Source organism: Sinohyriopsis cumingii, chromosome 8 (assembly GCF_028554795.1).
Source record: "Sinohyriopsis cumingii isolate HCF-2022 chromosome 8, ASM2855479v2, whole genome shotgun sequence".
Classification (NCBI taxonomy): Eukaryota; Metazoa; Mollusca; class Bivalvia; order Unionida; family Unionidae; genus Sinohyriopsis; species Sinohyriopsis cumingii.
The window spans coordinates 114,178,322-114,244,018 of NC_142968.1; the positions used below are offsets into that span (position 1 = coordinate 114,178,322).

At 33.5% G+C, this 65,697-nt stretch overlaps 1 protein-coding gene across 2 annotated transcripts; it reads right to left on the reverse strand.

Annotated features, from left to right (window-relative positions):
- Positions 1 to 4,133: 4,133 nt before the first annotated feature.
- On the reverse strand, positions 4,134 to 36,348 carry LOC149794417 (bestrophin-4-like). Of its 2 annotated transcripts, XM_089968616.1 has the most exons (12): positions 35,591 to 36,346; positions 29,551 to 29,685; positions 27,695 to 27,861; positions 24,610 to 24,764; positions 24,309 to 24,386; positions 23,361 to 23,513; positions 22,203 to 22,283; positions 18,699 to 18,850; positions 16,765 to 16,911; positions 15,715 to 16,083; positions 14,327 to 14,569; positions 4,134 to 4,921 (listed from the first exon to the last, which is right to left on the reverse strand). In XM_089968616.1, the coding sequence occupies exons 1-12, from the start codon at positions 35,767 to 35,769 to the stop codon at positions 4,918 to 4,920; spliced, it is 1,863 nt and encodes a 620-aa protein (XP_089824742.1). In that variant the 5' UTR covers positions 35,770 to 36,346; the 3' UTR covers positions 4,134 to 4,917. The 2 variants fall into 2 exon arrangements, with proteins under 2 accessions (XP_089824742.1, XP_089824743.1); XM_089968617.1 differs by lacking the exon at positions 24,309 to 24,386 and having other exon boundaries at positions 35,591 to 36,348.
- Between the last annotated feature and the right edge of the window lie 29,349 nt (positions 36,349 to 65,697).

Below are 65,697 nucleotides of genomic sequence, written 5' to 3' on the forward strand. Positions count from 1 at the left end.
GGCGGTAATCCCCTCCATAATAAGCGTCCTGATACTTATTGTATGTTCAGGATGATGTATTGTCTTCTGATAGTGCAATGGAATTCGCGTCTTGGGACCCACCTTAATTTCATCATGACACATTTGTTGTAATATGTTGTTCACTATCAATACATAAGAGTCATAATTATTTTATGTTTTATTAATTTTTATCCCGTTAGACGTATAGTCTTATTAAGATTATGCAGATTGTATATACATAAGAATCAGATAAAAATTACAATTGCTTTTTAACCTATAGTCAAATGTGACAATACCGTTACCTACCCTGTCCGCTAAAGCGAACAATGGACCAAAGCTGTTACTGTTTGTGATGGTGCATTCATTTTTGTGCACGTGTACTTATGTCTATATGTTGGAATAATGCTATCAGTTATCTTAGATGCACATGATTTTCATAGAATGTTTTTTTTGGAGGATAGTGTTTTGCATAAAATGCATACAAGTGGTTTAGTCGCCCCCTATGTCTCTGAATGTATATATTATAATGTGAACTAGTTGAACATGTATAGATGAGAACATTTTTTATTTAATCAAACGAAGCCAGAAAATTCAGCAACTCACTAACTGATGTCGTTTCATATCTCATGGTAACTGTATGTTTATCATCCAGTTTCATTTCATTCATTTATTATGTCGACCGCTCCGGTGGCCTAAGTGGTTAGAGTGCGGATGCTGGCGGTCGAAGGTTTGAAACCCGGCTGAGTCATACCAGAGACATAAAATTGGTTCTAGCAGCTGCCTCGCTTGGCGCTCAGCATTAAGAGGTTAGTGAGGTTAGTGTAGGGATTGGTTGACCTGGTGTCAGGATAAAGTAACTGGGTGGGACATGATGCTATATGTCTGCGGCATGATGCCCCAGTGCTAGATATGACTGAAAACTTGTTGAAGCTACCTTAAAAATCCGTCACGCACGCACACACACACACACACACACACACACTTTTAATATGTCACTCATTCAATGATTCGAAACACTTATTATGTCATTGACAAGCAGAAGTACAGCAGGTTAGGGTATTTATCGAAGAGCAAATTTTATTTAAACACTCGCAAGGTAAGCACAAAGTCATTAGGACTTAATTTAACTTTGGTGAATGATTAGAAAACATTTACACTTGATAATTACCCAACCATAGCCATGTAATCATGTCATATATTTTATCATGGTATCATTTCTAAACACTGCATTCATAATTAATATTCTAACAATAATTGCAAATATATCTAATAACTTTCAATCATCGGTATATAGATATAACACATATACATATAATTTAAAATATAATTAGCTTGGTTTGTAAACATCAGGGATATTTGACAACAGAAGACAGGGAGATTTACTTCTGACAAAGTAGTGTTCAGATGTGTAGGGGATCTCATACATATTGCAATCATCAAGATGAGCTGCAGTGTTTGCCGTTCTTCTGAATGACAGATGTCAAAATACTTTTTATTCATCCAAAAATTTGTACAAGGTACTATTACTTATGTTTATTTGATTTATTTATATTTGATTTAATTTAATTGTTTGTAAGTTTTTAAAAAATTATTTTTAATTTCATTATATGTCAAAATATAATTTTGTTTACGTGGAATTTGATATTTTCCAGAAATAAGTTTGACCTTAGAGTTAATCGTAAACATCGAACTTTGTATTTTATGCTGACCTAGTTCCCGACCTTAATTCAGAAATCAACGAGAGAAGTAAACAACCTTTTATTTTTATTCTATTCTTAGAGTATAATGATTGGTTTTTGTCAAAGTCATACTGGGACTACGTGCTTTAGACGTAAATACTTTTCTAAAATTCTGGAGAGTTGAGCCTCATCCGAGAATCTGTTTTGCGTTTCAAGTTACTGTTTAGAGAGGTATTTCTCAGTCGGGGCTTTCTTACACCGGAAAGTGTGTTTGTGACAGTTTGGGAATTACGTTTTAATTTATATTCAGATTATTTGGATTCTAAATGATTAATTCTTTTCCTGGAAATGTTTGAGTTCTCATACAGAATTCTTGGACAAAGACATTTATTTAAATTTTATTCTGAAATTCAAACACCGGAATAAATTGACTGTGTAATAAAAAAGATCTGTAGACGACACAACACCATACTGACTACAGTATACGTCATCGCCTTCCATTTTTGATTCTTCGTCAGGACTGGAACTTGAATTCATTAGAACATTTCATTATTAGGACTTCTAAAATTTAATTCGTGGATTATTCTTGGATTATTTTGGATTTGATTCTCAAAACCTAAGTTCTTATTTTTCATACTTTTAGTGTTTTTCAAAGGAAATAAATTATTTGTTAAAATTTTTCAAAACTTGTTGTTTTCACTCTTTCTTTTGTTACTGTTTATTCGAGCCTAACCAAGTAACATAAGACGTATCAACAGCAACCGTGGGCATAGTAATTACGTCGATAAACACGATTCCATCGTCACTGAAAATATTGATAAATGTTTGTTCGCATGAATAACAATTGTATTAATTATTGACGATAGCGAACGGGAAAAACATGAACATAGAGAACATGGATAGATCATTCCCATGGTCATCACGAGCCATTTGCAGTGTAAATATCAATCAAAGCTTTGAAGCCTATGCAAATAAAGTTATTCAAGTTTACCCTACACTTTCTGTAAGAATGTTAACAAATAATTTTGACTTCTACAAGGTAGGTATTTAATTATTATATTATTTTCTGTTTACAAGCAGCTTTTGTGCCCATACAACTCACTCTGTTATGATTGTTTTAACAGTTTGCGATAAAATGTCCCCAAGATACTTCATTTATCTTTGTATGTCCAAGAAAAAACCCAAAAACATTCGTTTTACAGTGCAAGCGTCTTTCGGGTTTTCTCACAGCTAGTTAACATGCCCAACGATTTACCACATAGGTAAAAACTCGTGCGTCATTTGGTTTATGCTTTGGAAGTTTAGATGTTTTTCCTTTCCCCTTCAACATGTAACCCTTTATTAATCGAGACGCTATACATATTGTACATGGATTACAAAGAATCCTTTCAGCAATACAGAATCAAACGTTTGCACGCTTTGTAGTTCTGGTCGAAGTATCATGTTCCTATGTTTATATTTTTAAACTGTAGTAAATTTGCACAATTAAATGTCATTTGGCGTAGTTTTTTAGTTTCCTCAGCTTATCCTTCTGCAGACGCTGAATACAGATTAAACTGAGTAATGAAGATATTCATTCATTTGCTTTCTTGTAGATATTCGTCGCTCTAAGTACTTTAATTTCGGTTTCCAAAGTTCCTATGATGATTTTCGTAACGTTGAAAAACATTAATGAACAAGAATGGTTTAGGTCGTCTTCACTGATGCAAATGGAGAGAGAGAGAGAGAGAGAGAGATCAGTGTATGAAATTTAGATAAAGCCTCTGAATTCATGCCAAGGATGAAAACTATTTTCACGAAGCTATTTTAAGAGAGGAAAACAATAAGAAGGTAAGCATGTCTATACATAGTTTTATAGATTATGCGTATTGTGTGGCAATTTAGAGTTAAGGGTGTTTTTCCGATATGGTAACAAAACTATATTTTCAGGACTCGTTTGATCATCGCTGAACGAAAACTCCTGCTTAGGGCCGACACGTGCTTACAGCAGTCAGATTGATGACGCAGATTCGAATACGAATGTGAAAGGAAAATTTTTGTATTCACGGTGTTCTATCTTATTGTGTATCTATGTAAATTGTATTGTGCATCTATGTAAATTGTATTGCGTATCTATTTAAATTGTAATGTGTATCTATGTAAATTGTATTGTGTATCTATGTACATCATACATATTGTGTATCTATCTTCATCCTATTGTATATCTATTGAAATCATACTGTGTATCTATTTACATTATACTGTGTATATATGTCCATCCTTTTGTGTATCTATAGCCATCCTAAAGACTTGGAAAAAGGCTTAATATATATTAAAATATTTCTAAATAACTAAATCCAAATTAATGCTGCCAAAACACACTCAGAATAGTTAATTACATGTTCGTATTTTTCTGAGTGAAATAAATCGCGATGCCACTTCTTTACTTGATGAACCAATAAAAAAAAGAAAAAGAAAGTTTCAACCACCTTTATTACGTTTCTGAACTAGATTCAATTAAGAGATATTAATAACTAGAATTTAAACAGAATTGTTCCTAAAAGACTTACAGATTCATTTAATATAAATATGATTTAATGTGGATTTTGCGGTTATAAACAATCAAGATTTGATTGAAATTTTGATTTAAAGAGGATTCATTATAAACTCAGACAATTTTGCTTTGTAAAAGTACAGCTAGACTTAACGAAGAGACTTACGGAACGGCCCAGTCATGATCAAATACGTTCAGTGTATACCTTTTTACAACAGAACAAAGTTTTAAATATACTAAAGATAGCTAAAATGGTAAATGTCATCGAACACGCAATCGACATTTTACATACTAAATTTGAGAGGAAAATAAAGCACAAGATGGATGTTTGACAAGACTGAATATTCACTATTGATAACAGACACTCAGAAGAGGGTAATAAATAGATTTATCTGAAGTGGGTAAAAATAAAACCTTGTAGTAACGTATAAATTCCAAATAATACATTCCTTTTTATACTATGACTTCAGTTTTCAAGCTCTCCCACCCCAAATCACGAGAAGCAATCAAAATACAATTTGAATATGAAATCTCATCAAAATGCAATTTGCTAGGATACATCATTTGGTTTTACAGGTGTCCAGTAATAGTAGAGAATATCAGATATTTGAAAATGTAGTTATTTTATCCGTAAATTGGATGAACTATTTGGAAGACGAAGACATCAGACTTGTGGCGGACAGAAACTACAACAGTTCTGTAAGATTAACTGAAATAGAAAGACATGTTAATTATATTTAATTATGACTTCAAAGATGTAAGGTACCATTTTGTCATGTAAGACGACGTACTTTAGTAAATAAATTGCTTGAATAACCCTTGAAAAAACACAAATTATAATGATACAACGAAGACAATTCTCTCACTCAGAAATTTAAAATATGATCCACATGTAAAGATTCCGAATGTCATTTATTGTGATTATTAAAGCATTAGTGTACCGGGGGTGTCTGATACAATTGTACCACGGGCAGAAAATTTTCTAAATGAAAATTTTTTTTTTTCTAGAAAGCATCTTATTTATATGTACGCCAAGAACGTAATAACTACCATTTATGGGCATCTTGTACAGTAAAAGTATAAGCACATTCTGCGAGTTTTTTTTCGTACTTAAAACCATTTCACGCAGGATATAAATCAGTCATATAGAGAAGATAAGATCATATTAAAATAATTTACGGTGCATTTAGAAAATGGTAAAACACGTATATTGGAAATAAAGAACTAAAGCTGCGAAACCTATGGTGTTCACTTGGAAGGATTAGAGACATTTTATTTCAAAAATAAAAGGCCTTATCAAAGATAACAAATAACTAAAAGCACTGTAAGAGACCATTCTCATTTGACAGGAAAATACAGAGGTCCTACGCATAATGTAGACAGTAAATATTCAAACAAACACATACCATTGTTCATTCGTAGCTTGTCTGATTATGACAGACTCTTATTCATCAAGATATTGGTTAAACGAAGAAGCGGAAATAATAATTTCTACCAGACAAAGCTTTGCATGCAGTTAGGTTTGAAACTGGAAGAGGTACCCAGAGTTGTCTTCTCTGAACAGTAGTTGTCGTTTAAATCCAACATTAAAGAGCGTAAAAATTTTAGACGATAGATTTGCCACTAATTTAGCGAAATATTCATTGGAACTGACTAACCAACAGTAACGTGTTTGAAAAACAGACGGATAAATTGAGGACAGGAATAACAATTAAATTGTTTATAAATGAAAACACTTTTTTAAGGATAGAAAGATTTATATTTTGCCCGGAGAACAACCAAGTGTTAAAGTTTCTTTTTCAACATGAATCATTTATGGCTAAGTATATTAATCTGTATGTTAAAGCTAAATTTTTCAATGCGTTTCATTTCAAGCGAAACTTTTTCAAAACAATTTCTCTCAAATGCTTCGTCGACAAGGTGATGTTCTCGCTTTCTTTCTCTTTTCATTTTTCCCCTCCAGTACAAGTTTCTGTTTCTATTCGTCTATATCTTGACTTTCTGATTTGCCAGTTTATTAAAGCACACGCTGAGTGAGCTCCTCGTGGTGTCTTCATTTTCACTCATCAATGTGCTAGTCATGTCATTGATAATATTCAAAAATTACTAACTGCATAGGCTACTATTTAATCATGTTCTGAAAGTCTTAATTTAGTTCAACTTTATCTTCAAAGCTTTTACAACAAATTTTGAAGGAATAACAATCTGTGCAGAGTGAAGATTGAGACTTTCGCACTCATCAATCTGCATGGATTGTTATTCCTTCAAAATTTAATCCAGATTTTCCTATAGTTAGAGCAACCGAAAATATTTAAACTCTACTTTCTATCCAATTAAAAAATATATCTTCTACATTATCTTTCTGCTTTACACATATATAAAATTGATATCTATGACAATTTAAAAAAAAATAATCTTGCTAACATTTTAAATTTTAAATTAATACAATTGTCAGGTCTCTCTGTTCTGCATAGACATGCCGTGTAGAATAGAGAATACAGCAGTAAATGATATTGCGGTGGAGTATTTGATGGCGTTTTATAAAAGTAAAGGTTTGTTTTAAAGATAGTGGAAGTCAGCTACAACATTTATGTGAACAGCACATATCAAAGGTGCCTTGGTGTGATTTATGATTTATCTACTGTTCTTAAAATTGCTGTTTATGCTAAAATGTTCACTATCTCTTCTGCTAGAAGTGCTCATGTACAGTGTTGAAGACGACACTCCAAAATATGCATCGGTTAAGATGTGCTAAATGCAATCGAACAGGTGTAATAGTGCTTCTTCACAGATACCACGCAACTCGGCTTTGCAAGTGCTACGCTTTTCTTGGTTTAAGAGGGAAAACAGAGTGGAAAAAGACATGCCGAAAGTGCCAAGAAAAATAGAAACAATCAACGTTTACATGACAAGCAGTTATGGTAAAACTTGACAAAAAGCTTGTGCAAAAAGCATACTCTAATAACAAAATTGTTTGCTTTGCTGTTTTACGGCACAATAAAACAAGAAGAATATTACTTCTGAGGCAATGAGAGGAAGTGTCGTGCCCAATGGCACACCACTGTAGCTGACACGATATGCTTTGACGGTAGGATTCGAACCCGAAACATTCATGTCATGAGTCCGGTATGTAAACCAATAGCTACTGAGGTTCATAAATCTAAGAATGAGTACAGAGACAAGTACAACAAGCACATGAATAAATACATGAAAACAGAATATAAATATAATAAATGTCTGAAGGTGAAAATGAAGGCCATGACGAAGATGCTTTAGACGTTTATCATATTGTCCTATGTTCATCCTTTGGACTGTCAGATCCAGATCAGCAAACGAAATGTTTCCATTGATAGAACACTAGGCATATGAGTGCCAGTGAAACAGATAAAATGTTTCCATTGATAGAACACTAGGCATATGAGTGCCAGTGAAATAGATAAAATGTTTCCATTGATAGAACACTTGGCATATGAGTGCCAGTGAAATAGATAAAATTTTTCCACTGATCGAACACTAGGCATATGAATGCCAGTGAAACCGATAAAATAAATGTAAATGTACCAACAGTCAAAGAGTTAGAAGGGTAAAATGAAAGTCGAAACATTCAAGATGGCTAATTTCACCATTGAAAAGTTTGTGTAAGCACACATTACCCGACATAATTTTGAATATTATTATTTAGTCTATTTTCCCTGTGAGACTTTAATGCTCATAAGCATATACTTCTAATGACAACTTATATTACAATTTTGATTGAAAGAACAAATGCATCAACAATAAAGCAGCTAGTACGAATTTTTATATTACTCATTTTCCTGCATTTTCCGATTCTTTAGTTTTATGTTGTCTACTGGAAATTAATATGTCTGACAGTTACCCAATGCCGATAGCAGTAATCGCAACTTAAAAGACAAAATTCCAGTGAAATATACCTTACATTCGAAGTCCTATAATCGTCTTTCCGTTTATTTTTGTAAATTGTCTCATTCTGGCGATTGGAAAAATTTCTAATAAATCACATCACATAGTAAATGACTACGCCTGACAATAATTTTGGAAATTATATGAAATTTTGAACTGACAACAAATTAATATATCTTCTTGATTTTTTCCCAACCATGTTTTCAAATCTTTTTCTCTCGAGTTCGTAACTGTTATCTCATTGTGTATGCTGTTTGCAATAGCTATGTAGTCTTTATGTTATGTGGGATTAGAGTCATTCTTGTTTTTATCTTTGATAAATCCCATTCTTTCTTCAGTTTGACTTTGTCCAGGATGACGCTCTGCTCCCCTGCTCAGCACCTCTTCCAAAGTGCCTGGTCCATTTATCAATGATAAAATCTTAGCTAGTTTGATAATCGATATGTCGTTGATGGTTAGATGATCACGATTTTGATAAATGATTTGAAAATCGATTATATGAAGATGATGATTATATTATAGATACTGGCCCCGCAATTGTTAATGCTTTCAAAGATGTAAATTAATTGGAGATTTCGAAAATTTTACTAGAGGTTACGGAACGGAACAATGATCAGCTGAAAAAGGACTTGCCATGAAAAAGAGTTCAATGCAACTTAGAAACCAACCTATCTTAGAATACAAAAACATTATATTATGTTAACCCATATTGCAAAACATCAGATCTCGAGGAGAGACAGCATAAAGCAAATTTGTCACCCAGCATAATTGCAGGCTAGACTAGAAACGACTTATTAGTCACACTGTGATCGACAGAACAATGCATCAAATGTCCTACCGAGGTTACACTTCGCCTACGGTGACGAGCTAAATTAAAACTAAGCGCTTGAACCTACTAATGTACAGAGGCAAGCAACAAGTTTGCGTTCAGCACCAGAGGATACTGAGCTGCAGATAAAATAGATGATAAACCGGTTAAAGAAGAGGAGACTGTGATAAATGGTTTCCAATAATTCAAAGCAAAGTACGTGCAAAAGGAGTTAAATAGTACTGAGTAATGTGAGGGGTTAAATGAATATTGTGAATAAGTTTTGAATGAAACAATTTCATAAATGAAATATGTTGTAGGAATGCATGAAAAATAGATTACTCATACTAAAAAGCGATCAGCAAGGAAACACATACAACCAAAATGGTAAAAACATGTTAGAACGGTCGCTGTTGATAGTGAACGAATTCAATTCAGTTGGAGTGAAATTTAACACAGTTGGAGAGAAATTTTAAAAAATATCAATTCAGGATAAAAAGAAAATCATCATAAAGTGCTTCAAAAAGGGTTTAAAATATAGGTTGTGGCAATAGCTTCCTTTGCCACTGCAAAAAATATTTATCACTATATCAACAGTTGTTCTGATTATAGGAACGTTTGGTGGGGAAACAATTAGGAACAATTCGCTAAGGATAGCAAAGATGACTGCAAAAACTGTTTGAAAACAATGGAATTATTTGTATTTGAGTTGGCCATCAAAACAGCCGCATTGCTGGTATTTATTGGCAGTGTAATTAGCTCTTTGGACGGCTATATATTTCCTTTCCTGAATGTTTTATTTTTTATATTGATTTGTAACTTGCACTTTGATCAGACGTGTAAACAAAACATCTCAAAGCATTTTTGAAAATCATAATGATTTTTAAAAGAAAACCAGAGCAGCTAATGCAATTATTAGGCAATATAAATTATTGTTTCTTTATCTTATGGTAAATATTTGATTTGTTTAACGTTTATAAAATATTGCGAGTGATTGTACAGGAGCTATTCGGAGGCAAATGCAGAATGCGAACGAAAATCTCAACACCCGATTAGCGAATTGTACCCGAGACGACATGTACCAGAATAACAATCACATGGGCAGATGATCTGTGCCCAAACTCATTTATCCTAACATCGATCTACACCATTATCTAATTTCATTTTTCAATCTATGATGCGTGATTGAAGTTTTATCAAGATTTTCCATCTATGTCGTAACTTTCACCTCCAATTTTTTTAAAACTCCATTAATCTTATAACAATGTCAAACACTGTCAAAGGGTACCTTGTAATATATATATATATATATATATATATATATATATATATATATATATATATATAGGAACAGCCTTGATTTATAAACGTTTTGTTAGAAGCATTATGACATTCATCCTCATCGTAATCGGAGATATAACAAGAGAACAAAATTCAGTGACTTACTAGGTATATTGATATAACAAGAGAACAAAATTCAGTGACTTACTAGGTAGATTTTATATATATATATATATATATATATATATATATATATATATATATATATATATATATATATATATATATATATATATATATATATATATAAGATCATGTTATTTTAAATTACCATAAAGGACCGTGAATTTTTTTTGTCATTCTCAACATCTGTTATACGAGGTGAAATCTCTGCCTAGTAAGTCATTGAAACTGATCTCTTTCTATATCTCCAATTAGGATGATGATTAATGCTAAAATGTTTGGACAACTAAACGTCTTATAAATCAAGACTTTCTTTTATATCCGATCAGTTATAATCAGGTATTGGTATAATAGTAAATGTTGACGGCAGGTTTCGTATCTTAAAGTAAGAATGAAACTGACCAAAGTTTTAACTCTACTCTATAATTCCTTTACATGTTAAATGTCTGTAGAAAACTCATCAAACCAGATGTTGCCATTTACACTATCCATCTAAGCTGATTCTTTAATAGTTTCAAGTAAATGGGTGTTTGTTGTATGCTTATAGGGTGATTGCTTTGAAATTTTATAATGTAGTTTAATGTTGGTATGTGTATTCAAAATCTGTTTATATCTACATGCTGTACGATCTGTCCTTAATTTACTTCATGCATGTGTTGCAAACACCCTTACCAAATAAACCGATATGGGATGCATTTGTACTAATTCTACTGTGAAAAGAGGTTTTAAGGCTTTGTTAAAATGGTGCATAATAAATATATTGTCCAACAAAAATGTTCTGTTGGTGGTGTACTCGACACAATTGCTTTATATTTATTAATGCAATTCAAGAGAATTTGAAATTATTATATTCTCATGACTTCATCCGTATGTGTTTAATTTTCAGTTCCCTTTATTTTGTTCAAATCTCGAATAAAAACGTGAAGTCTTTAGATTTGTGTCTGGTTTACAGCTTTTTTGAAAATGTAGTTTGAATCAGCCTCATATTTGCAAGTGTAAGCTATCCATTTCTCCCAGTGTTATTTTCTACAACACTGAAGCATTGTTTATATTGTAGTGACCTCATCATGTGTTTTATTTATGACATTTTCTGTTTAATGATCATAGTTAGGATGTACCTTCTTTTTTCAATAAAAGTATATGATGAAGATATGATTGCCTGTTTTAATTTTTTCATTACTGTGATGCACTTGTTTTTTCAATATACAACTGTTATCTTTCAAAAAAAGAACATTTTAAAGTTCTTTAATGCCTCTATGTGTTGCACTACATCCATTCGTTGTACTGGCCTGATATTTTCAGCTCGCTGACATTTGCCAAATGATCCATCATATCCTTTCCATGTCACCAGCATCTACATTTTGTCGTTCATCTGTTTGGATGTTAAAATTGTTTTAACTTTATGTCCACCATCTTTTTCATCGTTCCCAGACAGTTCTTGTTCGCAAAACCATGCACTCTATACCACCTTCAGAGTGTTCTGATTTGTAAACGGCTGGGTCACCAAGAATTATTTGCCTGATTTTAAAACATTTCCTCAGTAACGCTTCGGAGGCATCTTTTTACCAAGACTGTGTTGTATTTCATAATCCTGATATTTTAACCTATTTCAAATTTACCTGCTACAAATGTATCCGTTGCCAAGTACCTGATTATTATTATTATTATTATCATTATTATTATTATTATTATTATTATTATTATCTTCGCTGCTTGGTTCAGCTGGTTTCATGTCTATTGATCTGTAATGAGTATTATTGTAACTTTAAATTAGTTTTCATGAAAAGTCAACTCATTTTCTGGTTTCATATAGAATGAAATATTCCCACATGCTAGTTTTTAATGCTCTCCTGAACTTTTTGATTTCGCACCATTTTTTTAAAATTTAATTTTTTTGTTCAGTGTAAGTTGAAAATCTGTCGATCTCTCCCATTGTCAGAAAATCATTAAATCTTTAGCTTTCTTACTCTAAAACTATTTTTTTTTTCATTGTGATATATTTACAGGCTTTCACGTTTCATCTATACTGTTTGGTTTTCCATTTTTAAAAAATCCCAAACTGTTTCGAAAATAATATATACCACAGGCAGAATTGTAGCATTGTTCCGCTCCTGCATATCAACAATACATGCTTTCCACAGATCACCCACGTGGCTATCATAACTATTTTAATCAGGAAATGGTTTTTCTTGCCGCTTGAGTAAATGTGTAGGTAGGTTGCTCGATTGACCATTCTACCGCTTCAGAGCAGTTTCTTTCCTTTTGTCCATTTTGTAAGAAACTGGACATTCAGGATCTTAGTAACAATGTCCAAACTAATGTTTTTTTTTCTTGGTCTGAAACGTTTACAATGTCGGTCATTTCAAAACAGTCGAAAAACTTCCAAATAATATTCTATGCTTTATGAACTATGTTTAATTGTTATCTACGGCAAAGAATTCGACCGTCTGCAACAGGTACTTTTATTTTCAACGATGTGCTATCTTTCATCAATCCTTTCAAACGTATGAATGACTTTTGATTTATGAAAAAGTTGAAAATAATTATGGTGATTTTAAAACGGCTATACTTAGTTGCATTATTGTCCATACATTCTATATATGTTTTTGTTGAATCGTCGAATATTGACCATCTAATATGTTTGGCCATCTACAATTGACGAAATATTCAAAAGATGCTACGAAATTAGCAAATTACAAGGTTTTATATTAACTCATGTCAAAGAAGCAATTTATTTCTTTTTCCTGCTGCACTTTTTAACCTCATCCTGCTGCTGCTCATTTTCAGGTTATCATCATTAAATGTAAATCGGTATCTTTTTTAAATCATTTGAGCATTTATTTGCTGTATGAAACCAAATCTTGTTCTCTTGGATGTTATTCTTCAACAAAACTAGATTTTACCAACTTTCATCCCATCAAATAGGCATTATATGTAAATTCCGACATTGTGACTTCCCTGTTATGCTCATTACATTTTTCTATAACATATCTATAAGCTGCTGAATTTAATACAATATTTTTATGGTCTTATTTGTTTTCTACAAATATAAACCTAGGGTATATGCTGTTTGTGTTTACATCTCCTTATATAGCTTAATTATATTATAGTGTTTATTTATTGATTATGGAGAGTCTGTGTTGGGAAGCTATATCTCAAACCGTGCAATCAGTCCATGTCTAGGAGTATACGTCTGAAGGTAGACTATTCACGAGACTTTATGGTAGCATGCATTAGTTTCGTAAAATGGACCCTCCCTAATTTATTAACATAAGGAATTTTAGGATATTTTAAAGTACAAGTCTTTAGTAACTTGATATAGGAATAATTCCTTTTATTAAGTATATGGGTAGTTTTTTGTAGTGCATGGCGTGCAATAGCTAAAGGCTTATTGGTCAGTTTCACAAATGTGAAACAAGAAAAAACATGCTAGTGTAATACCATTCTCATGAGGTGTGGCCATTAGGTGATTAGAGGTAAAGTATTTGTTGTACTTGCGCTTTAAAAAATACTTTAATTGACAACTAGTACTGCTCTGAGGTCATCGGAAATATGGAAAACAATGAACTTCACGCAGGTGTTTTGTTAACTCGGTAGTGACACCTCTTGCATTTTTACATTGTGTTCGCTGCACTAGTGAGCTTAAAAATTTGTTTCATTATTTGTTAGTTTTAGTCTTGTCGCATCCTAACACGAGTTTGTTGGTGAAACATTTGCTAGTGCGCTGATAATTTTGAGTTTTACATTTCAGTGTTGTATCACTGCACGAGATGGTTGAAGTCACTGTTGTGCGTATAATTAATATCGTTAATAACTAAATTAATCATTAGATTACTACAATAGGATCATGATGTCCGGTTCATCTGAGCAGACTGGAGTAGTTGTCTCTCGAGCTTTCAAGAAAACAATCGTGGAGCTTACTTTTCAGGCTCTTTTTCTTGTATTGTTTCGCAATTCTTCTCGGCGGTGCTATTTTCCACAGAGCAAGTGGCAGACGATAAAATCTGTTGCAGACTAGTTATAGTATTAACTTCCTCAATGGCGGAGAGCACCGGTGACCGCGAGACTACCTTCCCAGTGATTTGCTTGTCAAAAGGCTGAGCATTCCGTCTGTGAATTGAAGTATCTACGTCAATATCTCCGTTGACAGGTTCCACAACAAATCTGCAATATAACGCATTGGACTAGGCTAGATAATCAGTTCATAATTCACAATAATTACAGGTCAACATTTGTTTCTCATTTAATGTGGTATTTTTACGTATAGTGTATTCAACTTAACGATCAATACAACTCAGTAAATATGCGTTCCTTTTTTATTTTGGATAAATTAGTGCCATGGAACGAAATAACAGGAATTTCCCACACCTTTCAAAGATATATATAAGATCAATTGAAAATTGACTCCATAAGAATTTGACATAGAAAGTTATACTGTTTTTCACCTACGTTAAAGTTATGGTTATATGTCAAACTATCATTTATATAGAGCTCTGTAGGAAGGATGGGTTTAGTGGGGAAGTTTTGTTACATGCCCGTCGGCTACAGGGGGACCCTCTGTAAGTAGATGAAAACAGTCACTATATTCTGATCCCATCCATAACCTCGTGCTATATTTTCTAACCTCATTAATTGCCATAATTCTTTTGAAAGAATTAGCAAGCAGGGGATTGCATTTTGTAACGCTTATCGAATAAACTAATGTTTCCTTACGGAATAAAAGGTTCAGATGGGTAAGGATTTTTGTTGCATGACAATGAACATATGTTTATTTCAAAATATGATAGTGGAAAAATGTACATTTAAAAAGCATGATTCCTGATAAAAGTATTTGATTGGGGATAATTCTCTAAGACGTAATTGAAAATAATAGACTGCCGCAAATGTCACCATAATAAACTCTCAATTAGGATTCGCGCCAGGCATTAGAGCGATATAGAACCGATAGCTCCCATCGAAGATCACTTGTCTTATTCATATAAAATTATTCAAGTGAAATTATCGAACCATATTTGCGAAATAATCGCATAGCTTTTTCTTATTACATGTTTACATGTGAAAAATATATCCTAAATATATCCCTCAAAATATCGTCGCCAAAAAGCTGATAGAAAAAGTAGTTAAAAGAAAAGAAAGAAAAGAAAATATTTCCGGAAGGCGGAGTGTGGAAAATTCTCACAGTCGCAGCCAATCATTAAACAGAATACTGCACAAGGATTTTATGAGCTTATTTGAACAAGTCAGACTACATAAGGTGATATGTTAACATACTGACATATCAAACATATGTGATATGATCTTTGATTTACCTCAATTTATGACTTGATGGACTAATAACTGAATCACGCACTTGTTTATTCTCTTCTGCGTCTGTCTCATTTTGTGTCTGCAGTAGATTAGCTGGTAAGCTCGATTTCCTACTTTGATCCATATGCTTCATTTGTACGATTTTGTCATCTGCATCAGATAACGCTTTAATTTGTTTCAAAGGAACAGATTCAGGCGATAAACTGGCTGTCTCGGAGTAGTCAGCTACATGTATGTCTTCTAGGCTGTATTGATCAGACATATCACTGTTAGATTTCACTGCTGCCTGCAACAGCCGGTATCCGCTCGATAGTTTTCGGCTCGGCTGAGAAGATCGTACGGTCTCCCGTGAATCTGCCATTTGAGATCGTCTGTTATTGTAAAAACAAAATATTATCGCATAATACGGCGTTTTATGTTTCTCATTGATATACACTCTAATACCATTATTTTAACTTTTGTTCATTCTTCCATGCTTTTATGGATCCTATTTACTGTATGAAAGGAACTATATTGCCAATCCATAATAATGCCCATTCACTCCGTTGAGATTTAGTATGTAGATTTCAGTGAGACCGGGTTATACCGGATTGGCATGATTAGACTTGACTGATATTTCCATGCTAAGAGAATCATAGTTAGAGTGGAAGGACTGTAATCGCTGTTGACTCATTTGGTTTTGGTATTTTTTAATGGTACAAGCGATATTACTGCTTTTTTTAAAAAGTCACCTAGTTCTTGCATATAAAAATGAAGTGTTAATAACACAAACTGTGTAAAAGTTTCGCATGATCTTGGTTCGAATGAAGTATGCTTAAGTATTAATTACACAGAAGCAGTGCTAGCTTCAAACAACTGGTCCTCTTGTCGAAGATATCCTATGTTTCCAAGGTTCAGTCGCTAGAGATAACAACATTATTATATAATGGTCTGCTCATGATTTAATAGATTCAAAGAAGGTATGAAGTAATGATTGCTATATTAGAAGAAAGTGTTAGAAAAATTAAGAAGGTAGATGAGTATGGGGGGGGGGGGGCGCTGAGATTCTTTACTGTAGATGCCGTCGCCATGATAATAAACTCCATATGGAACCCGAGTGCCCGCCTTCGTGATGAGCATCTGTGGAGGAAGAACGTCTCCTATTTTCCAAACTATAATCGTGTGGATTGACAAACCTTTGTTCTTCAGCCGTCAGTTTCCTGTAAATCAGAAACTAGTAGATGAATTACAATGAGGAAATATCAATAATCAAAATATGTCTTAAAAATCGCACCGTTTCATCTCGACGATTTCCTGTCTATGGCATACTTTTCCAACCAAATGCACGCTCATTGTCCGAGATAATGTTATATTTAATATCCACTGTGATAAAGGACAGGAAAAGTTACATGGGTTCTTAAGAGCAAGATTCCATTTGGAATGGAATCAAACGAGTATCATCATTATTATTTGTAAGTCTCGTGATAAAAAGTCACACTTGAAGATAAATTGGAGTCATTTTGTACAAATTTGAAAGACCTTCATGCCAGAATGAGTTCTCTCCAGTTTGGTCAAATTATGTTATGTGGCTCATGTGAAGAATTCGTTTAAATGTTTCCTTGAGTTTTTATGTGGTTATATTTGATAATAAATCAACATAAATTTTAGCAAACACAAGAAATCCATTGATACCATAATGGTTTTCTGGCAAACGTTTTGAAATTCTGAAAGAAAGTTTGGAGATGAAGATGTTAAAAGTTTACCTAGAACGAGGAATATATTTGATAGTACAGCGGTATTATTTGTATCAATTAAAAACATCCTTATACAATTTGATCAAAGTTTTGTTCAGCGGTTTTTTAAAAGTTGATATACTTAAAGTGACGGGAGCTATAGCTGTGGACTAACAGGCATATGTTGCAAACTTTTGGAAGGATGTCTTATGTATAACTTGTCCATTCTGTTAATGATTTCTAACAAGTCTTTCAAAAGTGTTTTTATGTTAGTAACCCAACCATTTTTTAAAATCATGCTTGCGTTGATTGTATCAACTTGATAACCAGAAATACCAGAATGATTCGTCAAATTTGGAGAAATTCTGCTGATTGCGTTGTGAGAAATAAGGTCATTTAAATTGTTTTCTTCTACTTTTAGAAAATGCAGGGCCATATTTCACGCGGATCGGGATCATTTGCATCAATCCGAATGCCGCTAATACCATTTTGCTTTATGTTAAATTCGGTAAAATTCTGTTGACCGGTTATCGAGAATAAATCTTTGAAAGTTTTGTTATACTTTAAGTAATAGTGGGCCGTGTTAGAAGGCAGATTGACATTATCTGTGCAAACTTGAAAGTAACTTATATCAGGATGTTTTTAATAAAATTTTGTTGTGCGGTTTTTGAGAAGTCATTTTAAGATTTTTCTTCTTGTAGTTAAGTTGATCATATCTGATACCAGCCTACCTCATTTTTATAAACTTTAAAGTTTTTTTCTGTCTTAATGCTTACTATTAAGCCTGGTCAGATTCTATTAAACATTACGGAGAAGAGATTGCCTAAATATTGTTCTCTTTTGGCTGTTACATTTGTTGGCGGATCAGTGTCATCTGGAGACTCTTGGAAACCATTCATACCAGGATGCCTGTCAAATCTGGTCAAATTCTGTTCATCAGTTATTGAAAAGCGATACTTAAATTTAAATTTCTCTAATCTAAATTTGAGAATGAATCGTCATAATTTGTATAAAATTGAATGTCGTCTATGACAGTATGATTTCTGTAAAATTAGCTAACATTCTCTTTAGCATTTAGTGATAACAAACCATTTAAACGTTTTTATATTTTTATTAATGGCAGCCATATTTGATGGCGTGTTAGTATCATTTGTATACAATTTAAAGTCATACATGCGAGAATGCTTTCTTTCATATTACTTGAAATTTATCGATCAGCTCATGAGAAGGAGTTTAAAATAGAAAATGCTGACGGATTTGTGGTTTTGACTCACGCTAAATTAAAGGTTGATCCCAAGAAATTTGGTCTCTTGGATGACAAGGAGGCCTCCGTGTACGGAAGATCTGACACCACTTCATGAAAGCGTGCATCCCTAACTAAAGGTGGGTATATCCCATGGCAATGATCCATCAAACACATTGCAACCTGAAGCAATTTGAAAAATGTAATAATAATAATTATACTAATAATAATGACAGCCAACACCAACAAGAAATGTAATAATGTCATAAATTGTGCATTTAGTTAACCAGCTGTTGCAAGATATATCTTTTCGATCTAAATCAATGAGAAAATATGTTAATACGATATGCACTTGATAGAATGAATTTTAGATGTGATTTATAAGGCTCCACACCAATAAAGTTATTTATTGATTTTATTAAAGTTACACTTGGATTGGAAAAGCTCTGGTATTCGTATCTCTCCAGCGAGTTCTAAAAAACCCTTTGTAGATATTGGTGTAATGCGCTGTGACCACTGACATACTATGGCGGCCGAGGTGACCTGGTCTGCACAATATTTGAACTCGCATCCTTCCTATCGCTAGTCCGGAGATACTGATCATACAATTCAGAGCTTAAGTTTCTGAGATTTAATTTCTACTCCTAGCCAGTAAATTGTGAACTATCAAAGGGAAAATTCTAGTGATTGGTTCTCCAACTCAAGCTGAATTGTTTTATGATCTCCGAACCGGCAAGCTCATTTGGTCTCCGCGAACTAAATCTTAGTTCCAATAAACTAAATAAAGATCACAGCAGTTGGTTGAGTTCCTATTATATGAAGTTCCTTCATTACACAATTACAGGATAGTTTCGACATTGGATTGAATTCTTACGCAAATAGAAGATTCAGGTGTTTCTCTAAATTGAGCCTAGATCATTACTCCCTCCAGTCAAAGCTATCAAAATGTGTACAATAATTTTATAAAAGAAAAACTTAAAGTTGCATCCAAGTACCATGAATAGCTATATATATATATATATATATATATATATATATATATATATATATATATATATATATATATCAGCGTTTTTCAACCTTTTTATTGGAACGGAACCCTTCGGAGCGTTTAGATTTCTCGCGGAACCACATGCAGTGACACGAGAAAACACCGATTGATATAGGTGTATGTGTGTAACACTGTAATTGTAGCCCAAATCAAAAATAAACTCGTGTGGCCAGAATAGCCGATATTACTAGTTAATAAGTTACTTTATTGTTACCCGTTAGCATCAGTTTGCAGTAGCGAACATTTCAGTGCGAAACTTGTGCTTGGTGATTTCTACAAAGCAGTTGAATTCGTGGCCGAATGTTCGAGAGAGACACCCGAAGTTCATCTTCGACAGACAAAAGTCGTTCTCGTTTCTTGTGTTTGATGGTGGTCATAGCAGAAAATCCGAACTCGTACATGTAAGAAGTTGAAAACTGCAACAGAAGTCGCAAAGCTTTCTCAGCGATAGCCGGGTACTCGTTTTCAACTAGTAACCAAAACGCATCCAAGTTCAACTCTGCATGTTTTAGCTTCAGCGTTCTGTCACTCGCAACGTTAACGAGCTCCTCCTCTTCCTTCAGAGTAAACTGTCCTTGGCACGGTTCAGATTCCACAAACGGGTTTCTAACCCAGTCGTACTGGTCAACAGATATCGACGGAAAATATTTGCTGAGACTATTCAACAGAGCATCCAAATGGGTCACAATCAATGGAAGAATTTCTTGGTAATTTTTTTGAACAACACTGGGAAACAATTCTAAATTTCCAGCAGATGCATGCTTCTTCCAAATTACCAATTTCTTCAGAAATGCGTTTATTCTGTCAGTTGAAATCAAGACGTTTTCATATCTGCCTTGCATTCCACTGTTCAAAATGTTCAATTCATGAAATATATCGGCCATATAAGCTAGTTTGGAACACCAATACTCGCTGCTCAGTACTTCTTCAAAATCGTTCAAGTTTTCACGAGAACAGAACATCAGCATCTCCTCTCTCAGCTCGTAGCAACGAGATAAAACTTTTCCGCGAGACAGCCATCGTACGTCCGTGTGTTGGATGAGTGTGACATGGTCCGCTTCCATGCTTTCACAAAGTTTGGCGAAATGGCGACATTTCAGAAGTCTCATCTTCATATAATTAACGATTTTCACCACCATGTCCAGCACAGACTTTAACTCGGCTCCAACTGTTTTAGCAACTAGTGCTTCTCTGTGGATGAAACAGTGCGTGACCATGATGGCTGGATTCATCTGTCGCACCAGAGAGACAAAACTTTGACATTTCCCGTCATGGCAGGGCGCCATCCGTACAAATGCCAATGCAGTTTTTCCAGTTCAAGTCACATGACTGCAAATATGAATTGACAACGTCAAATATGTCTTGTCCTTTTGTTGTTTCTGGTAACTCCTTACAGCAGAAAAAATCTTCAACAATAGCTCCATTGTCAATAAAACGTACAAACCCCATAAGCTGTGATTTACCGCTGACATCGGTGCTTTCATCCACCTGCAGTGCAAAGAATCCACGTGTCTTTATCTTCGCTAAAACGTGACTTTCAATGTCGCTGGTCATGTCTGAAATACGTCTGCTTATCGTATTGTCTGACAGTGGAATCTTATTGATGTCAGATACGGCACTCTCGCCAAACATAATTCTCACAATTTCTCGGTATGCAGGTAAGATTACGGTTTAGGCGAGGGTATGCGATTTCATTTTCTTTGCAACGATCTCCGCGACAGCATAACTTGCTTCTTGAGCTTTGTCACTTATCTTGAACTTTTTCTCGAATGAAGCGGTTTGTTTTTTTATTCAAGCTTAGTGCCCTCTCGAAGTACGCCACATTCTTGTGCGCTACATCCGGATGTTTAGTTGTTAAGTGTCGCTTCAATTTAGCTGGTGCCATGGCACTATTGTCAAGCTTTTCCCCGCAGACAACACAGAGCGGTAAGGGGCAGTCTGGGTCTCCTGCCCAAGTGAATCCCATAGTTATGTAATTGTCACTGTACTGACGAACTTTAAGATTCCGATCGACAACGTCAATTTTTGGCACGTTCGGCTCACATGACGCGGTACTAGCTGTAGCTTCAGTCGATTGCTCCTAAGCTTTAGTTTGGTCGTCAGCTGTGGCATCGTCTAATTTTCTCTTCTTAATAAATCGGTCCATGGTCGCGCAAAAACAACAGTGTTATGAAAATAATTCAAACGCTAAACGCTCATTAGGACAACAACGGAAACAGTACTTAAGTGGATAAACAACGACTAATTACCGCACAGTTCCGGTACTGCCAGACTTGGTCCCAGGCGATTTCGGCCGTTATCTTTATATTTTTACTCGCCACCGGCGGAACCCCTGGCTGGCGCTCACGGAACCCTTACGTTCCGCGGAACCCCGGTTGAAAAACACTGATATGTATGTATATATATATATATATATATATATATATATATATATATATATATATATATATATATATATACGCACACACTCACGCGCTCACGTACCGCAAAGTGTCTGTCTAAAAGCCAGTTCATGTCATAATCATCGTCGTCTTCTCCAAATGGATTTATCAATTGCTCCGCCACCTAACGGATAAACATATACAAACGGCATTAAGAGCTGAAACAATTATGTTTCATATGCATCTTTTTCAATGTTTTGTACTTTTTCAAGCCATCGTGTAGAAATAATTTCCTCTACCTATTATTTGACCATTTCACTGAGCTAAACCAAGACACGGGATCACACAAGTAAATTGGTTTTGATGACATGACAATAGTGTTCAAAAGCTTGCCGCCGAATATTAGATCTATTTGAAAAGCTAAACATGTGAGAAGTCTAACATTAGGTCAGTGAAAAGCCTTGGCGTGCTTTCATATTTACTCCCATACAGCCATCGATGTAATCGATCGTGAATATTTTTTCTCCACATCACCCATTTTCACAAATATCTAAGAGAAATTACGTGCGTTTACCGACCTTCGGCATCCAGACCTCAACGCATCCAAGGATAATCGTGTTTAACATCAATCGAATGCCAGAGTTCATAGTTGTCTTGTAAGGACTTTTTAATGGAAATAACTGCTATCGAGCAAATTCGAAGTGAAATTGCCAGCCATCAACAATGACAATAAGAGGAAACTTGGTCTAAAGAGTTGAAAAAATGGACAAATGTTCTCCACCATTCTCATTTGAAAGGATTTGTTAAGCCTTGTATGTAAGTCTTCAGATTGATTGAAATAAAACAAAGAAAGCAGCAGCAAGAAATAAAGGAGGAAGAAGAAGCAAGCAAGCAAGGGAAAAAATAAAATAAATATTAATTAACATGTTATGACTAATTTATTCTTGTGACATGATAGTTTTAAATTTATCCGAATCTGTTGAAAATATTCGTACATTTGAAAGTTATTTACAAAGCTTTTATTATTGAAAATCTTTTGATATTAATGATCAATACAATTATTAGACAACACCATTTTGATTTTGGACGGAAATGCGTTCTCAATGTCATGGATTCAATTCATGAAATGTCTTCTTGATTAATTCAACAAAACCGAAGAAACTAAAATAATAATATTTAGAGATCTAAGATAGTATTAATTACAGTAACTGAGAAAGCAAAAATATACTGTCCCTGGTAAAGGTCAAGGCTTTGTCTTTACCTTCAGCCAGCCCATATAGAAGAAGAACTGCAACATAGTGAAGACCGGTACAAAGAGGTCATAATCATAACCGGGTTCTCCCTTACCCGATTTCGTGTACTGACGGCCCACCAGGCAAGCCAGGAAAAATGTGTACACAGAAAGTGTCGCTACCTAAAATAATAAATGGTAGGATCGATTTAATCACGCATTCATTCCAAATGTTACACGATCGACCAATCAATCATTTGACAAATGTTTATTTGAGTAACTATCTGACTAATGTCAAAATATTTCAAACTCTATAACGGAGCTAGTTGTCTTGCTTCTGCTACTATTGCCTTTGTCGATGTAGTACCATGTGTATAGTACATGTAGTGTATGGTAGAGTAAATGAATAAATATTCGAAGGTTAACTCTACCTTCATAGATTGGTATAACTGCTTTATTCATATGCAGACGCAAAATGTAAAATGGACACGGAGACCTAGATCTCGAATCTGATAAAATCTATTTATAGATAAAAAGTTAATTTATTTCTTTTCCTTGCCATATTTTTCTGTACAATGTACTGAGATATGAATATTGCTGCCCTTGAGTGCAGTGCAGTACACTCTTTTTCTGGTGCTAGATTAGTTTAAAGTATCCCTTTACGTTCTTCTTCAAACTGTAAAGTGTGAATAACTTCTACATGAACAAGAGATCTTAAGGACGTGTATGACAACGTTTAACCAATATACGTATCTCCTACGGGATGGATTAATTACAGAAATGCTCCAAGATTGTATATCATAGTATTGTTTCTTTTGACTTCGTTAAATTATGCCAGCAATTCGATATACTTAGCTGTAAAAATAAAACTGGATGACGATAAAAATCATGATGATGACGAAGATGATGACAGTGATAAAGTTTAAAATGATAAATAAATGAATATTTAAAATCTTTTTCTCATGGAAAAGTACTTACCTGAGTGTATACAAGCGGTATTGTGATCCAATCATATTGAAAACAGACCGATAACTTGTCACGGAAATCGGCGAGTGGCTGAAAAAAAAATGCTGTGGGTATTTATTCACTTGATAAATACATTGTCTTTAATTGGAACATTTTCTATACTATACTTGAAGTCAAACGTGTCATACGGGACAGTTTTGCAATGGCTGTAAATCAATGGTTTAACCTAATCAGTCGTCTGGCAAATGTTTTCTTTTTTTCATTTTTTTTCAATTTTTTTTAAAATTTATTAACATGCTGCGTATGCGCTCACCTCCATGATCATGCGCAAGCCCCAGTCCGTGTCTACTCTCCCTTCCTTTCTGGCCTGGGTCAATAAACTATTCACCCACATCAGAGGAACCCAGAACTTGTGATATTTGCATTCCACAGACTCCCAAAGTACTGCCTCGTCATGTGTAATGAAACCTATGAACGAAATATACAACGTCTTTTTTTTTTTATCAAAGATTAAGCAAACGGCAAACAGCTTTACCTGTAAAGAATTTCCCTGGTGTTACTGTAGATAGGACGAAACACGCTTTCCGCCTGTTGTTACATTATTGTTAAAATCAGTCGGTATTTACTTCGTATGTTAAAATATCAGTCGGTGTTTACTTTCGCGGATGAACAGTATCACTCTACAGGGCCAGATCAAGTCAAATGTTGGCCGGGAGTGGTGGGTGGGTCCAACATTTTAAAAGAGCTCTGACTTTCCTCGAAAAGGCATCACAGCAAAAGTCTATGTGTCTTTTACTCAAAGTGTGCACGATACCCAAAAAACGTGCGCAATAATATAATGATGGTCAAATTTCAAGTGACAAGTGACTGTTCGTTTGTGTGTACGTACGTTATGGGGGGTTTCGACTGGGGGAAACCCTGGACCCCCCCCCCAATCCGGCCCTGATCTGTGTAGTTGTTACAGATTCATATAAATTGCCTTAGTTCGAGAAATATGCTCTGTTCTTTTTCGTCTTCTTCTTCTTGTTTTTTTTTTTTAAGTTTTGAATTTCTCCTCTTTTTGTTGCTTTTATCAAAATCATATGTTTGCTACATACATCTGCATTTTTATATTGCAAGGTAGACTGCTTAAACGTTTCGTGTTACAAGATATACTACTTAAACGTTTTGTATTGCAAGGTAGATAACTGAAACTTATTATGTTGCAAGGTAGACTACTTAAATGTTTCGTATTGCAAGGTAGATAACTTAAACTTTTTGTATTGTAAGGTAGACAACTTGTTTTGAATATGACGATACTATATTATGGACTGTATTCCAAATAGCTCCCAGATACAAGATTAAATGCTAGATCTCGAATGACATATCTCTTGCTTTTTGGATGACTTCAAAACAGAAAAGTGGAAAATATTCTCAAAAAAACTCGCTTTTGTTATGAACGTGATTAAAAATTTAAGTCCAAGCTGTTGAAGATTTCTATTTGATACATTTCAGTACCGCATTTAGACAACGTTCTCATTTGCAAAGCTTGTTTATATAACCCTCAAACTTAGAGAAATAATTTCAACAAAACAGCAGTACATAAATAATTCATACCAAATACAATAAATATGAATAAACATGCAATAAGTCATTGATTTATGGATTAACGATTTATTGATTATAAGAAATATGACTATCATCAGTGTTCATTTGTCATTAATGTATTTGTTTTTCACGAGAAAAAGCTTTTACGAAAAATGTGATTAAAGAAAATGGCAACCTCTTCAGTCAAAAGAGTCTTTCTCTGCAAAAAATATTCGTTTTTCGCGTAACGAAACTGTTTCATGGGGATCTGTTTAGCTAACACAGTAAACAAATCTTCCCGTCAAAGGCATTACTATTTCAGGTAATTAGTTTTGTACTTTGGCAGAACAGGAAGATAAAGAATCATTTTCTTTTTACAGGACGAAGCTTCTTCTGATAAGTGTTCGTTTTTCACAAACAAATCACATGTGGTTATGAAGATTTTTTAAAAAAAAAATTTCTTACAAAGAGTAACTTTTTCTTGAAAGTCTGCCAACATGTTTTTCGTAAAGAAGTAACGTTATTCATGATTATTACATATTTTGTAAAGAACTGTCTCTTTTTCTAAAGATTTGCAAATATGTTGGAAATTTCGCTATCTATATATATTATCTATGTATGTAGTATCAAATCTGCCGTATACTTTCTTTGATTCCTATTACCCAATCTTCTTTTTTGTTACGAATTCACAAAATGTAGCAGACGTTTCGTATCACAATAGTAGGTTAAACAGGAGTTCAAAACTACGAAATAAGTTTCAAATTTTGTCATGCAATAACTATCTTTTTTTCTTCAAAACTTATTGGTCATCTATATCTAATTTAATAACATGTGTTTCATGTAAACGTGAACAAGTCAGCTTTGTAACACTGCTAAGTTTGACCTCTACATGTGTAGGTACATAGAACTGATTACTTTCTGCAGGAAGAACTGACCCATAGCAAAGACATGGGCTGTGTCAAAGACAAATCAACACTGAGCAGAAAATGTTAATTTGGAAAATATATTTTCTCCTCCATTATAATCAATTTTCTTTGTGTTTATGTTCAGTGAATTATACACACCAGTACAAAAAGTACATTTTACTACAAAGAGGGTGGTGTAAACCTGTTTCCAAGACTACAATTAATCTCTCTGTTTTTTTTTTATGATCCTTCCTTGAACACATCAATGCACATGCAGCATGTACGCATCTTAGCCACTAACTATATCACGGAAACCTATGTGGATGTTATTTAAGGTCGGAATCATATTTCGAGAAAAGTACACTTAACCTAGGTAGACAAAACATAATACTTCCTAATATAAATATAGATCATAAGAAATGAAACTTTTCAAATAAATTATGAAAAAGTCCCCAATTTATTGGCCAGTTATTTTTTCGGATTGCAATTACTTTGAAGATTTTCTTGGTTTGCTATCAAATGTGAATTTTGAGAAAGTTGACAACGATTGATTTTCATAGTAATCAAAGAGACTATTCTAACTCTATTAAATTAATTAATTTAACATTATAACATGCGATTTTCATCAAGGACGTCACTTTCCCTTCACATAAAAAGTGCAATTGCTCGTTGATGCAAATTTTTGACTGAAAAAATTAAACATATTTCCTCAAAAGTTACATCTTCATAAAACTTTAAACTTTTTCATGCATAATATTAACAATCTTCATGAAGATAGGTGAGTTTTTGTGGAAAAAGAAAACTCACCAGGAAAGTTTCTTCAATAATAAATTTATTTTATGACGTGTTCCTTTAAGGCATACACTTTCTAAGAGACAAAATGACAAGGACGACCACTGACAGTATAGTTAACGTCTGATGTATTACCTGCATCAACAATATGGTTTATTGTTGGAAATCTTTTCATCACTGCTATGCTAGTTGAGCGTAAGATCAGAATTAATCCGAATAACATGTATCTCGCGACCGTTCTGCGCATGATCTTGCTCCTCTCGTCGTCACCATGGAGATATTGTGCAGTCATATACAGGGTCCTGAGGACACAACGAAGCAAATTATATGGGTTTCTTGTGTGTTTGATCAATTTCGAAAAAGCTCATTGCGAATCACTAAATCAATCTCAACATTCTTTGTCATGCTCAATTGGATCATTTCGGGCTTTTCTGTATTAGTTTTGAATTTCAGTCAATAGGATCATTTGAACTAACCGGACCCGCTCAGACAAAACAAAAAAGTAAATATAGATTAAAAGCTACCACTTTGGTACCTATGAGACGCTGAGTTGTTTTCACCCCCAAAAAATTACTTAAGTACTATTAGGGGAAAATACTTACCATGAATAGAGCGTGTTTTTTATATGCTAACCTTAGATCTGAGGCCAATTTGTACCTGTAATTTTACTAAAGAGAATGCTTCGCGAAAACTATGTAGCGCACACAAATCCCCACTGAAGCAGTAAATTGTCTGACCGGATCAGGTTTCTTCGAAGACGTTGTTCAATTGTTTATACTGGCTAACAGATAAATCTATGGGCATAAAGCCTCCCGTATTCCGAATATTCATGATTTGGGTAGATTAGGTTATAAATATATCGAAGCGCAATAAACTCTTGTGAAAGCAGTGTACTTCAGGCAAAATCTTAAAGATGGTTACTAATACTAGTGTCAACCAATTCGATACCATTGGAACACACGTAAGAAATTGGTGTTACCCAATTAACTGATTGATTTTTTTACCGAAAAATAAACACACATATTGTTCAATATATCTCTTACTTAAAATAATGTAAACTCTAATATGTTTTCTTCTAGCCCGAGCTTTGCGGCATTTCTCTTTCTTACCTTCATTTTTCAAATGTTTAATTTTAAAAGTATATAATTCTAAGACAACTTAAGGATTGAATGAAAGTAAACCATTAGTTTACACTCTGGTTTGGAAAGCGATAGTAAATTACTGTTGTACTCTTTTTGAAACGGTGTGTTATCAGTTTTGTTACTTTCTTCAGGAAATACGTATGATTTGATTATTGTCTAAGTCTTTTCATGGAAGGAAGGCGAGGCAGTGGGCAAATCAATGTTCAATTTCCTGTGCAGTCATTGTTAATATTTTGTGCATGACCGTAACTCCGACAAAAGGAGACCGAGTCTTATGCTAAACCATTGTTCAAGCAAAGCTAACTAATTAACAGTTCACTAAAGTGTGTACTTTATTACTAGGCTCTCAAACAACGCAAGAAACTGTTGTCAGTTTATTGCATATGCATATATATATATATATATATATATATATATATATATATATATATATATATATATATATATATACAATAAACTGACAACGAACAGTGCCAAACTAGTATCTAGCTAACCTGGACGCTTTCGACTCGTCAGTGAATCTTTTTCAAAGGCAAATACAAAACATAGACAAGATAAACAAATAAAATAAACAAATAAAACAGAAAAACGGTTATGACACATTCAAGAGTCGAAAGCGTTCAGGATAGTTAGATACTAGTTTCGCACTGTACGTAGTCAGTTTATTGTATATATCATAATCAATACCTGACACACGTGATACCATGTTGGATCCAGTGCACTTGAAAGGATTTTTATTCGTCATATGATCTGCAATATATATATATATATATATATATATATATATATATATATATATATATATATATATATATATATATATATATATATATATATATATATATTAACCTGTCTGGCCATGGCACATTTAGAAACTGCTGCCACCATCGATTGACCACCAGAGACACGTAGAACCCCAGTACAAAGGAAACTGGAATTAGACTGGTGTGTTGATTACAGTATTTGGCTATCTTCTCGAAGATACTGGAATGAGACAAAATCAAAAGCTATAAGCTTTGTGTTCAAGAGACATCTAATGTATGAATTTATTGTTGTTGTTTTCTTTTCTTCTGTTTTGTTTTATTATAAAAAGAATTTTTATGTGATTTACACCCCACTGACCAAAGAGTCCAGAGAAATGTACAGAATTATGAAATAAGTAGTCTTGTACTTGAATATTTGTAACATGAATGTCCACGGTTCTGTCGCAAAATGTTAGTTTATTACATGTACAAATGAAGTGCATCACCTACAGACCGTAACCTGTTTGCTGTAAAAGAAAATATGATCCTTGTCTTTATTTCGATAAACACCCGTTTGTGATACAATTTAGCGCCATATAATGCTTATAAATGAATATACTGACGATCAGCTTGTCACACACTTTTCGGTTGATTTTTTCACCACAATAGAGAAAAACAAAACTCAAACATGCAAATTAATCATTAACATTTTAAATGATTAAACGCTTATTATAACGGCTACATACAAATGCAGAATTTTTATAAAAATATAAGCACACTGTTTAAAGTTCATTGTTGTTTCGACTCTGTGGTTTTAAACTAAGTAACATAAAAGCGAAAATCATCAAGTTTTATGAAATTAAAAATATAATTTATTTTCCTGAAATACAAAGTGAAAAAAAAATAACTTACAATATTATGAATCAAAATACTAAACAGTCCTGAATGTTCTATCAAATTCAAGTATCGAGAAATCCAAAAGAGTTCCAGTGGTATTCCGAATGAAGTTCACTACTGTACTGATCACTACTGTATGATGTGCCCGAGAAGAACCACCAACTCACGAGAAGCTACTGGCAAGTTTTCTCACATACGCACTTTGATCAAGCCTGAGATTTGAACCCACGACTTTTGACTTTTGCTAACACTTTAGACATATTTTACTTGTTCCAAAGTAAAATGATTGATTTCGTCTAATGTGTATATCCATGATTGTTCACGCTTTCTTTAATTTGCGTGCGCATGTTTAAATAAATGCAAACAAATCATACAAGTTGTATAGGCTCAAAATTATTCTGTATAGATCCACCCTGCCCCCACCCCAAGTTCTTCGAAGATCTTGCAAGCAAGTAAGGAATCCACCCGTACAGTTGAAGGCAGCGATTTACATGAAGCCAGAAACCCACCCGTAAAATTGAAGGCAAATATTTACAGCAAATAATGAATCCACCAGTACAGTTGAAGGTAGCGATTTACAGCAAACAAGGAACCCACCAGTAAAGTTGAATGCAGAGATTTACAGCAAATAAGGAATCCACCCGTAAAGATGAAGGCAAGAGATTTACAGCAAATAAGGAATCCACCGGTAAAGTTGAAGGCAGCAATTTACATCAAGGTTTGGTTTACCAATGTCGACAATAATGTATAGTGTGGACTCTTCAAGATACACTAGTAACCTGGCGCAAAACGTACCGTGATTGACACTCTTTTCGTAATTCCTTAACAATTATGAATATATGCCTCTAATGATTACCATGGCAGATATTTCACTTCGCAGATTGCAACTGATGTTTATGAGCCATACGTGTGTCCAATTTGTGTAAACAACAACATCAATAATAGTAATAATAATAATAATAATAATAATAAGTAATAATAATAACAACAATAGTTGTGATCGACATGTAACACAAATTATAATACATATAACAACTTTTTAAAGTGTCGCATTACATGTGACACAGAACACCCACGGGGGCCATTGCAGAATTATTTTTTTGAAGGGGGAGTGGATTGGGCAAATATGTAATGGTCAGCTATTAAATTTTACGGATGTAATACTAAACATGCTTAGAGGTGAAATCCAGGAGGGGAGTTCTCCACCTTACCCCAATGTGTGGTCTTCCATGCACACCCATTAAACAACTACAATGAAAGTAGATATAAAACACACGTAAAGACTAAAGTCATCGATTGCATACACGCTACAACATCTACACCAGCAATACGACAAGACAACGCGACACCTGCACAGTTTCAAAGACTAGAATACACACTATGCCACCTCTTCAAGGTAAAATAAACGTTATTTTTTTTTATAAAAAAATCGAATAATAATTGAAAAAAGTATGTTTATCCACCAATACAAGTTTATGACAAGATTTTTTTTCTATAGTGATCCTGAGGGATCATCATTTTATGACATGGTACACACTGCAAATTATAACTTTTATACATAACTAAAGTACGAAAAATTACTTTTCAACATTGCAACATAAAATATGATTTTACATTTTGAACATTCCTAACAGCTACTTCAAACTAGTAAAAACTAATTCAACCATGTTGCCTTTATCTGCTTTGATATGAAAAGTCAGCCATAACAGCTGAAGTAAAATGACCTGAAATTGTCTTGTTAAAATTGGATAATAAGTTAAAATCTTTAATTGTATTATAAAAGAAAGCCATTGAAGCTCTGTATGTACTATTTGATATAATAAACTAAACCTCTCCGCTCCTAGTGAAGAAATAGTAATGATGAGGAAGTTTCATAAGTCTTTGACTTAAGTAAAATGGGCATATCTTATTTTCGTTTAACACGAGAATGATTGAGTCGCTCAATTCTATATAGTATCAAATGCTTGATACAGGTTCAAGGATATTTATTTGGAATTTCCTTTTTTCCCCAAAAATTTTTGCACACCATAAGGAGGAGACATTTTATTTTTCTTACCGATTTCTGTAGGCCGCAAAGAGGAGACATTTTATTTTTCGTACCGATTTCTGTAGACCGCAAAGAGGAGACATTTTATTTTTCTTACAGATTTCTCTACACCACAACGAGCAGACATATTTTTTTATTACCAATATCTGTATACCATATAGAATTTTTAAAATATTATGTTAACAATTTCTGTATATCACCAGAATGAGAATTTGTATTTGTGTAATCAATTTTGTACTTTTGCTACCCATTTCTGTACACCAAAAAGAAAGAATATAACCAAACGCCACTGTAGCAAAGGAATGCATGCTTTTCTGGTTCAGTGGAATTGTCTATAGAAAAATCATAGCCTGACATTCAAGTTATCTAGTATGCTGATGCCTCTTTAAGTAATCTTTATGGAAACCTAAATATTGAAGACACATTTGTGAACTGACTATGTGGCAACACGGGTTATTTTTAATTCTCTGAACATTATTTAACCCTTTGCTTCGAGCCAAATATGCTGCATTCTGTATTACCCAAAGAAAATAAAAATTGGTTATCACCGAGAAAACGATTGCAAGATTCTAGGTTTTTCAACGATTGCTTTTTCTGCGAATTTTACCGTGTGTCCATATATATTTACGCCAAGCACTAAAAAGTTTCAGACAATACGGCATCTATGTATAGTTAGATCTAGCACCACGAAGTTCCGTACAGCACGTCAAAAAACGTTGTAAGGTTCAACACTGTAAATGTCTATGATGTAGCTTTGTTGGTACGGAATCTGCAATATTTTGCGTTCACTAATTCGCGATGTCCAGATATTCCTTTAAACAAAGGCATTGGAAAGTATACTAACTCAACATGTCATGGGTGGAGAAATGTCAAGAGAGAAAGGTAAATTACCAGAATCCCATGATGGATGATATTATATAATTTAACAATGGTCGATAGTTCTGCTCCTAACGTTTGGAGACATACGATAAAGAAAGTCTCACGTGACCTTTTTCAGTATGACATAATCATATATTCCAGGTTTTCAGTTTGAGATTGTGTTAATATTGAAAATGTTGCAAGTCAACGGTACTTGTTTTCTCTGACACTTCTACTCGAGGTAATGCATGTTATTTATTATTCCCTAAATCTTTACACGCTCTCTAACAAGTAATAAATACATTCAGTAACAGCAAATCACTCATTTATACTTTCATTGTTAACAATATTAAACTAGATGTATATGAGAAAACATCATAACTGGCTAATTCAGTGCATTTCGAACTCAGTGTGGAGCCCTTACGACAGACGATTATAATTCAGTGCATTTCGAACTCAGTGTTCAGCCCTTACGACAGACAGTATATAATTCAGTGCATTTCGAACTCACTGTGGAGCCCTTACGACAGACAGTATATAATTCAGTGCATTTGGAACTCAGTGTGGAGCCCTTACGACAGACAGTATATTGCACATTTAAAGAGAAAAAAAAACTAAGTTATCAGTACTGCATTATCCATCTATCTATCTATCTGTATGTCTGTCTATCTGTCTGTCTTTCTATCTAATTATCTATCTATGAATATATCTATATAACTATCTATCTTTCAATCTATCAATCAATCAATATATCTGACTATCTATCGAAAGAGTAATTAAGTTATCAACACTGCTCTTCTCTCTCTCTCTCTCTCTCTCTCTCTCTCTCTCTCTCTCTCTCTCTATATATATATATATATATATATATATATATATATATATATGTATATATATATGTGTGTGTGTGTGTGTGTGTGTGCGTATGTGTATGTTAGTGTTAGGCTCCCTTTGTTGGTTACACTCACACGCTCAAATGACTATATATATATATATATATATATATATATATATATATATATATATATATATATATATATATATATATATATATATATATATATAGAGAGAGAGAGAGAGAGAGAGAGAGAGAGAGAGAGAGAGAGAGAGAGAGTCTACACTTTTGTATTTCTCTCCTAAAAGCCACAAAACATCTAAAATCAACAGCAATCAATGCATGTGTCACATGCAAATGTAAAGCAAAACTGCTGTTAGAAATATACTGTACGAGCCAGTACAGAGCGGTTGGCGCTGCAATATCTATATACTCACCCTTGTAATCAACAGAAATGTGTCACTTTTGAAAATGAAACAAGACTGACAACGTGCAAGTTTTCATTGAAATATAATATTTTAAGATGTAAAAAATTCGATGCCTTAGGCCATAATGTATATATAATCTTACAGGAGTAGGTGAGGTAAATGTACTTGTAATCATACAGGAGTAGGTGGATTAATGTAATATAATCTTACAGGAATAGGTGTGTTAATGTAATATAATCTCACAGGAGTAGGTGGGTTAATGTAATATAATCTTACAGGAGTAGGTGGATTAATGTAATATAATCTTACAGGAATAGGTGTGTTAATGTAATATAATCTCACAGGAGTAGGTGGGTTAATATAATATAATCTTACAGGAGCAGGTGGATTAATGTAATATAATCTTACAGGAATAGGTGGGTTAAAGTAATATAATCTCACAGGAGTAGGTGGGTTAATGTAATATAAGCTTACAGTAGTATGTGGGTTAATGTAATATAATCTTACAGGAGGAGGTGGGTTAATGTAATATAATCTTACAGGAGTAGGTGAGTTCATGTAATATAATCTCACAGGAGTAGGTGGGTTAATGTAATATAATCTCACAGGAGTAGGTGGGTTAATGTAATATAATCTCACATGAGTAGGTGGGTTAATGTAATATAATCTTACATGAGTAAGTGGGTTAATGTACTATAATCTCAAAGGAGTAGGTGAGTTGGTGCAATATAATCCATTAGAAATAGTGAGTTAACGGAATATAATTTTACAGGAGTAGGTGGATGAAAGGAAGTAAATATCCAGAAAAAAATATATGTGCATTGTTCTAGTGTAAAACAGGTGTGCTTTTCAGAGTCGATTTCTTTCTGGATGAGAATTATGCTATTCATTTGCAATAAAACAAACAATTTTAATGTCTTTTTTTAGAATACGATATATTACTTTCCCTTTCGCCGACAAGAAATAACAAAATAGATTAATATTTATCTCAACTTAAATGTTTGTTTTCAACCATACAAGGGAATATGTTTCTTACATACTGACATTAATATTAAATGGGTAACGGTTTCATTGAAATACTCACTCCTTTTGCTCCGAATTGAGTGCAAATCGGTATATCAGACTAATAGCTGCGTACAGAACACTAAAGATGACCATCTCCTTAAACACAAGTTTGTAAACGCTGCCCCTCCATATTGACAAAAGCTTGAAAAATCCAAACAGCGAAGTGTTGGCGACTCGAAACTGATATGATATTGTCATTTTGCGGATCTGTCTTCTGGATGAGAACTCCTTAGAATGAAATTAACAGGAATCGAGTTGTTAGCAAATTTGAGCAAATCCCTTCATATAATTCTGGCTATAATGCCTAATAATATTTAAAAAACTAGGTTTCACTTTGCATGTCAAAATGAAACAAATATTTGTCCATGATTCCGTTATTCACTAACTGTGAGTTAACGTCTATGTGTCTTCCAAAATCTCCTTTCCAGAGGGCATCACTTTTAAACCGCTTGGGTCTGATAGGGTACGACCTGATTCAGTCAACCATCTGTTACCAATATTCTTTCCAGATGCAGTTCGAAATACTGCACGTTCTCTTCTTGTTATATTTATATCTTTATCTCTTCTACATTCTGTTATAGATAAGAAATAAGATGGTACTTATATGAACTCGGATGCCTACATGCTTCTAACAGATTTATGTGGCTTTGTCTTAGACCGAAGGTTGTCAGAACAAAGTCTTTTCTCAGAGTAACAAACGAAAGGATGGATGACAGAACAATGTCCTTTCTCACAGTCACGAACGAATGGAATCAAAAGTGGCAAGGTTACTTCTCTCTGAAATAATCTAAAAGAGAGCATGAGCAATTCTAGATTATGGACAGTTCTTTTCACAGTGTGATAAAAACGTACATTTTAATTACTTTTTAAATTATATTTATTAGTGTATAGGATAATAAAATATTACTGAGCACGATTTTGGTTTTCATTAATATGCATTAGTTTGAAGCGATAGCATGGACATCCAATTATTAGTTGCCAAGCTGGAGCAAAGAACCTTGTTATGTCTTCTTACGATTGCAACCAGTACATTTTGATAACACCATTAAACACTGTCTATTTACTCTACAGTCTTACTATTGTAACCAGCACCTTTTAATAAAACCAGTAAACACTCTCCATTAAAGTTTACAATTTTTACTAGAAAGAGAATATTCTTTATGTACTTTTATTGAAGGTTATTGCCATTTCATTGTGGAGCGTTTCTTATATTCTAAGCCAAGCAAAAATATATCCTTTAGTATCAAAAGCTGAAATGTAAGGAGTTATAGTGTTTAGATATAGAACATTTTGCAATTTATGGTTAATTAAAAAAGAAAAGAAGATAAGAATAGAGCATGCTAGTGACACCAAGTAAATGCATAAAGGCGGTGGGTCGGAAAAGTGATTGTTAAAGCCACACCATATGATGTAACTTAACGGATGAAATTAAGTCATAGGCTGAATCCGAGCCCTGGACATTATTTTACCCACCACTGCTTTAGATGAAAAAGCAATTATGCGTGTGTATGCAGAGTGAATAATAGCCATATATATGGTTGGATTTGGTCAATCTCCGTTCATTGTCATATTTTAAAAGTTTAATATAGATGCATTGCTCACACAGATTGGTCAGCTGCATCGTATATTCAACGATATCACAAACTGATAAGCAATGGCTATTTTCCAGTTGTAATGTTTAACATAATGATCTCTAAGTTCCACATTTCCGAGTTCTAAAATGAGATACACTCTTCTTCAACAACATTGCAACTACGGTTTTCACAATCCAATATTCCTTTGGAATATTTTGAAATCATGTCTATTATCTGGAATAACTTTCGTTCTCACCTTTTTCAAATAGCACAATTTGTCTCATATAGATTAACATTCCTAATCTCTTTTTGGAATAATATCCTTTTTCACTTTTGTAATAAAATCCTTAATAACTTTTGAAATAACATCCTTTTTAACTTTCTGGAATAACACCCTTTTTCACTTTCAGGAATAATGCTCTAGAATCTTCCTTTTCATATGTGGAATATACTTTTTTGTTGCAGAAGAAACGCACATATGAATTACTGGCTTTTTTCTTTTTCATAAAATTCACAGGACACAAGCAAGCAATACCCTATCAAGAAAACAGCCTAATTCTAAAGTAAAATATTGTTATTGACCTAATGGTAAAATGTCGGTTTGAAAGAGATATAAATAAATGTTAATTTTTAAACGGAACTCTGGTGTTTTGCTGATTTTTACTCACGCTAGATAGAAGGTTGATCCCAAATGTTTTGCGTAATGGACGGCAATGATGCTTTCGTGTACAAAGTTTTGATACCACATCGAGGAAACATAGTTGTTAACTAGAGGTGGATGTGTCCCGTGACACTGATCTGCCAGACACATCATAACCTGCAGCGATTAATAATAATAATAATAATAATAATAATAATAATAATAATAATAATAATAATATTATTATTATTATTATTATTATTATTATTATTATTAATAATAATAATAAAATCACCAATGATGTCACAAACTGCGTTCAATTCGGCAACTGTCATTCGAACTAACCTAATGATGAAATAGATGCAAAAGATGCAAAGGAAAGGAAATTAAATGTTTCTGATACGATTTGGGGAATTTAAAAAGATTTTGAACTTCGAAGAGGGTTTATAAAATTCCTATGTGAATAATCTTGATATTCGTAGGTCTGGAAATTTTAATTCAAGTGACCTTTGCCGATATCAGTTGAATTTAACATATTTCATTATCACACGCAAAGACAAAAAATGTTGAAGTCCATAAACATTGTATTTCCTGTTCAGACTTACAGATTCTTTCTGTTTAATGCATGTTCTATTCTTTTTGGTTAGCAAATGTTCAAGACAAATTAGATAAAACTGTAATGCTTTCTTAGGGACTATAATAGGATGCAATTAAAGTTCGTTTGAACAAATAATGTAGTGATAAATATCATCAAACACAAGGATTATTTCGACTTTCAGCTGTAAATAATTACTGCATTAAATCTGACTTCAACTGTAACTAAATAAAGAGCACATATGTTTTATAAAATTTCTTTCCCTACACGTGCTTGCGCTCATTCTACTTTGTCTTTATTTAAAGTTTGCTCCTAATAAGTCTTTAAACGTTACAACTCCTATGAAGCCAAACCTATAAAAACTGCTATCTAGAATTTCGTTTTAACTGAGAGAAACTTAAGTCCGTCTAAAACAGTTTTAGCTTTAGGCTTCAAGTATGCATTAATTTAACAGATAAAAGGATAGTAACGGTGTTATCATAATTCATGATCGGATGAAAAAATAATTCAATTTATTATATACTTAAATGTGAAATGAAGACGATTATGGACGAAATAATTTTCATATTTATTTTTCATTCCTATATTTTCACATGTGAAATATATATCCGTATATATACACACGTGAAAATACAAGATTTATCATCCTACCATTAGGCGCTTCCTAAATAAGTTATAACTGCAGCAAGAAAAACCACTTTCTGAGCTTGAACAAATAAATAGAAATGCATTACCTTTCAGGCATGGATTTTTTTCTTCTCTGAATAAACTTGACGCCGTTCGTATTGCTCTGAAGTTATTTCCCCTTACTACCTCGAAAACAACAATAAATCGGTTGTAATACATTGCGGAATTGCTTTGAACTCAAAGAAGCTAAACTGTACGATCTGGGTGGATTTTGATGGCCAAAGAAGGGTAGAGTACTTATTGCCTACCTGACTCTTTGTGTGTGTGTGTGTGTGTGTGTGTGTGTCAGTGTGTGTGTGTGTGTGTGTGTGTGTGTGTGTGTGTGTTTTGTTAGATTGAACACAATTTTAACTCTACGGATAGAACACGGTAGAAGATCAACACCTTGTACCAAATGGACTATACAACAATAACAACAACAACTGCTGCTGCTGCTGCTATTAGTAATATTACTACTATGATGTTTACATGGTAAATAAACAAATATTTAAACAGACTTTTCTCTGTAAACATAACTTACCTATGTATTATAATTCAATCAAAATACAAAACAGATCAAGTACTTGTCATGAAAATAGGCTAATGGCTGGAACAAAATATAGAACTTAGTGGAATCGTATGCATACGTGCGAGATACATTGTCTGATAGTGGAATCGTGCGTACTCGTGCGAGATACTCCGTCTGATAGTGGACATTTTATACAAAAATTACGAATATTACATAGGCGTTTATATATCCTTTATATTGCAATAACTATTTTAGGTCAAACAGTTTGAAATGACGGTAAAAAACCAGACATTTCCTTTCGATCGTTTGTCAGAATCGTTTTCTTCCAAACGCTTTGTGGTAGGTTGACATAATACATTTTTGTATCATTTAAGCTCAGAATGTTTATATTTTTTTCGTTTCCTTTTTGAAACTTTGGGTATGCTCAATATTGCGTTCAAACGCAAAGTCAAATATGTTATTTCAAGTCATAGTTACAGGAAATAAAATTAGACGACTAGGTTACTTAAACAAAGATATGTGGAAACAAAATCATACATGTATATTGGACGATCACTGTTAGCACTTCAATACTTTCTAAGCTCTAAGAATCACGTTGTACTACTCTAGAACTGTCACGTTTGCAAATAAATTATACTGTTGCTGCTTATTCTTTGCTAACTCATGAATTTTCTGACTCGGACTTTACATTAGAAGAGGAAATTATTAAAACAGTTCGCATCTATTTTTCTGAAGCAGTTCATGAAATATATACTATGTATTGTGTAGAAACAACACTTACGCTTTGGTTATAAACCAGTTAAATCACACTGCTGATTAGCTTTAAGGTGGTGCTTTTGCTTGAATAAACCATCGGCGTCACGGTGCCGGTATTTACTTTGCTGTTGCAAGATTCAAATACACATATTGAAGCTAACAGGGCCGATTAATAATTTGCTATTACTGATAAAATTTTATATAGATTAATTTTATAATAGAACGCGGGGGGGGGGGGGGGGCGGCGATGCCACTAGAAGCTGCGGCATTTTAAGGATTTAATTATAACCATTTCACTGTACATACAACTTACTTTAGGAAACGTTCTGGGAAAGGGGATTGTTGTTGGCCGCCTGCTCTATCCCCCTCTCAGCGACGGATTGGGAGGGGTTGCAGAAACCACGGAACCACCACAATCTAATCTCCCGTCAACCCCCGTACCCACTCAAACGTTCAATGACTTGAAATTTGGCAATTGTTTTATTCTTGCCCACGTTTATTGGATATTGTGCACACTTTCAGTAACTAAACACATAGAGGTTGCTTTGGCGCCCTTTTGAGGAAGGCCAGGGTCCTTTATAAATGTTTGAAACCCCTCCCCCCTAAAAAAAACAAACTTTACTTGATCCAGCAATGCCTCCTCCGATGCGCACTTGGATGCTTTAGTCGGTCTTATAATTACTTAATTACCAGAGTTCCCTTCGTTCTGCCAGTTTAATCATTCGACTGAATGATCGCATGATCTTTTGAATATTTCTCAACTGCAACTATCATTTGTTTACCTTTGTGCATGCTATGCAGAAAATCGTCTTTCTGCGTATGCTGTCACCCCATGATCGTGCGCAGGCCATATTCGCGGTTTATTCATCCTTCCCTCCTGGTCTGTAGCAGTAAAGTGTTGACCCATATTAGTGGCACCCGGAACTTGTAATTTACACGTTCACAGACTCTCAAAGTGCATCCTCGTCATGTGTTATGCTATGAAACCTGTGGGTAAAATCAAATCTTGTTATTGAAAAACTTATAGCCAAATGGCAAACCGCATTATTTAAAAATAAATGACCCCTATCATCAATTTGAAATAAAAAAGAAAATCGTAGCTATTTCTAGAAGAAATTGCGGGTATTTGCTTCTGCAGACATAGGCTATCGATCTATATATAATTGTGATTGACTCGTACAGTTTGCAGACATAGGCTATCGATCTATATATAACTGTGATTGACTCGTACAGTTTGCATTAAGTCGATTAGCACACATTCTCCTTTTGTTTTAAGTTCTAAAGTTTTGCCTTTGTTGCACTGCCAAGTAGGCTACTGACAACTATTATGACCACTCTGTCATGATAGGATGCCGAAATTGCTTTCCGCCACGTAATTAAAGGGCAAAGAACATATTTTTTACTGTTGGATTTCGTTACAATTGCTTAAAGAGAGAGAGAGAGAGAGAGAGAGAGAGAGAGAGAGAGAGAGATACGACTTTTCCACGTCATTCGAATTATCTGCCACAACAATATGGGTCATCGTGAGAAATCTTTTCATAACGGCCACGACAGTGGACTGTAGGATCAGACTGAATCTGCATAGCGGGTATCGAGCGACTGTTCTTCGCCACCTCGAAGATAGTGGGCAATCAAAAACATGGTTCTGAGAATACATGTAATAAATTATTAGTGGCTGATGTTTTATCAGTCTCTTCAACAATTCCTAACAACCCGCGACTCTTTTGGCGAGAAAGGGACTTTTAGAGAGATTGTGTCACATTACATGAAATCCTAAAAGTGAACAATGTTGATAATGCCAATGATTAAGGTGTTATTAGAAGCATTACTTGTGCATGAGAAAATGTAATTTCCCCGCCCTTACCGAGTTAACCGCCTATATGTTGTTTATAAATAAACATTTATATATACACGAGATGAAATATATCTGTTATTCACTCGTAGCAACCAAACGTTCTTTTTATTTCATGCTCAAACGTATTGGCAAGCAAGATATACTTTATCACAGACTGAAGTTGCAGAACTCTCACTGGATCTCGCGCGGTGTCGGCGGTTTACTGTTTAATCTGCTGCTGTATTTTGTGATGGCTCAAACAGAAAATATATACAGTTACATAATTATCCTTTCCAAGTCAAAATAAAATAGCACGGTAAGGAAAAAATTGGCGCTTTGATATATTTGATCTCTGTATGTTGTTAATGGGAGGTGGCTATATTTATCACTTTTCGTCATGAGATTCTAAGAATTTCACGGCTATCTTGTTATCGACGCAGCAGTGAAATTATTTATCGTATTTTCTTCCAGTGAATAATGACAATGATTTTCTTGGAAAATAAAGTAATTCATGGCCTAACATAAAATAAACGGTTCTCTATTTACCTAAATAATAGCTATATACTGTTTATAAAAAAACAATTATACATCGATTGAGTAGCGTCAGTTTTTGGTGATCTGTGCTTCGTCGTGAGGGTATATGGGCTCGTGTGTGCATGCAAGGTGATGGGTGCCGATTGCCAGTGGACCTGGGTTTGAATCTCCGTAGTGTACGAATTAAAAATTCTCTAACCTGTATGAAAGTATTATTTGTATTAAAATATTAATTCTGCCTACTATTATCAATCATTCTTCTATGTAGTCCAGGAATAGCACTTTACGTTCTGTCTGATGTATATTTATAATTCTCTATAATTAATTCTATATACCTTGATTTCTTTTATAGGAATTCGGAATGACTGTGTAGATAGATGAGAATTAATTACTGGGTCGTCATGCGAGTGTGTCTGCAACATACGAGTGCATGTAACACCGATTGAGTAGCATCATTTTTTGGTGATATGTGTGCTTAGTCGTGTGGGAATATGGGTTCGTGTGTGCAGGCACGGTGATGGGTGCCGTTTACCCGCGGACCTGGCCTCGATTCGATTAGAGTACGAATTAAAAATTCTCTAACCTGCACGATAGTGTTATTTGTATTAAAATATTATTTCTGCCTACTATTATCAAGCATTCTTCTATAGAATCAATCTAGGGATAGCACTTTCCGTTTTGTCTGGTGTATATTTATAATTCTCTCTCTCTCTCTCTCTCTCTCTCTCTCTCTCTGTACGTATGTATGTATGTATGTATGCATGTGTATATATATATATATATATATATATATATATATATATATATATATATATATATATATATATATATATATATATATATATATATATATATATATATATATATATATATATATATATGCTGTTTATAAATAACAAATGTATACTGTTTATATATGTCGCGTCGCGTTTGCTCAGCTCCAATTCGTAAGTCGTGTATAAACTAAGGTATTATTACAAACCATGGTTTGATGTCTGAACATTGCCACAGGCTAGAGTTAATCTCTTGTGCAGGGCTACCGTGACCCGGGAAAAGACTCGGAATCTTGGATCGGCACAGGTGTTAGATCGAGGGACTTCCCACCTATGTGTTACATCTTAGTCATAAGACCAGAAGAACCCGCGAGGGGCAAACGGGGCGTGTTCTAAATTCGTCCCCACGTAGACAGACATTGTCCGCTAAGTTTGATTGGATCGGGTCAAAACGACATCCAGACTTGAGAAAGAGGGGGTGATAACAGTTTCGATCTGAATTATAACTTCTAACTAGCAAGCGAAATTTTAGACTCGCCTAGGAAGATTGTTGAGCAATTTAGGGTTACTCCGAGAAAGCCACTCGTAATTTGGCGGTAAAACTTAGAGAGGAGATTCTAAGGAAAGACAAAGCTACGTAAAGGAAGCTTTTTGGGGGACAGAACTTCAAGTTCAGTTGAGTCCCGGGTCTCTAAGAGGAGGGACGGATGTGCGACTAGCAGAGCAGTCGGAGTCGACAAGTATAGTCGGGGGAGAGAATGGAGGAGGAGGAAGTAAAGGAGTAGAGGAGGAGAAGATGGAGAAGGAGGAGGAGTATAGAGAAGAAGGAATTTGGAGAAAGTCGGAAGGAAGAGGTGAAGGAATTGGATGAATAGGAGAGAAGAATACACAAATGAGTAGAATACAAGGACAGGTGGAAAGCTATCTCACACTACAAATCAAATGATGCCATAGGCTATCACAGGGTCGAGCGGAAGGAGGATACTTGGGAAATTTTAATCATTTGATTATAAACTGTCATTAAATTGTTATTCGCTGAATTTCACTATTTTTGAATATTCAATCATTTAACCGTCGGCATTGCTGACTGGGGCCTCAGAGCTTAACATCTATCTATCACTAATTTAATTTCCAACCAAAATTGAGCTTAAGTGGGTCTTCTATAATAATTTAAATAGAATTTCGGAAGCATCCCACCCCAACAATACCCATCTATCACATTGGCGGTATAACAAACCGTCACACCACAATATATAGCAAAAGGAATGATATCTTCGGAAGGATTATAGGAAAGTTTTGTGTATTATTCTTCATCATTTATTTGTCTTTCTACTTCTTTATGAACACCATATTTGTTATACATATTTTTATTATATAAATTGAGTTCTAATACCCTACTTAATAGCAGAACAAACTATATTAGTATATATATTTTATGTATTTATCTAATTTTATTTTTATTTATTAATGTTATTTCTTTATTTTCTTCTTTACTTTCTCTTTTCTATTGATTTATTTTCTATACCTCTAATAAGTGTGCATTATACATAATATAAATGTTACTAAAACTGTTTATCTCTATTTATTAATAAATTTTTATATAGTTATCAGTAGAGATATATGTATCTTTAAGATCCAGTTTTATATATTTTTATGTATTAAGATATCATTAATCTTTGCTGTATATGCACATATCCATGTAAATTATTCGTTAAATTACGTTAAAACTGTAAACTATGACGTAATCTTGTTTATGTCATATTAATGACGTAAGCAAGATATTGAATTCAGTTTGAATTCAGTCTGATGAAGCATTAAAGCGAAACACATTCTACGTGTTGGTGTTGTTTATTTTATAATATATATATATATATATATATATATATATATATATATATATATATATATATATATATATATATATATATATATATATATATATATATATATATATATATATATATATATATATATATATATATATATATATATATATATATATATATATATATATATATATATATACATAGAATGTGTGACCGGTTTCGTTTTAATGCTTCATCAGACTGAATTCAAACTGAATTCAAAATCACTGATTACGTCATTAAATATGTTGTTTCTAAGTGATCAATTGTGATTAAAAAACAACACAAACGCCGAAAATTCTGTGCAACTAGTTTCGCATTTAATGTATGCTTCTTCAGGCACGAAATGTTTTGAAAGTAACGGATGACGTCTTTTATTTTAAAACAACAATTACGTCATTACGTAACGTCATAAATGATACGCATCATCATAACAATTATATATGACAGGATCTAAAAGATACATGAGTCTCTAATGAAACTTGAATTAGTAAACTAATAAAATAAACTAGAGACAAACAGTCATACATATAATTATATTGTTATAAAGTATATACAATATATCAATTTAAATTATACAATTTTATATTGTGCATTAGCATTAAGTCCATTAGGATACAGAGTATCTAACTTAATGAATCCAGTAAGTTTCTTTTATGAGTCTATTCATGTCACCATGCACAATATCTATTGGCATGAAATAAAAATCAAGTAGAGAGTGATTATTGGTGTTAAAGTGTGTTGAAACATTAGAGGAAAACTGAGGATCTCTATAATTTTTTATATGAAAGCGATGATTATTCATTCTTTTAGAAACTTGTTGTAATGTTTGTCCAACATATTGCATGCTACATTTTTAACAGTTTATTAAATAGATCACATCAGTTGATACGCAGTTAGTGTTATCGCGTAGAGAAAATACCTCTTTTGTATTAGCACTACTGAAAGAAGTACTTTCTCTTATGTTTGCACATTGAGAACACCGGTGTCTGTTACATTTAGATGACAAAAACTGTATTTTTTTATTTTCTGTCTGTATAGCTCTGATTAAAAAATTTTGTGTAGTTTTCTTCGCCCCATTTTTTACTGCATTTGCATAGGTCGCCTTTTGTGTGCCTGGGGCTGTTAAGGTTTTTGCTTGCTCATTTTTGCAATTGTTTCGAATGGATCTATTCTATTAGATCCATTCGAAACAATTGCAAAAATGATCAAGCAAAAAATTTAACATTCTTCTAGGTAAGGGATTATCATATTGTCCGAGAACCAAAGTGCTTGATAATATTAATTTAGCAGAAGCATTTTTCAAATACATAAGATCGTTAAAATTAAAAGAATTGTTCTCACAATCATGTACATCTTCACAATATGAAAATAGTTTTCATCTACAAAATAAGCCCTTTTGCAATAAAAACGAATCAACATTTACACCTTCTAGTGGACGAGATATTTATCTCGATTTTTATATTGAAGCAACTAAACAAGAAATTTCAAATAGCAGTCCTAAAAGAAAACATTTTACAAACATATCTTAAGAAGAACTAAATTCTTTACGTAGCTTGTCGTAAGATGAAAGTATTATTATTAAAAAAGCGGATAAGTCTAGCACCATAGTAATAATGAATAAGGAGGATTATATTAGAGAAGTAGAAAGACAATTAAATGATGAAAAATATTACACAAAACTTTCCTATAATCGTTCTGAAGAAATGAAAGAAAAAATAAGCCAATGTATTAATCAAATCTCTGTACACAATTGTTCCATATATGATGAACTATATATCTTCCCAAATAAAATACGCACACCTCAGTTTTATATTTTACCAAAAATACATAAAACGGTTGATAAGTCACTACCTTTAGGATATCCAGGTAGACCCATTATTTCTACATACAACTCGATTACAAATAATATATCGCAATATATTGATCACATTTTACAACCACTGATGAAATCACTACCTTCATATGACAAAGATTGTTTTGATTTCATTACCACATTGAAATCTTTACCGAAACTAACTGAAAATTCATTCCTTGTTACACTTGATGTGGTTTCACTCTGCACGAATATACCACACAATGATGGTATCGAAGCATGTAAATATTATCTTGAAGAAAACGAATATACATATAAACTATCAAAAGAACATATTTGTGATTTGATAAAACTTGTGCTCGAAAATAACTTTTTTCAATTTGGTAATACAAACTATCTCCAAAAAATGGGAACAGCAATAGGTAGTCTTATGGCACCTGCTTATGCATCTTTATTTATGGGAAAATTAGAAAATGATTTTCTAAATAAATGCCTCTTTAAACCGGATGTATGGTTAAGGTTTTTAGACGATATCTTTATGATTTGGAGTTATTCGTTAGAAGACCTCTATTACTTTATAGACAATTTAAACAAATTACATCCAACAATAAAATTTATATTCAATGTCTCTAAAACTAAAGTTTTATTTTTGGACGTAGATGTCGTGAAAAATGAAAATAATGACATTACTACGATGGTTCATGTTAAAAACACAAATATTCATCAATATGTTGAATATTCTTCATGCCATCCTAAATCATGTAAAAATGGGATACCATATAGTCAAGCAAAAAGATACAGAAGAATTATTTCGGAAGACGCTGTTTTTAAATCATCTTTGACAGAGTTAGGTCAGCATTTTTTAAATAGAAATTACCCTATTGACATCATTAATACTGCTTTCCAAAAAGTATCTTCTCTTACACAGCTTGAATCTTTACAATATAAAATCAAAAGTATAAATGAAGATATCATTCCTTTTGTTATTGAATATAATCCAGGTTTGCCTAATATAGGTAAGATTATCAATAAATTTTGGGATTTATTAAACTTATCATGTAAAGCAAGTGTTAAATCGCTACACGAAAGCAAACCCATACTTGCTTACAAAAGGACTAAAAATCTTAAAGATTTCCTAACTAATTCCAAATTAGAAAAACCTTCATATAAAATAGGATCATCAACTAAATGTAATAGACCTAGATGTTCACACTGTTCATTTATTAATGAAAATATTTCTTTCAATAGTAATAATACGAAAGAAACTTTTAATATGCGTTGTTATATTAATTGTGCAACATCAAATGTTATTTATTTGATAAAAGCAAAAAATGTGGCATTCATTATGTTGGACAAACCAGTCAATAAATATCTAAACGTATGAACCAACATAGATCAGATATAAAAAAATATATCGATCAATCATTTTCATCTCATGTTGCCGCACATTTTAACAAAAATTCCCATACATTGCAAGATTTCTCCTTCCAACCTATTGTTAAAGCTGATTCTGAATGGAACGTCTGCTAAAGGAAACCTATTGGATTCACCGTCTTAATACGGTATATCCAAAAGGTCTAAATTCAAAAACACTATATGACATTCAGTAAAAAATTAAATTTTTTAATTTTTTTTTATTTTTAATTATTTTAATCATTTTCTTCAGAATTATGTCCCCTGTTTACAATTAGATAATAATATTTTCATATTATTTTACTTTGCAGAAAAACTTAATTGGTAAAAGTATAAATTAATATCATAAAAATAAGTTTACTAATAATTTAAAAATGAATATGGATTTGTAATTAATTCTCATTATAATATGATTAATTATTTATAAAATACTTGATAGTAAGCGTTGCGCACACCATATTTTTTATTATATAAACTGAGTTCTGATAACCTGTTCAACATTCGTAAAGATTGTATCAATATATATTTATATATATATATATATATATATATATATATTTTTAATTTTGTTTTATTAATTTTTTATATATATTTATTTTCTATAGCTCTGATAAGTGTGCGTTATACATAATAAAAATATCGATAAAACTGTTTATCTCTATTTAGTAATAAATTATATATATAATATCTTAAACTAAGTACTAGAAAATCAAAACGAGAATGTTTAGTACCATTTTTTGTCAGAAGTCCAAAGTATAGATGGCTCCGAATGAATTCCATAGGTGCTTCGAATGAATTTCAATCTTGAATATGCTGATGTGCCATTAATATTAATGTATCACAATTAAAAAAGAAACAACAGAATGTCTTTGAATGAATTCAAAATAATCCCAAAGTAGTGATTTAGTCCAAAATCTCAATCTAATGAATAATTTAAATAAATAATTCCTCAAGAAATTATATCTGAATACAACAGTAAATAATTCAAGAGACTGAACTAAAGGAGGAATAAATAATTATGTTATCAGAACCTGAGAGAATTAAAGAAAAATAATTGCTATAAACATTATCGCGAAGGTGACCTTAAAATGTTCTATCACGATATCCGGGATAAGAAGAATGATTACTCTTGAGCCCTACACCTCACCCCCAACACCAACGTGGCATTTTCAATACTGACTTTCTCAAGTTTGTTGTCGACATTGCAAATATCACGTTCATTCTTTCGCTTGCGTGAAAGTCTCATTTTATGATTCAGTAAATTCGTCCACATCGTTCACTTTATCTCTACTTTCAAATAGACGAAACAGCTTCTTTATTTCATCCACAAACAAATCTAACAAACTAAAACCTAAAGGGTCTACGACATGAGTGTACATGGTTTGTTTAAAAAATTAGTAGAGGCTGCTCCGGTGGCCTAGTGGTAAGAGCGTTCGCCTCGGTGCGAGTTTGAACCCAGGTCGAGTCATACCAAAGACTTATAAAAATGGTACTAATAGCTGCCTCGCTAAGCGCTCAGCATTAAGATGTTAGTGTTTGGACTGGTAGGTCTGGTATCATGATAATATGACGGGGTGAGGCATGTTATATGTCTGCGGCATGATGCCCCAGTGCTAGATAGCACTATACACTGCTACACTGCAAACATCGTAGCGATATGACTGAAAAATTGTTAAAGCTACTTTAAAGTTCCAAATCGCACACACACACACACACACTATTGTCTAGTACACTATACTATTTTTAAACGCACGTGTCGTGCAATATGAAGCCATACAATATGGAAAAATACCACTTGATTCTGACAATGAAAAGTTTAAGGAGAAAAAATAAGCACATAATAACATAATGTTACTTTTCAAACAAATAAAATATTCCTACATATACAAATACGGTCAGACATCACTATAAACTGCCGCGCTGCAGACATCGTAGCGATATGACTGAGAAATTGGTAAAGCTACGTTAAAAATAAGAATCACACACAATTACGGTCAGATCATCATATCATTATTGGAAATTCTAGTCAAAATGTGGAAACTGTCCTAAAAAAGTAATTGTTTTTTTTATGAATATGCTTTGTAAATGAACAAGGTTTGTAAATCAATCTTAATAAATTTTGTAACAAATTGGGATGCCATGTAAATTAACTTGAATTTCAAATGCCATGAAAATCAAGAGAAGTAACTTTGTTGTCGGTATCGATTTTAATATACAATACATACGTATTCATCAATCTATTTTAACAATATAATGAATTTTAAAGCTTGAAATAATGACAAAACACTCATTTACAATAATCAGGAACTTCCTTTAATTGCTAATGGAATATGGAACTTGACCACATTAGTGAGAATTAAATAAGCCTTTTCATTGACTTACAAGTTAGCCATTTGTCTAGAGATAAATGGTATCAAACAAAGAATTTTGGCAGCAATACAATCGCCCTTTGTTTCGGAAAGCCCTGCACAAGATTGATCTCATCTTTTACGGGAGTGTCCAAAACCAGAATCAATCTTGATAAGGTTTATCGAGTGGATAAAAACCTTGTGCAATTATCAATAGAGTGGATAAAGACCTTTTGCAATCATCAATAGAGTGGATAAAAACTTTTTGCAATCATCAATAGAGTGGATAAAGACCTTGTGCAATCATCAATCGAGTGGATAAAGACTTTGTGCAATTATCTATACAATTTATATGTATCAAATAGATAATTTTCCACTGGATATAATAAATAACAAGAAATACAAATACAAACAAGTCACCAGAATATTTTTATACAAATTTTGTATTTCCTCTATTTACCATTCTGCCTATGGTAAGGTTCGAATTCGTATTTCAAAGTCATAACGTACTATGCAGGGTTTTAAATTATTCAGACTTGAAAGGGTGACTAGATCTAGTTTACAGATTGTTTCTTTGTCGGAAATTCTATAAAAATATTGCTGACTAAGCTTAATGTTAACGTGACTGTGTCTAATTTATACATTATTTCTTTGTTGTAAAATCATTATAGACTGCTCTTACTTGGTCAATACCACAGTCTAACTGTGCATACTTTCTATGACAACCAAACAAAAGAAGACAAAAAAAAAAAAAAAAAAAAAAAAAAAACCTCCATTAGCCTGGTGGTTAACACTTGTAAAAATGGTATTAACAGTTGCCTCGCTAAGCGCTCAGCATTAAGAGGTTAGTGTTAGGACTGGTCGGCCTGGTGTCAGGATAATGTGACTGGGTGGGGACATCATGCTGCATGTCTGCGGCATGATGCCCCAGTACTAGACACCACTTTGAACTGCCACACTGCAGACATCGTAGCGATATGACCGAAAAATTGTTAAAGCTACGTTAAAAATCCAAATCACACACACATACACACACGCACATGCACACACACACACAAGAAAAAGAAGCAAGACAAAGTATCTCCTGGTCGTGTAAAAACAAAGATATAATAAAAACAATCAAAACAAAACAACTAAATAAACAATAAATGACGATTGCCACAGGGTCGGCGCTATTAACCAGAAATTACGTCCTCACATGGCGTGGTTTTTATCGCAGTGGAAATACACATTATACCTCTAGAACCGAATTAAGCAAATAATATACTTGTTACGACAACTAACTTTCATTTTTGTCCTCCAGAACTTATTTGGGTACCTCGTTCCATGAAACTTTACAATCAGACTTTACCGGAAATGCCCGTTTATTATTTGGTTCATACTTTCTAGGTAGTATGACAAGTTGTTGCTAAAACCGTAAAGTGAAATAAAATAATCATGTACAGCTTTAAAAAAATATATATATATTTTTAAAAATAAATAATTAGTTTGAAAAGAAACCAGTTAATAATGAACGGTAATAAAAACACAAAAGCAGGAACAATTCGGGAATCCAAAATGGCATCTTTCGATACAGTGAATAAATTAGGTATATCGAGGTTTATATTTGTTTATATTACCAATGAATGCTTTCTTTTCAACACCCGCTGAAGTGGAAACAATCCGGGAAATGTGTCGGGGTGTGTGTGTGGGTGATTGTAGGTATAGGTTGGGGTGGTGGTGCAGTCTTCCAATATCAAATACAATGTATGTGTCTAATCCAAAATCATAACTTCTTTCTGGTTGAAAGAATGTCAGTTTCAGTACAACTAAGCAATTATACGTTTTTCTTTCATGTATACAACAAACTCCTTCCTGCCTTACCGGAAAGGGAGCAGCATAATACCCAAATATGTGTTTGTCTCAACTTATAAGTTTTTATATCAGCCATTAATGTCGTGTTTTCTTTAACGTTAAATATGGTCTATATTCAAGAGTTATATTCAAGAGTTATATAAAATACCTACTCCTTTGCTTTGACTTGAATGCAGACCTATATGTGTGGTTAATGGCCGGGAACAGATCCCTTAAGAAGAGTATCTCCCTGAACACAATTTGTACACATTCCATTTCCGAATCCCCAAAGGTTTGAACCATCTACACAGCGAAGCAATGGTCCTGCAATATTGATTAGTCATTGTCATTTTCATAATTTTTCTTCTATTCTTTGTCTTGAAAATTGAATATAAGATGGTTTATTTCAGCCTGAATATTTAAGCAAATATCCTCACGTATTTCGTTAGGCTTCGAAAGGTAATAATACTTAATAATATTCTAAAATACTTGATGTCATTTCACATATCAAAATTACGTTAAGGAGAATAAAAAATAATAATTGTTCTTTCTTCATGTATTTAATAATTGTTTACTTTAGGTTTCATGTCTTTGAAGAAGTCTACTTTTGCCAGAAAACATCATTGGTTAGGCAAAGCTTTAAAATTTCTAATATCCATCTTCTTCTCAGGTTCAGTGTACTGCACGTTCTCTTGCCGTTAGATTTATATTTTTCCTTTCCATATTCTCCGATATGTCAATAATACAATTGTTTTTATATGCACACAGAATAATGAATGCATTTAGGAGACTTTTATGTTAACCCGACCATGTCAGGGCAATGTCATTTTATCCCAGTCACGAACGAATCGAATCAACCCTGATAAGGTTAACCTTACTTGAAATAATCTCCGAGAGAACAGTAGCTATTATATCATGGACATGCGCACAGAGTAATTAACAGATGCGCCATAATTATTTATTTAATCGAGATGTATTCTTGTAAATAAATCGGATAATATTACCGAGCACGATCTTTTTTCAGGTTTATGCATAAGTTTTAATGCAGTAACATGAAATAAGATTATAAGTAGTCGAACAATGAAACATTTCATGCACCGTGGTATCATTGTTAGCAATACCCTTCGATAATAGCGATGATTAAGGTCTATATAAGTCAAAAGTTTGTACCAGAGAGTGTGTGTGTGATTTTGATTCTTGTGCCAGTTTATAGTGATGTCCAGCACTGGGGCATCATGTCGCAGACATATAGCATGATGTCCCACCCAGTCACATTATCCTGACACCAGGCCGACCAGTCCTAACACTAACCTCTTAAAGCTGAGCGCCAAGCGAGGCAGCTGATTGTACCATTTTTGCAAGTCTTTGGTATGACTCGACCGGGGATGGAACCCACGACCTCCCGCATCCAAGGCAGACGCTCTAACCACGAAGCCACCAGAGCGGTCATACCAGAGAGAAAATATGCTTTTTGTAATATTTTGGAAAGTTAGTGTCAGCTTGTTTTCTGAATCTCATGTCTCCTAGATTTACATACAATTATGTTGAACTAATAAATGGTGAATATTTGATAGAAATAGACAATTGTCAGATATGTTTGTAAATTAGTTTGTTTCGAAAAAAATTCCAGTACATTACTTTGGTGTTCTTGACTTAGTATAGGATTTTGTAGATTCTTGCTCATCTATTGTAATTTTTTAAGAGTGTGAAGAAAGAGCTTGTCAGGATGACAAACTAGCCATGTGTAATTTAATGTTTGATTTGTTTTATATATATATATATATATATATATATATATATATATATATATATATATATATATATATATATATATATATATATATATATATATATATATGGGTAGAGGACGAAAGATACATAGAGAGATATCATGATTGATAAGTTATTCCTTGTATCAACGACTTCATATATTTCTACTTAAAACATACCAAGTGTATATGAAATTGATTGTGCCTTGTAACATAATAACAAACCGTTAGTGATCAATATTCGCTTCCAAAAAGTAACAAACAAAGTCCTATACTCATATTTTCAACCAATCCTTTTTTCGACTTTACTACAATATTTCGTACTATCCTTATATTTCTCCCAAATTTGAACCACTTATAGTTTTTATAAACCATTTATATCTTACTCTGTATGAGATCTTTTTCTTAGAACCGTCCAAAACCTGTACTTTAGTGTGTATCCGTGATGCATGGCTAACATTATTCAGTTTTGAATGACTGTGTAGGTAGGATAATAATATTGATCTCAAACGTCCTTCATGACGTTTTTTTTTCTGTAATACGCCTTCACGTCTTTGCATACTAGCAAATATATTGCTTCACCATACAAACGTACAATTTTCTTACTACCTTTTTAGCACTATTCATGTGTTTCTTCTTTGCATTTCCGTTTGATTAACTTTTCATTTGTATAACATACCTCTTATGACATCTTTAATTTAATAAACTTCAGTCTTTAATACATAGTAATTTGTGTGAGTATTTGAGGATTGGGGATGGTGGGGAAGCCCTCATTTGAAAATTGTGTGAGATCACAAATGTCAAAGGGGTGAGGCAAATGTCCCGTTCCTCCTCAAACAATGGTTATATATATATATATATATATATATATATATATATATATATATATATATATATATATATAGATAGATAGATAGATAGATAGATAGATAGATAGTTAGTCCAATGTTGGATCGCCCTGCGCAGAAGCTTTTTGAATACCAGTAATGAACCTCTCGTATTATGCTTTCCGGTGTGACATATACCAATAAATTCGTTCTAAGAGTTTAATATTGCGTGGATATTGAAAACATTACAAACTAATATCATCTGCATCATATCTGTTTTTACTAAAGAACCCCTTAAAATTGCATTCTATTCTGAAATAAGAAAACCACCGCCCATGCTTAGGTTATTGCTAGTACAAAGACTGACATCACTTCTCCCAGTACAATGGATATTATTTTTCTATTCTTGAAACCTTTACATGATCTTCTAGGAGCAGATACATTAGTTAACATCAAAATAGTCATTTGTACATGCCTAGTTAACCAGTCCTACACGATAATAAAACAACACAGCCTTACTGTCTCCGTTCATCTCGAACTCGCACACAGTGTCGCCCTTACAACGCACATTATATTGCGCACGTATTGTGAAGGAATAATTAATTTCTCATGACTCTCTCTCGATATATATATATATATATATATATATATATATATATATATATATATATATATATATATACATCGAGAGAGAGAGAGAGAAAACGATGGGCCATAACATGTTATTTTATGTAAATTTATGTAAGCGCAAATTATATCCCAGATATTTCATTGTTATTGTAGTACTCATAGGAGAGAGAGAGAGAGAGAGAGAGAGAGAGAGAGAGAGATTATAAATAACATTAATTATGAAACAATGTTTTGATAGCTCAGCTGCATTTTATCTATCTATTAATGTGTATAGTGACAATATATCTCACCCGAAAGTCACAAAAGGGATAGAAAAAGGCCCTAATATGTCATATATGTCATGAAAAAACATAAACTAACATTTTCTTCTCAGATATATTCTATGTGCCAGGTCAAACTTATTGTAAATGTAAAACTTTTGTTTCTTTAGAATCGTATTCGATGCCTTAAAAACACTTTAGACTCTTAGGCGAATGGATGAGTTGATGGAGCTCTCAAATCTCATGGAAAGCAGGGGTACTCAAATACCAGTATGTCAAATAGTCATTGATGTGTCAATTAAACTGATCAAAGAAACATCTTAGCAAAGGAAAATTCAGAGGTGACTTAATTCTAATTTGCACATTGTTTCCTGGTGGAATAATCAGTAGAGGTGTGACAGAGTAAACTAATTTGGTTAATACGTTTTCCCAATAGCCGCCAAAGAAAAGAAAAGGGAGGAAGAAATCTTATCGTCTAGACTTATGCAAAGCCATTGATTTGACGATTGCAACATTATCTATGACTTACATCTAGAGATTACGTCACAGTCTTTAAGTTTCATCGCGGTGCGTCAACACATGAAACCTTTTGAACCAAATATATACTTTGAGCCCGATTAGTAAACAATACTAGTAACAATACTAGCACATTTTCCGTTGCATATAATAAATACGTATATCGATGTTTCGTTGTCTTTTTATTGTCCTTAATGTTTAAATTACCTCTGAATGTTCCTCACAAATGTATGTTCGCCACTTCCATGTTGGGGGACCAAATTCCAGCAAGTGTGTGTGTGTGTGTGTGTGTGTGTGTGTGTGTGTCCATTGCAGTCTTTCAGTATCGCATGCAGTGTATGTGCCCAACCCAAAGTCACGATTTCATTTTGGTTGAAGATTAGAATGTTGGTTTTCAATACAGCCACAGATTTACATCTCTTGCTTTTCCCTGCTTCCTTCTCGCCCATCAAAAATAGAGTAGCATAATGCACAAATAGATATTTCTCTAAACTTACAAGCTGGTATATCAACCATTAAAGTAAGGTTTTTGCTGTTAGACACTGTCCGTAGTATTGGCTATTTTACGACTTAGATAAAATACTCACGATTTTGCTGTGAACTGAGTGCAGATCTATATGTGAAACTAATGACTGTGAATAGAGCGCTGAACATGAACATCACTTTGAACACGAGTTTGTACACACTGCCTTTCCAACTCGCCAAAAGCTTGAAAACTCTACATTGCCAAGCCTTGACCACTACGTCCTAATATATATTGTCCTTTTTGTGATCCGTCTTCTGGATTTGCTCTCGATAGGTGAAAATAACAAGAATCAATTCATTCAGTATAATAAAAAAATATCCTCATGTATTTCTTGAGACAAGAAAAGACATTAACACTTATCAATCTTGAAAACACGCACTGTCATTTCACATTTCAAAATTAAGTTATGGAGAACACATATCATTATTCTTTGTTCATTTATGACTTTAGTTTCAGGTCTTTTGCAATGGTCTTCTTTAGAGAAGGCATCAATTGTAGGGTAACTATTTTTTTTTATGCTGCCAGCTAAATCTTTAAAACTTCTATTATCCATCTTCTCATATTTGCAACTAGGTGTACTGCGCATTTTCATGATGTTAGAACTTCATCTTACCTTTTTGTATTCTGCTATATATCAATAATAGATTGTTCTCATATGCGTACGTAATAATGAATGCTTTTAGCAGCGTAATATGGCTTTTGTGTCGACCCGACCATGTCAGGGCAATCTCGTTTTATCCCAGTCACAAACGAATCGAATCAAAAGTGACAAGGTTAATCTTCCGTGAAATACTCTGAAGAGAGCGGTAGATTTCACATTATGGAAATATTTACAATGTAATTAACAGATGCGCCATAATTATTTATTTAATCGAGATTTAGTCTTGTAAATAAATCAAAAAATATTACTGAGCACGAATGTTGTATTCATTCATATGCATGAGTTTTGATGTAGTTTACATGGAATACTAGTATAAGTGACCAACCCGAAGCAATTAACCTTTTATACACCTGCTTACCATTGCAAAAAATAATTTCGTTAACACCGATGATCACAGTCTGTCAGTGTGTACAACTGCTACAAGAAAGAGTAAGTACTTTATGTAATGTTTTGAGAGTTAGTGTCAACTTATGTTTGGAATGTTTATTAAGTATTTTAGACTTGTAAACAATGAACTCGGTTCTGTTGAACCAATAAACAAGATCCTTAATTGTTACAAAAATAAACAATTGGCAGATGCGTTTATATTGAGTTCGAGAGTAGAAATAATTTCGGTTACACAACTTTATGTAAAATGTCTAATTATTCTTTTTTTTTTTATCAATGCAAAGAAACCTAGTGCATTGCTTGTCTTTGGGTGCATGTCAAGTTTCTAACATTAAACGCTAGTATGTTCTGGATTTAATGTGACGTGCAACAGACTATTTGCATACTATACAAATTTATTTACTTTAACTTTGCATTTTTCTAAGAGTGCGGAAAAAGAGTGTTTCAAGAAGAGCAGATATCCATGTCCATTTTGTAAAACAACTAATTCCTTATTTATTATTCTTACAATTTTCTTATGTGCATGAATATTACATTCACCTCTATTAATATTTTGAAAGCCTTTTTATGAGTAATAATGATGGAAGGTAATGAATAACTAGTCTTTCAAATTTAGAGCAAATAACTTAATACCACATGCCTTGGAATCATAGAAAATTATTTTCAGACGGACGGATTCTTATATCAAAACACACACGTTGAATAAAATATATGAAGGCCCCAACTATACTAGTTCCGATATAATTCATATACAAGGCCCCAATTACACTAGTCCCGATATCATTCATATACAAGGCCCCAATTACATTATTTCCGATGCCATTCACATACAAGCCCCAATTACGCTAGTTCAGACATCATTCATATACAAGGCCCCAATTACACTAGTTCTAATATCATTCACACAGAAGGCCTCAACTACACTAGTTCCGATATCATTCAATCAGAAGGCCCCTAACTACGCTAATTCAGATGTAATTCACACAGAAGGCCCCAACTACACTAGTTCCGATATCAATGGTACACAAGGCCCCAAGTACACTAGTTCCAATACCAATCATACCACTGCTTAAAAACACATTCTTTCCTCCCACTTTGTATTTCCATCCAACTACACTATCATATTAAATACTTTTCAAGTTCTTTTTTTCTTTCGATGGATTTGGTAAGCATAGAATCAAAAATAGTTAGTTTTAAAAAGCATCACTTTTCACAGGTGTGAGCTTTCCAGAAGGTATTAAATCTCTTGTGGCCAATGAGTCAGTAGATTACAGTGGAGCCTCGTTAATCCGGACACATTCGTTCCCAGTGAATATGTCCAGATTGACGAGTTTTCCCTATAATTGAATCATGCACATTTTTATTTTACGATGTCATCACACCGTATACAGTACATGTATATGCTAGCTGTAAATGTACTGTATATTCAATAATGGTTTAAATAAATTAATGAATGCATCTATTGATGTGTGTTTATTTCACAGTATTATAACATGCGCTTGTACATGCATGTACAGTAAATATAAGTTTAGACAATTAACACATCACACTATGTACATGTACATATATGTACTGTACATGCATTTATTATGTCAATTTCCGAAGAAATCTGTAACCTTTGCTTGCCTGGATTCTTTGGCAGATCTATCTGCAATGATTATTGATAGTGACCATATATTCTCAAGGGCTTCACTATTGTGTTTTATTTCATCACTGGTGAATACTGCTGACGTCTGCTCAAAATACGAAATTAATGTTGCCATGATAATAAGACGCATTCATTTTTATAAGTTGTATTTGAAGCGACGATGGACAAACGGGCACCAACTCAACAGCTGGCCCCACAGGCATCCCAGTTATCTTTATCTAATTGTATCGTCTTTTAATCTGGATTATTGAATTGTGCCTTTTCCCAGTTTTCGAAGGAATTGGTCTGCGATGTATTTTGTTTTGGTGTAATGTTGGGGAACTTCGTGTGATGTGTTAATTTAGGGGTATGTCACATTGACCTATAGTTAGTTTGTAGTTTCGCCTAGTACGGAAGGCATTATGAATTGGACTTGGTCTTCTTATAATTTTATTTGGGGTCTTATCGCTATTTTTAAAAAGGGCTACATTGTACGGCTGCGCCTGATGGTTGGGGATTAAGCAACATTTTATCCTCAAGTTTTCAATTTTGAGTTGTATTTGGATATTGCGTGATTGCATTCGCAGATCAATGCCTCCAAAACAGAGGTGTTATATGGCTGGTATTTGAAGTTTGATGTGTGACGGTTTGTTTGTGGTTTTCACAATTGATATAGAGTCCAGGCATAAGACTATTCCCTAAGAGGATGATGTCCATTTTACCTATATCCTTCTATCCAACGTGTCTGACCCACCCACCCACTCCGCAGGGTCTTTTGCGTCGAATGCATTTGCATTTTAACTGTTAAAAATATTAAAGGGGAAATAGGGAATTACGGACTAATGGAATTAATTCCATCATATTTTTGATATACTTACCTATTTATGTGACGAAGGTAATACTATTTATATAAGTAATTTCAATATTATTATTTTTTTCTGATCTAGGAAATTGGGGTAGGTATCTGGTGATCCTATTTTCTGCTGTTTTTTTGTAAAGGAGACTTTATGTCCATGGTATTTTGGACAGTGGTTAAATATGTGTTCAAAATCTTCTGGTGTTTTACAATACAGGCAATGTGTGCCCCTTATTTGATCTTTCATTATGCATTTCCAAAACTGCCCATTAATAGAGAGTTCCTTGTTTTAATTCTATTTATCAGTTTTTGATCTACAATAAATATGCGTTTTGACACTTTTACGTTTCGAGTGACCTCTTTCTGTAATCCGAATAGTTTCCTTCCTTTACAAGTTGTTTCTCATTTGTGTTCCCATTTAGTATGTATTTTGATTAAAAACTGGCTGTAGATTTCTTGCATGCTGAAATTTATATGACTTGATTGTATACTTCAATTTATATGACTTGATTGTATACTTCAATTTATATGACTTGATTGTATACTTCAATTTATATGACTTGATTGTATACTTCAATTTATATGACTTGATTGTATACTGTAATTTATACTACTTGATTGTTCATTTAGGAAGTTTTCTGTAGCTCTCTGGTCTGCTTTTTCATTTCCAAGTAGGTTTATATGTGATGGTACCCAAATAAATTCTACTTCACAGGAGACACCGTGATATCATTTTTCTCTCTCTGGCTTGACTGTTTCTGATACATAAATCTGTGTTTAGTATGTTAAACTAAATCTTTGATATCTCAATAATAATATGTCCAGAAGTTGATTAATTAACATGTACATAATGACTACATGTCTGACAGACTCACACTCACTTTCAACCTCTGCAGAAAAATATCAAATGCAATACAAATGTACTTTAGGCGTACAGTGCTGGCAAAGATTGTACGAGTGTAAGTATAAAATACATATTTCCTTTAAAACTATATACAAGTCACTGTTACTTATTAAAGCCACTTAATGTACTATCTTGTCTCTAATATTATCATCATTTTCAACATTTCAAGTTTATTGTAGGTACTCTAAATAATCATTTAATTAATACTGATAAACACACATGGCAGTTGCTTTCTCAGCCAGAGGAAGACTCGTGAAACCAAATTATTAATGTCCATATGGCCATGGCATGAGTGTACTGTAGACTCTGCTTGTATCTTTAGACTGCAGAAGCAGAACATTTCTTGAAATGTGGATTATATTCAATGTGACTATGTCCAAGGCTAGAAAACTGGAAACGGTTAAATCACGTCAACTGTCCCTACTATATTGTAGTTCATACTGTTGATATTTACCTGTTGATACGCGATTAGCGTAGATACAGTTAAGTGACATAAACTTGCTACAGTAAGATTTTGTATATGACTATTTGAAGAATAGATAGCTTTCAACCAATCAAACAATTTATGTTGATAGAGTGTTATTATCCTATAGAATGACCGTTCTTACTACTATTGCGTCTAGCATGCGACTACTACTACTACTGTGATGATGACGGATGCATCTGTTTATGTACAAACTGCCTATGTTTGAAACAGAGCACTCGTGTACATGTGCTTGATAAGGACCATGTGTTTTGTTTAAAACACGTGTTCAGAAGCACATTTTTGCATCCATTTTTGTCACTGCTTTTAATAGAAATTAAAATCTTTTGAAAAAGTCTGCAGAGATTTGTAATGTCTAACATTCAATCGAATCATATATCGGAATCCTTAGCATTTCCAGCAGTTTCCTTTTCACCGAGCTTCTAATAAAAATAGTGAAGACAGATAAAAATGGCTTAGTAGGTTTAAATGACTTGGGGTAGTTTCGTAAACTGGATCCTGTTAGATTTTTGAACTTCAGACTATGATGTGACTTTTTCAGCTACTTTTATTTAATACCTAAAGATACGAATATACTTGTGAATGGTGTGTTCCTGACTTGTATTGTTCTCTAAAGTGATGCTAGTCATGTACACCTCACATACCTTATTCACAGTGTGTAGTCCAATAAAAATAGTATAGCAAAACTAGCCACAAATAACAGCAGTAGACAAGAGGGTGCAAGACAAGTAGAATAAAACTAGCCACAAATAGCAGCAGTAGACAAGAAAGTGCAAGACAAGTAGAATAAAACTAGCCACAAATAGCAGTAGACAAGAGGGTGCAAGACAAGTAGAATAAAACTAGACACAAATAGCAGCAGTAGACAAGAGGGTGCAAGACATGTAGACTATCTCATTAAATCACTTGGATGATGACAACTATTTTTAATTGCTTAAAGCTGCTTAATCCACCGTGTTGTTATTCTCTCGGCATTATTATCTAGGGAAAGGACATGCGTTTGCACTGTGAACATCGCTTGGTGTCACATATTACGTACTGATATGCAAAAATGCAGGTATAAATTTGGGGTTGTGGTGCATAAACTTCTTTTGCTATCAAATGCCATTGACCTGTCGGGTCAAATAATTAATATTCTTATTTTTTATTTTATTATTGCTATCCAAAGCCATGGAGCTTTTTGACCTCACTAGTTTATTTTATATGTTATGAATTTTTAAATTAAGCAGGTGGATGCGGCATTCAATTTGTGGATAAAATCTCTCCTTTACCCCCCCCCCCCCCCCCACTGCATAGTGACCTCATCAATGTAAACCTGTTGAGGTATAGTGGGATGGTGGTGAGGGAAATGTACTTCGGGTAAACTAAATATATCCAACAGTCTAAAAGGAAGTATTGGAAACGGTCTGAATAATTTGTTATAACTTATTTGTTTATTTGAACCTATCAATACATTTTGTATCAATGGATAGACAACACAAAATCAAATGATCTGCAGCTGCTTGCATAGAATACCTACATGAATGTGTGTGACGTAACATAGGTGAGTTATAGTGACCTATAAATGCCGAAGAAGGTGAGCAAGTGTGCTATGGAGTAAAACCATACTGTACAATTCGGACATTCAAGGTTTCCGTCTAACTGATATCAAGGCCGACTTTGATAACGTTCACGAATATAATTATCTGTCATATTCTAGAATTTTGAAGTGGTGACATCTTTTAGAAGATGGTCGCGAATCCATGGAAGATGACCCACGTTATGGAAGACTGCTGTATTCTATTGGTGAACTTGAAGTGGATATTGTGCAGGAGGCAACTAATGAAGATATTCCATCCACAGTGGAATACATTTCTTTTATCACAAGCATTAATTCTTCAACCGTTTCAATATACTAACGATCCATTTGAAGCTCAGAAAGGTCTGAGCAAAATGGTTCCTGCGTTGCTGACGGCTGATCAAACAAAGTCTCGAGTTGAAATCGTCAAATAGGTGCTCGCATAAAGTTAATCGAGTGACTAGAGACGTTTAAATGATGAGATTGTCACAGATGATTAAACCTGGATTTACCCTCCACATTCGATTCAAGAAATAATAATAACTGGGGAAAACGAGCACAGACCACAAATTGCTCAACGTAGTCTGACTGTCACGAGAGTTTTACACGCATTGTTTTTCGATCCAGAAACGCCGGGTCCGATCGTCCACATATCTGTGCCTGACTGTTAGTGCCATTGAAATTTGTGTGCCTCGCATATTGCCAATTATTATATGCTAGTTTTATTCTCCGTTAACTTTACATTATCAGAGTCGTTCAATATTTTACGATATTGCACATCTTCATATTGCATTCACGTGCATAAAGGAACTACTTTCTATTGTAAATAAACCATAGGCGCAGACGCCAGCTCTTTGGTTTGTAAAGAAATCATGTACACTCGCGTAGTAGGCGCTTTATGTTTTGGTTGATTAAATTTGTTTCTGAATGAAGTAAAGCAGACGTTTCGTGGACTGCCACATTCCAGCTGATTTGGCACATTCCGCGTTAACTATTTTGATACAACGTGTCGGATTTAGGTTAACTATACAGTTGACGCCAGAAAGGGTCGTTACAAATAACATACAAGTGACAAGAGATAAACTGTCTTCTTTAACTAGTAATAAGTCTGGTAAAAATATATTTACACTTTTTATTACTGAATTTCCTCAAAATGTACTTTCTTAGTTCTGAAAATCCGATTTACACGAGCCATGTCATAGGTTCTCAATCTCGATTACGCATTTCGAAATTGTACTGTAATTTCGAATATAAGTGCAGTTACATCCTCCATGCTGCATTCAAAAGGAAATAAGCATTAAATTCCATAGCGTACTTTTGATAATTGCAATTGAGAAACTTCATATTTTTCCCACATTATGATTTCAAACATTCAATGACAGAAACAGAAACACATTTGCAGATGTAAACACGCTTTTCCCTCGCTTCTTCAATCCGATGTATTTCATGTGGAATTGTCTCATATAAATCCAGTCCATAATCACGAAATTTCGTAGAATCGAAAAAAATACCAAAATCTGTTCATTCCAGATCAAATGGAAAAGTTCTTGCAAACCGCATTCATTCACAATATGACTCTAAATTTCAATTTTAAGTATACACGCCATTTTATTTCGAAAGTTATGTCGAGCGCACAACTAAGTTCAAATTTATCTGGGCGGAATTATGATCGCAGTAATAATGTTGTTGTTGTGTAATGATGAATCTGCGCTTGTGTATTTAGTTTGGAATACGGCATACATTCAGTTACTTTGTTTCTTTTAGTGTATTTTGTTAATATAATTAAGCATTAGGTATAATAAGAAAATGAGCATGTAAGAAAAAGGTTACTGCATTTGTATGGGAAAATATGAACTCGTTTTGTCGGATGAATATACTGCACTCCTAAGGTCGTGCAGTATTTACATCCAAAAAACGAGTTCATATTTTCCCATACAAATGCAGT

Excerpts from the sequence above, each read along its gene's own strand:
- LOC149794417 (XM_089968616.1), bottom strand. The coding sequence starts at position 35,769 with ATGACAATATCATATCAGTTTCGAGTCGCCAACACTTCGCTGTTTGGA. Across the intron at positions 22,284-23,360 it reads TCTATATGGGCTGGCTGAAG|GTGGCGGAGCAATTGATAAA; the intron begins GTAAAGACAAAG and ends TTTATCCGTTAG. Across the intron at positions 18,851-22,202 it reads TTTTAGACAGACACTTTGCG|GTTGCAATGTGTTTGATGGA; the intron begins GTACGTGAGCGC and ends AAATTGCTTCAG.